At 41.8% G+C, this 72,089-nt stretch overlaps 1 protein-coding gene across 1 annotated transcript; it reads left to right on the top strand.

The window, feature by feature from the left end:
* The first annotated feature begins 19,527 nt into the window (after nucleotides 1-19,527).
* GNAT3 (G protein subunit alpha transducin 3) lies at nucleotides 19,528-48,545 on the top strand. Its single transcript, XM_054016144.1, has 7 exons — nucleotides 19,528-19,550; nucleotides 31,036-31,177; nucleotides 39,752-39,909; nucleotides 43,360-43,488; nucleotides 45,582-45,711; nucleotides 46,102-46,255; nucleotides 47,810-48,545. Exons 1-7 carry the CDS (start codon nucleotides 19,546-19,548, stop codon nucleotides 47,998-48,000), a joined length of 909 nt encoding a protein of 302 aa, XP_053872119.1. The 5' UTR covers nucleotides 19,528-19,545; the 3' UTR covers nucleotides 48,001-48,545.
* The last annotated feature ends 23,544 nt before the right edge of the window (nucleotides 48,546-72,089 follow it).

Genomic DNA, 72,089 nt, shown 5'->3' on the forward strand with positions numbered 1-72,089 from the left:
ATCAATATGAAAAACCATATGTATCCTAAATGTTTTAATACTAGAAAAAGGACACAATTGCCAGGCTGGTTCATAAAGCTGTGGTATCCTTCTGCGGGATGATAGAAAACATGCACCATCCTCATGATCCAAACAATTTTGTAGTTGCTCCATTTTCTCATGTGCATGGTTCCTCGGACAATCATATAGGTCACAATCCAATGTGCAGTAACGTCATTGATAACATTTCCACTAACTCCAATGGGCATTGAATCAGGTCCATAAAACTTACAGATCATAGACTTACTCAATTGTTTTGCTTGATTAATTTTCCTCTTCTTCTCCCTGATATTCATTGATATTGTTGGGGAAAACATTAGCAATAGTGGAAATTATGAGCAGACTCCAGTCTATAAAATGTCATTCTTTACTGTAAAAATATGAAGAAAGAAAGAAAGAAAGAAAGAAAGAAAGAAAGAAAGAAAAGCCATGCAGGCACAGATTTCCTCACCTGGCTCTCTCTCTCTCTCTGATTAGGAAGAAAAGAATGCTGAGGAACTTTGAAATTCAAAACTGGATCCACTGCAAAAGTTTGCAGACTCTCTTATAATTTGCCAAATCAGAATCCTGGAGCTGAACAGCCCTTTATTTTGGGATGTTCACAATCCAGATACAGATCCAAATTTTCAAACTGATCCTATTCCTTAAAAAAAATTATTTAAAAAGGCTCTTCTCTATCGATTCCCTTATTGGCAAAATAATACTATTACCACACCCTGCTTTGAGTACTAGCACCATCTACTGTGCATTCCTAGCATAAGTCCAGTAATATAAATTGAATTACTTATCCTTTTAATGAGAAGTTACATTCCAAAAACATATTGTTTCCCAGTAAATTTGATATCAAATGTAGTTAGTTTAGAGATCAAGCCAGAATAGAAACCATTTTATTCTCCCATAGCTGGACTGGCTAATATGAATAAAAAGTAGTAAAATTGTTTTTAATGAAATATTTTGATATGATTTAGGAGACAGGCAGTGCTCAGGTCTAATGTTATTTTTATAGTTATGATATACCAAATAACACCTAATTTATACCGGTATTTGTTTTTATCTTTACTGACTTTTATTACAGCTCCCCTAAGCTAGCAATTTAATTGAAGTGAGTTGTTGTAAATAATCACACTAGCAACTAGAGTTAGTGGGAAATGTTTATTTTAAATGCTGTGGAAATTATAGACCTGATTTTTTTATTGCCTTGTTCCTGTGCAAGTGAGTGCAAAGAGGGTGTAACGCTCTCATTCTGACCTATTTACACTCACCTTGCACTGGTATACATGACTACAGAAGGTGCAAGGCATTAAAGAACTATTATAGGGTCTAGGTCACCATTTCCCTATTCCAGTTTTATGCATGTGTAACTCCATTGACATCAATGGAGTTACACCAGTATAAAACTAGAGAAACACAGTGGTGAATTAGGCTCGTAGTTTTGAGACAATGTTGTTCTTCCCTCTAGGCTTGTAACTTTATCATTTAAATTGTAAGTCACTTTATATATATATATAGATGTATTGCTCTAAAAATCTAATGCTCTGAAGTTAATCAGAGCTCGAATTCTGATAAACAGATGCCTGGCACAAATCTTGCAATGATGTTTCAGTTACAGCTGCTGTGGCAGTTGGGACTGAGTACCTGACCTTGGATTGTTCCCTTTATTGCCTTTGACTGGCCTTCCCCAGTGTGATTCATGAGGGGGTGGGACTGACCTAGGCAAGCAGGCTTTAAAAGCCAGAGGCAGAGCAACCAGAGGAGCAGAGCAGACAGGGGGCTGCAGACAGGGTAGTTTGAGAGGGAGATTGACAGAGGGAGGCTTACGATGGTTAGGAAGACCCGCAACACCTGTGCCAGCACTGCTTCTGTCTCCTCCACCTGTGCCTGTAGCCAGACAGAGCGCCTGAGCATGGATGCTTTTACCCAGATCCTGGTGTGCTTTTGCAGGGACTGTAACTTGCAATTTCCACTTACTGATATCCAGGCTGGCGGGGGCATCCAATGTGAAAGGTGCCTGCTGGTGGAATCTCTCAGGCAGCAGGTTGGAGAGCTACAGGAGGAGGTGGCTAGGTTGAGGAGCATCCGAATCCACAAGCAATTCCTGGACAGTGTCCAAGTGGAGACAGCTGAGGTAGCTGTCCCAGTACACAGGACTGCTGACACACCACTGGTGGAGGAGGAGATGGCTCAGGGTGGACACTGGCAGCTGGTTACTTCTGGCAGCAGGCAGTGCTCCACCACTGCTCCGAACCCTCCCGCTGTGGTAATAGGTAACCGTTATACTCTTCTTGATACAGGAGAGAACGAATCACCCTCTACAGTAAAGGAGGAGAAGCCTCGTACCCCTAAGGCTGGGAGGTCTGCTGCCACCACTTCGAATAGGAAATGTAGGATAGTGGTGGTCGGAGACTCTCTGCTGAGGGGGACAGAGGCGCCCATCTGTCGCCCTGACATTTCATCTCAGGAGGTATGCTGCCTGCCGGGGGCCCGTATCCGAAATGTTACGGAGGCATTGTTGAGGATTATCCAGCCCTCTGACTACTACCCCATGCTACTCATCCATGTGGGCACAAATGATACTGTGAGGTGTAACACTGAGTGGATCAAGAGTGACTACAGGGCTCTGGGAGTTCGGGTGAAGGAGTTTGGAGAGCAGGTGGTATTCTCTTTGATTCTTCCTGTCAAAGGTAGAGGCCCGAGCAGAGACAGAAACATCATGGAGGTGAATGCCTGGCTGCGAAGATGGTGTCGCCAGGAGGGCTTTGGCTTCCTTGACCACGGGATGCTATTCGAGAAAGGACTGCTAGGCAGAGATGGCATTCACCTTTCAAGGAGGGGAAAGACCCTATTTGGACACAGACTGGCTAACCTAGTGAGGAGGGCTTTAAACTAGGTTCGACGGGGACAGGTGAGCAAAGCCCACAGGTAAGTGAGGAACATGGAGACCTGGGAGATGGGTCGGAAACAAGAGGGAGCGTGGGCTATAATGGCAGAGAGAAAGGAGGGTCAGGGCAAAACTGGGAGGCAAGATCAAACCAGTATCTTAGATGCCTATATACAAATGCGAGAAGTATGGGTAAGCAGGAAGAACTGGAAGTGCTAATAAATAAATACAACTATGACATTGTTGGCATCACTGAAACTTGGTGGGATAATACACATGATTGGAATGTTGGTGTGGATGGGTACAGCTTGCTCAGGAAGGATACACGGGGGAAAAGGGAGGAGGTGTTGCCTTATATATTAAAAATGTACACACTTGGACTGAGGTGGAGATGGACATAGGAGACAGAAGTGATGAGACTCTCTGGGTTAGGCTAAAAGGGATAAAAAACAAGGGTGACGTCATGCTCGGAGTTTACTACAGGCCACCTAACCAGGTGGAAGAGGTGGATGAGGCTTTTTTTAAACAAATAACAAAATCATCCAAAGCCCAAGATTTGGTGGTGATGGGGGACTTCAACTATCCAAATATATGTTGGGAAAATAACACAGCAGGGCACAGGCTATCCAATAAATTCTTGGACTGCATTGCAGACAACTTTTTATTTCAGAAGGTTGAAAAAGCTACTGGGGGAAGCTGTTCTAGACCTGATTTTAACAAATAGGGAGGAACTCGTTGAAAATTTGAAAGTAGAAGGCAGCTTGGGTGAAAGTGATCATGAAATCATAGAGTTCACAATTCTAAGGAAGGGTAGAAGGGAGTACAGCAAAATAGAGACAATGGATTTCAGGAAGGTGGATTTTGGTAAGCTCAGAGAACTGATAGATAAGGTCCCATGGGAATCAAAACTGAGGGGAAAAACAACTGAGGAGAGTTGGCAGTTTTTCAAAGGGACACTATTAAGGGCCCAAAAGCAAGCTATTCCGCTGGTTAGGAAAGATAGAAAATGTGGCAAAAGACCACCTTGGCTTAACCATGAGATCTTGCATGATCTAAAAAATAAAAAGGAGTCATATAAAAAATGGAAACTAGGACAGATTACAAAGGATGAATATAGGCAAACAACACAGGAATGCAGGGGCAAGATTAGAAAGGCAAAGGCACAAAATGAGCTCAAACTAGCTACAGGAATAAAGGGAAACAAGAAGACTTTTTATCAATACATTAGAAGCAAGAGGAAGACCAAGGACAGGGTAGGTCCACTGCTCAGTGAAGAGAGAGAAACAGTAACAGGAAACTTGGAAATGGCAGAGATGCTTAATGACTTCTTTGTTTCAGACTTCACCGAGAAGTCTGAAGGAATGCCTAACATAGTGAATGCTAATCGGAAGTGGGTAGGTTTAGCAGATAAAATAAAAAAAGAACAAGTTAAAAATCACTTAGAAAAGTTAGATGCCTGCAAGTCACCAGGGCCTGATGAAATGCATCCTAGAATATTCAAGGAGCTAATAGAGGAGGTATCTGAGTCTTTAGCTATTATCTTTGGAAAATCATGGGAGATGGGAGAGATTCCAGAAGACTGGAAAAGGGCAAATATAGTGCCCATCTATAAAAAGGGAAATAAAAACAACCCAGAAAACTACAGACCAGTTAGTTTAACTTCTGTGCCAGGGAAGATAATGGAGCAAGTAATGAAGGAAATCATCTGCAACCACTTGGAAGGTGGTAAGGTGATAGGGAATAGCCAGCATGGATTTGTAAAGAACAAATCGTGTCAAACCAATCTGATAGCTTTCTTTGATAAGATAACGAGTCTTGTGGATAAGGGAGAAGTGGTGGATGTGGTATACCTAGACTTTAGTAAGGCATTTGATATGGTCTCGCATGATATTCTTATCAATAAACTAGGCAAATACAATTTAGATGGGGCTACTATAAGGTGGGTGCATAACTGGCTGGATAACCATACTCAGAAAGTAGTTATTAATGGTTCCCAATCCTGCTGGAAAGGCATAAAAAGTGGGGTTCCGCAGGGGTCTGTTTTGGGACCGTCTCTGTTCAATATCTTCATCAACGACTTAGATATTGACATAGAAAGTACGCTTATTAAGTTTGCAGATGATACCAAACTGGAAGGGATTGCAACTGCTTTGGAGGACAGGGTCATAATTCAAAATGATCTGGACAAATTGGAGAAATGGTCTGAGGTAAACAGGATGAAGTTTAACAAAGACAAATGCAAAGTGCTCCACTTAGGAAGGAAAAATCAGTTTCACACATACAGAATGGGAAGAGAGTGTCTAGGAACAAGTACGCCAGAAAGGGATCTAGGGGTTATAGTGGACCACAAACTAAATATGAGTCAACAGTGTGATGCTGTTGCAAAAAAAGCAAACATGATTCTGGGATGCATTAACAGGTGTGTTGTGAGCAAGACACGAGAAGTCATTCTTCCGCTGTACTCTGCGCTGGTTAGGCCTCAACTGGAGTATTGTGTCCAGTTCTGGGCACTGCATTTCAAGAAAGATGTGGAGAAATTGGAGAGGGTCCAGAGAAGAGCAACAAGAATGATTAAAGGTCTTGAGAATATGACCTATGAAGGAGGGCGGAAAGAATTGGGTTTGTTTAGTTTGGAAAAGAGAAGACTGAGAGGGGACATGATAGCAGTTTTCAGGTATCTAAAAGGGTGTCATAAGAAGGAGGGAGAAAGCTTGTTCATCTTAGCCTCTAAGGATAGAACAAGAAGCAAGGGAGGTTTAGGTTGGACATTAGGAAAAAGTTCCTAACTGTCAGGGTGGTTAAACACTGGAATAAATTGCCTAGGGAGGTTGTGGAATCTCCATCTCTGGAGATATTTAAGAGTAAGTTAGATAAATGTCTATCAGGGATCGTCTAGACAGTATTTAGTCCTGCCATGAGGGCAGGGGACTGGACTCGATGACCTCTTGAGGTCCCTTCCAGTCCTAGAATCTATTAATCTATGTGGCTCTGTGTTTTCATGTCTTAAAAAAATACTGGAAAGATTTGGTTATGCACAGATATCTTATTACCTGTTATTTTAAAGAACAAACATAGCAGGAATGTTGACTTAACAAAGCAGAGTGTTTTTTGGCTGTGTAAATAAATATGCAAAACTCCGTTGTTGACACTTAGCAACTGGTTTAACGCCTATAGAAGAGCAATGCAGAGAGTCATTAAATACATCGTTTTCTGGTAGAGTTTCTCCAGTGAGTAATAAGGATATAATGAAGGAGCCAAATCTGCAGACCTTTGCACTGGGTTATATCGTCTTATTGATGTGTGGGGATAATGCCTATTACCTGCACAGAGGAAAAGATCTATTCCTCAATTAAGACATTTCCCCCTTTTGTTCCAAGGGGAATGTAGCTGATTGATGCCAGGCTTGCTTTCTCTTTATTCCTTTCTCTGCACATTCACCGCATCCAGCCCTGGCCTCCTTCCTCTTACTGCTGACAGTCTGGCTACTGCTGGTGCCAGAACCTTCTCCTCTGCTGCTCCTGACCCCAGGCCTCTGTTGGTCTCTCTGCTCCCTCTGCGCTCATTCTCATTTCACATCTTGTCTGAAAACATAGCGAACCTCACCTGCTTCTATCTTGTCACTGGTATTTCCCTTGGCTATTATTTACAGGGCAAGTCCTGAAATACTGTATTTATTTGTGTTACCACAGCGCCTAGGAACCCTACTTGTGTAACAGGATGCCATTCTGCTCGGTGCTGTACAAACACAGAACAAAAAGATGGTCCCTGCCCCAGAGAGCTTCCAGTCTAGCTATAAGACAGGAGACAACTGGTGAATTGAGGCAGACAGACAGAGGGGAACAAGGAAATAAGGGGACAATATTAGTCAGCATGCTTGGCAGTGATCTCTGCACAGGTAGCCTAACTGCTGTCAAGCTTTTGGTATCATAGAGAAGACTAATGTTGAGGAAGGTTTTGAAAGAGGATAATGAGTTAGTTGGCAGTATTTGCAGGGAGCTCCTCCCAAACATGAGGGGCAACATAGGAGAAAGCATGAAGATGTTTGTTTACAAATTTAATGTGGTGATGGAGGCTTTCGTCAAAGGCTGATCAGAGGCAAAAGTCAACCTTTCCATGCTGAGTGAGATGATAGGTCCGGTGGGGATGGATCATGAAGGGCCTTGAAAATGAAAACAAGTAGCTTAAGTCTAATACAATATAGAAAGGGGAGCCAATGAAGAGATGCAGAGAGAGGAATGACCTGGGAAAAGCAACTTATATAACCCTCATCACTATGGAATCTGAGCACCTACTGATTCATACAATCTGGCAAAACTTTTGTTGGGTGTAACCCTGGCATCATTAAAGTCAATGGCAAAACTCCCATTCTGGGCCAGGATTTTACCCATTGAGTTTTAAGAGAGTGTAAAGTAAGGAATGACTGAGAACTGGACATCATTTGAATTAAATTCTCATCTGCCTCCAATATGCACTGCATGCAGTTGTGTGGAGGGAACCAGAAGGGAGTTGTTTCAATCCCTCCAGTCCTTTGGGGTTATGTCCCAGCCTTTAGCCAGATTATAGCAGCCACTCCCATGACACTGGGGACTTCCCCATGCCAGGGGAAATTTCCACCTGGTTGGAGCCACTGGTTTTGGAAGCCTTTTGCACTGGCCGACTGGCACAGAGAGACCATTGCAAGGGAGAGAATTTGGCTCTTTAGAAAAGCCTGTTCTTTCACACAAAAAAGAAGGAGAGTGATATTTCTAACTAACACCCCAACTGCACCATATTCCATAACAGTTTAATGGGGTGGTAGGAATTGGCAAAGACACCATAGCTTTTACCAAAAGGTAGCCACACAAAAGTGTATTCCAACAGTTACATATTGTTACAAAGTCTGAACAGGAGTCAATGCATATTCTCATAACTGTGTGAAATTAGAGAACATTTAGACATCCCAGTATGTTAATAATTAATTTATTCTTAATGGCGTGACATCATCAATATCTACCCCTAACCTAGACTTCTCTGTGTGGATTACAAGAACATTTGGAGTTACATTAGTAAGGAATAAAAAATGCACCCAATTGTTAGGAAGGGATATAATAAATCCTTATGCTTAAAGGCATAACCCAGCCACTGACACATGAGGTGAGAAACTTACATTCCCTATAGCCAGGTTATTCTGTAATTGCCCACTTCAGGTTTCTTGCACTTTCCTGTGAAGCATATGGTACCAACCATTGTCAGAGGCTGGATACTGAACTAGATGGACTGCTATTCTGATCCAGTATGGAAATTCTTATGCTCCTGTATCATGATTCTCCATAGTATAATAGCTGAGTAGGACATTTTCATTTTTTTGACATCATAACACAGTAATTCCTTGTCCCTATGTAAATCCCTGTTTGTGCCATCTCTGAATCATGTGATGGATCAAAAGCAGCTGCTTAGTCTGAAGGCAATCTCTAGATAAGAGGCTGAATTGGAATTTTAGACTTCCTTATAACATTGCTGTTGCATTGCCTGTTTGAACTAAAGCTGCTCTTCTAATTAGAAGTAAACTAGCTAGGACAATAAACTGATTCTGTAACACCACACCATGGGTAGTGGAGTCAGTTCAGAGAGTAAAGAGTCTGCCAGAAAATCAAAGGAACTGGAAAAGAAACTCCAGGAAGATGCAGCGCGGGATGCCAGGACAGTCAAATTGCTCTTGTTGGGTAAATAAATAATAATAATCTATTATTCCTTCTATTAAAGTATGATTTTCACATTGAAACTAAATTTCAATACAGTGATTATCCAGCTTTTACAATTTTACTTTAAAGCAGACAATTATGTAAAGTGACAAATACAAAAAAGTTTTGTGATTTTACAGTGATGCCTGGCACCTGCTTTATGTCATTAAATGAATGAGAGGGACAAGCAAGAGAAGACAAACAGGTTGAAAATGAATGTGGCCTTTTTACATTTAATCATTTTTAGATCATTTAAGTCCCTGGAATGAAAGAATTTGAGGAACAGAAATCACTTTTAGAATAATTAGTTAGAGTAATTGCTGTTGTCTTTTGTAATGTAGAATACAGAAAGTAAGAGGTAGCGGTACAATAAGGACCGTCTAAATGCCCTAGCAAATGGATCGAAAGAGGCAATTGATTAAACAAAAAATCGACAGATGCAACTGCCAATGAAAATGTGTTGTTTTAAATTTGCAAAACTGTTGCAACTCGCTGTATACAGTAAAAACAGATGGTTTAGTGAAAATTTCTATATGTAAAAATGCTTCTGTGTACAATCTGTTTTAGAATGTTTAGCAGATTATGTGAAATTAATGCAGATGGATTTTGCTATATACCATTTCTCCTAATACAAACTGTGAACTAGGGAATGCTTGCTAACAGGCAGCATAAGCAATACCACAGTATTAGTTCTATACATGAGAAAGTTTGGAATTTTATCAGACATCCATCAGTATGCTATGTACTTCTATAGATTTTATGAATAGTCTTATAGTGTGATATTTGGCGTAACAATATAAATGAATTTGATCAGATGAATAGGACTTACAATAACTGTGTTTATGAAATGCTTACAAAAGCTTTTACATTGTAGTTTATTCATACCAGATCCTCAGCTAATGTAAATCAGCATACATCCATTGACTTTAGTTTTAAACCAGACATCTGTTTGCACCAGCTGAAGATTTAACCCTCATTATTTAAATAAATTATGGGATAAATATAACACCGTAGATATCTCAAGCAATAGTGAAAAGGTACCAGTTTCGTAAATATTTCTTGGTTACATCATATTAGGGTTATGATGTAATTTGTAAGAGGGAATAGTTGTAAATATATTCAGAGATGTTTAGTTGCATATCACATTGGCAAATACTCTATATATGAAGTTTTCCCTGGAAAATTAACAAATCAGTAATGTTAAAGGGCTATATCTTTGCAATCTACTGATGAAAAGTGCTACATCAGATATAGGTATTTATTATTTATTATTATTATTGTTGTTGTTGTTTGTTGTTTAAAAGCCAGAGCTGTATGTGGCCATACCAAATCATGAGAAACAGTGTTCCTTGAATATTCTGAATACAGGTTAAAAAGCTTTTTCAACCCTATGGTGAATATGGAGGTCATCTGTGCCACAGTAAGACAAATTACTGTCCTCTCAGAGACGAACTAAAGTTGGTCAAAACTTGGGGAAGAAGGAATCTTTTTAAAAAAAAATGAAATTCTAAATGTTGACAAAGATTTTAGTCAAAATAAAAAAAAATTGACCAGCTCTAGAAAAAAAAATCCTATTGTAGCCAAAAACAGTAGATAGATAGATAGATAGATGGATAGATAGATATAGATATTGGTAGGAAATATTAGAATTACCACACTGGATCAGACCCATGGTAACTCTAGTCCATTATCCTGACTCTGACTCTGTCCAGCACCAGTTCCAGCAAAGTAAGGTGTGGGAAAACCCACAGAAGGCAATTATGGGATAACCTGCTACCAGGAAAATTTTCTTCCCAGACCCCCATTATTTAAAGGTTCCATTATACTGTGAGCATGAGCAGTTTAATCCCTTCCAAAATGCTTCTTTTTCAGTATTTATTATTCTAACTCTAGATATGCTTCGCCGGATAAGCCTTTACTACCGTGTTGAACCCCATTAGGGTGACCAGATGAGAGGAAGAAAATATCGGGCCAAATGGGGAGGAGTGGGGGCCACCGGCGGAGCAAAAAAGAAAAAAAACAGTGCTGCCAGCGCCAGCAGAGCGAAATATCGGGACAAATTGCATCCCGACCAAAAATCAGTCGGGATGCGGAACAAACACCTAAATATTGGGACGGTCCCGATTTTATCTTGACATCTGGTCACCCTAAACCCCATTAAGATCTTGGCCTAAATGATATCCCGTGGCAATGAGTTTCATGGCCTACCTGCATGTGATATGAAAATGTGTGTCTTTTATCATTTTAAATTAGCCACCTTTCAATGTCATTCACTGTCCTCTTGTTCTTGTCTCAAGAGGCAGGGTGAGTAGCCTGGTCTACCTTCTCAAAACCATTCATTATGTTTAAGCCCTTTGGTTCTCAGTTTAAACCGATTTTTACTGAAAATGTCCCAGGTTTTACAAAAAGTATTATTCCATTTTTTCTGATTTTCACCCTACTTTTGTATCATTCAAACATATAAAAATAACTTGTTGTATTAGGAAAATACAATACATTGCATGAGATATCTGTATTAGGATAATACATTAGTCTGTGTGCATGTGCAAAGCTGCCTGTTAAAGTAAGACTATGTATTAGTCTAGAAGATACACACAATAAACAAACAGGCATGCATACAAGCTCTGATATGCACACTCATCTGAACATACTGATGAATCTCAAGCCCACCACATACACATTTCAAGCTGTTAACAGATAATAATTTAAAGATTTGACGCACTAAAATGGGAAGAAAACTAAAATCTGTATCAGAATACGTTTCAGAACACAAGGAAGTATTCGAAAGTTTAAAAAAAAAACAGGAGAAAAGGATGAAGTTGAGTGTATGCGATGCAAATGGTGTGGCCCAATTATTAAATGTAAATATTTATAGGCTAATAGTTCTAAGTTTACAGCAGTAAACTGTTTATTAAAATGAAAAGTTTTATTTGGGGATGAGAGATATATTGTTTTCTTAAGCTTAGAGTTGGCATTGTGTTTTGAGTTCTGTTTTCATTCTGCAGCAAACCACATTGATGAACGGAATTCAAAGCATTAATCTATTGAATACTTTTTTCCCCATCTTTCGGTCCACCAAAATAAACCCCAATATTTTTCACCTGTTTTTGTTGTTGGAGTAATAAAGACTGATAAATTCCCAAGAAAAATAAAATAAAAACTGAAAACAAAGGGTCCTAATTATGTTGTACATTTCAATCACGTCCCCTTTTATTCACCTTCCCCTAAGGGAAAAATCTCAACCTTTTCAATGGGAAATATGTTTTCCCTTCTGGAATCCTTGAGATGGACAAGGAGGAGGCAGCTATCTACTAAAGAGCAAGTGAAAGGAAAAGATTTTCTGGGTTTAGCAGATCCTACTTACAGGGTCTTTAAAAAAAAAAAAATAGAGCCACTAAGCTGTATTTGGCCTAATGCAAAGGTGGCCTGCCCGAGGGAACCACAGTGCCTCCCTGAGCTCCTTGTGCAGGTGCAGCATGTGCCCCCTTCCATGATTAACCAGCAGTACTTGCCAGACTAGATCTGGGCCCAGTTCACAGAATTTGGATCTAGCTCCAAAGCTGGAATTTCTCCAAAGCTTAGGTTGCTAAGGTCTGGGCTTTTGGTCCATACCCATCTCTGAGTAAGAGCATGGACCTGATTCTCCTTTCACTTTACACTAGGGTAAATCAAGAGTAACTGCACTGAAGTCAATGGAGTTACACCAGTGAAAATCCATTTTCAGATCAGAATCAGGGCCCCTAGTGTGGGAATGGGGAAATGTACAGATGATGTCAGTGCTCTAAGCATGGGTCAGCTATTTTTTTGCGCAGAAGGTGTTGTTTATTACCTTAACATCATCAAGACTCCAATTATTAAATAATTTCATTGTAATTATACTGAGCATCATAGAGAAGGACTTTCAGGTAGACAGATTTTTACCCATTCAGACCATATATTGCCACTGTATTATGGACCTGATGTCACCATTGTTTTTTTAGGGATAGACAGATCACAAATTAGAAGAGTCTTGAGAGTGACCATCATGCCCTTATGATTAAAACAATGTAATAGCGTGTACTGTTTCCTGTGGTATTTCTACCAAGAGGAGGATTTAATACTTAGGCTAATCTCTCTGGAGTTTACAGCTTTCAAGTGGTCACATTACAAATTGGAACCCACCTACAAAAATGAAGAGACCATTATTTAATTCAATTTCCATTATTTGTTCAAGGAGTTTAGCATGGAGATGCTGATTGTTGCTATTGGAATAGGAATTGGGTTGCACAGAACCATAGGTTTCAGATTCACATAAGTCTCACAGTGGATGCAATGATGAAAGCCTTTGTGATTCTATCTCCTCCCCCTGGAAAAATACCCCACCCCCCACCTTCCATCCAGATCTGCACATAATTCACATTTGATTTTTGAGTTAGGAACAAACCCCAAGGAAACAATAAGGTCTCCTTGAGACCATTTGAAAACTTAGTTAAGTGCCAGTCTTTGATTTGGTACATTTCATTTAGTCTGTATATTTCACAGAATGGAGACCTGCTACTCTATTGCCCTGCCAAGTTCAATGGAGACCCATGACACTGCATCAATAATCAATAATAATCACAGCACTCCCATGGGATTGGGCCCCACTGGTAATCTAGGTGGTAAACACATTGTTTGAGAATCCTGCTTCAGGACTGCTAAGACTTTGTCCTTTGCTAGGGCTCCAAGCAGCTTTGTGCATGCCGACCAGAGGAACATTAAGTGCCTGAGCCCCCTTAGCATCTACAGGGTTTGGCGGCTGCTGGATGGTGGTTTTTAGAATATCAGTGGTCTTTAAATGTCAGATTTAGGTGCCTTGAGAAGCAGTTAGGTCCAAGGCCAGGTCTACACTTAAAATGCTGCAGTTACACCACTGTAGCACTTATGTGAAAATGCTCCTACGCTGATTGCAGAGAGCTCTCCCATTGGCATAGTTAATCCAGCTCCCTGAGCGGCAGTAGCCACGTCAACAGGAGAAGCTGGCCCATTAACATAGTGCTGTCGACATGGCGGTTAAGGTCAGTGTAACTACGTTGCTCAAGGGTGTGGATTTTTCACTTAGATTCACTTAGCCTAAATACTCCCCCACTTGCTTCAAGAGAAGGGAGACAGTCTCAGCAGTGAGGGAGGGGACATTAACTGAGGGTCACCAAGTAGCTTCTTCCCCACCCTCACTGGGAGTCTCTGGCACTCATTGACCAGCTGGGGGGAAAGGTGCTGAATGGCCAGTATTCCCCAGCTCCCTGGATTTAACCTGGAGTGGGGACCATGTGGAGCCTCTTATCCACCTCAAGCTAGGAATGGGAACCCCATCTGACAGATGCTGTGGTCCTAGCTGATCATCCATATGGGGGTCAGAAGAATTTTTTCTCCCCTGGTCCAATTGGCAGAGGATCAGGGAGCATTTTGCCTTCCCTGAAGCACCTTCAAACCACAGTGGGTTAAGTAGGAACAGGCGTAGTATCTAACTGAGGTACTGGGGTGGAATTGTTTATTGGGCACAACTTGTGGCCAGTTTCTAGTGTGGTTAAAACAATAAAATGAACCGTTCACAAAGGTATAATATCTGGGATCTGGTGATTGGCCTTGGGCTTTTGGGATAGGGTGAGACCATGTGGCCTTATGGCTCTTGTGAACTGAGGTCCCCACCCTTCAGCACCCTCTGTCCCCCTTGCAGGGAGGAAGGTGCTAGGACTCAGAGACAGCTGAGTCCTGGGGGGTTGGCTGAGGAAAGCCTACCCCGCCTTATGGATTATATGGTAAAGAGCTTTGTAGCTGCCACAGTGGAACAAATTAAATGCCTGGTATAGAAGAGTATGGGTGATGGACAGGTAGCACCCCTCCTCTGTGCTAAAATGTAATAAAAATTGCAGCTTGCAACTTAATGCCATGCATGGGCCTGTCCTCATTTCACCACCGGTCTGCATCAATCCAGTTGCATTTTTGAACTTGTAGTCATTCATAATCCGTTGAAAAATTTCCTTCCAACTTTCCTTCAAGTCGTCATTCATTCCTAATCCCTATCCTCTCTTCCTATCACACGGGTCTGCCTGAGTTTGGGGCTGGTTCGCAATGTCAGATGCTGTCTGGCCCTACCTGCTTTGTTAACATCCACTCAATGTGCAGAGGCAGTCAAAAAAGCAGAGAATGCTGGGAATAATTAAGAAAGGGATAGATAACAGGACAGAAAATGTCATGTTGCCTCTATATAAATCCATGGTATGCCCACATCTTGAATACTCTGTGCAGATGTGGTCACTCCATCTCAAAAAAGATATATTGGAATTCGAAAAGGTTCAGAAAAGGCAACAAAAATGATTAGGGATATGAAACGGCTTCTGTATGAGGAGAGATTAATAAGACTGGGACTTTTCAGCCTGGAAAAGAGATGGCTAAGAGGAGATATGATTGAGGTTTATAAAATCATGATTGGTATAGAGAAAGTAGATAAGGAAGTGTTGTTTACTACTTCTCATAACACAAGAACTAGAGTTCACCAAATGAAATTAATAGGCAGCAGGTTTAAAACAAATAAAAGGAAGTATTTCTTCACACAATGCACAGTCAACCTGTGGAACTCCTTGCCAGAGGATGTTGTGAAGGCCAAGACAATAACAGGGTTCAAAAAAGAACTAGATAAATTCATGGAGGATAGGTCCATCGATGGCTATTAGCCTGGATGGGCAGGAATGGTGTCCCTAGCCTCTGTTTGCCAGAAGCTGGGAATGAGCGACAGGGGATGGATCACTTGATGATTACCTGTTCTGTTCATTCCCTCTGGGGCACTTGGCACCGGCCACTTTTGGAAGACAGGATACTGGGATAGATGGACCCTTGGTCTAACCCATTAGGGCCATTCTTATGTTCTAACATTACTCTTTAAAATGACCACCGGGCCACATTCATCCCTGGTGGAACTAACTCTGTGAAGATTAGTGGACTTAACACTTACAGCAATTCTCTATCCTACGTCTTTAAGAAACAAGTTTTATGTTTAGCCATTTATACTTGTCTGAGCATAAATGAAGAGTGTATTTCAGATAGTTAGAAATGGCTTGTTATAGGTTTAAAAGATTCATAGGTTTAGTTCAAAGAAGCACCCAAGAATTAGGACATATGTGCAGACTTTATCCCTCTAACTCAAACATCTTGAGTCTTGGCTCTAAACATCACAAGAACAGGCTTTCTAGAAACACTTCCATCATTGTATTTCACATTCCACATTCACAAACTAACAAATAGTCTGCTGGGAAAGAGTTCTTTCTATTGTTCCTGAATAGTTATACAGAAGTTGCCATAAAAACATCATTTACCCATAGAGAGACTGACGCCTAGGTAGTTATGCAACTATTATCATGTTGTATTGCATCTTTACCTTTCCTGGGGCCTGGAGTCTGCAGAGGTAGCTGGTGTTTTATGAGCATAAGTGAAGCAGCATGTTGCAAAGGAGATGCACACTGCTCTCGCTCACACACGGGCTTCATTTTTGCATTCTCGTTTTATAGTTTTTTTTTCCCCTTTAATCTAAAATAACAGTGAATGAAACTGAATGTGACTGACCTTCCTGCATGGAAAAAATTAACAGAATATACCTCAGTCTTCATCTGTTACTCCAAGTAGGAGATAACTGAAATAGTTGGAAGGGTGCAGTGTTGTCTACTGGCTAGAGCACTGGACAGGCACTGAAGGGACCTGGGGTCCATTCCCAGCTCTTCAGCAGGCCTGCTGGGTACATTTCGTCACCTCTCAGTGCCTCAGCTTCCCCATCTGTAAAATGGGGATTAAGATACTGATCCGCTTTGTAAAGCACGTTGAGATCTATGGATGAAAAGCACTAGATAATACTTAATAAATAAGCATTATCAGATTCACTTTGTAATAGCTCCCACTGTACATAACTCCGGTTGTTCAGTGTTATGAGTAGAGGTTTGGGAACTCCTTGCTTCTTCTTCTGACTCTATCCCAGACATAAGTGATACATATAAAGTAGGATTGTCACTAGCCCTAATCCTCAGAGCAGAACAGGAGGGAGCCAAGGCCCCCAAGCCCGTATGCAACCATTTAAGAGCTATGGTGACTCTGGGTCCTCAGCTCAGTTGCTGCTGTTCCCTGTGAAGGAGGGGTGGAATGGAGATATAGTCATGGCTCTCTGCCCCTGGCCCCTTGAATGCTCTGGCGGGAGGAGCAGGCTGAACATGAGGAAAGAAGAAAGGAAAGATTCAAGGCTGCATTAAATTCTTACTATTACACTCCCTTGGGAGCAAGAGCTTCTCCTGAGGCAGTATAGCTAAGTGTGATCCCATACTCAAGACTGAGCCTAAAAGTTCTATGTAGCCTATGATTAAAGTATTCCTGAGAGATTAATTAAGAGTATAAGCAAAGGAGAAGAGCTGCACGCACTGGATTTAAATCCCAGCTCCTTCTATAATTTAACATTGTCTTTCAGTCACTGAACAGGGACTCGTTTATGTATTATTTTCACTAACATTGTTCAATGCCCCAGGCTTGCATGAATGTCATAAGAAGAGGAGCTCGGTATAGCTTGAAAGCTTGTCTCCCTCAGCAACAAAAGTTGGTCCAGTAAAAGATATTACCTCACTCCCCTTGTCTCTCTAATATCCTGCCAACACTGCTACAACAACACTGTATAGACCTCTCTGTCACATAGTGAAACTGTGGTAAGCATTGCACAATTGGCCGGGTGGGCTGTGGTTTGCTCAGTTCCTTAAATGGGTATTGAGAAGATACTGACTGATGACCTATACCAAATTTGCAAGTTCCAGATGCAAAACCAATTGTTGACATGATCGTAATTAATCACAAAGAGTGGCAGATGGCCGCATCAGCCAACTTAGCATAATCGTGGTATTTTTCACTAGTGCTTTCTGCCACTCATATCATCGGTTTCAGAAGAATGTTTTGCATATGTTTTGCTGGTTGTTGTGACTCGTTTGCTGACATTTAAAACTCATTCCCTTCAGCCAATAAACAGTCAATTGGAATAGCAATGGCCTGATTCTCCACTGGGTGTAGCCATTTACACCTACGCCAAAGGAGGGTAAATCAAAAGTATTTTGCACTCGTGCTGTAACTGACAAAGAGCACTGGAAAATCATGTTCATAGAATCATAGAATATCAGGGTTGGAAGGGACCTCAGGAGGTCATCTAGTCCAACCCCCTGCTCAAAGCAGGACCAATTCCCAACTAAATCATCTCAGCCAGGGCTTTGTCAAGCCGGGCCTTAAAAACCTCCAAGGTAGGAGATTCCACCACCTCCCTAGGTAATGCATTCCAGTGCTTCACCACACTCCTAGTGAAATAGTGTTTCCTAATATCCAACCTAGACCTCCCCCACTGCAACTTGAGACCATTGCTCCTTATTCTGTTATCTGCCACCACTGAGAACAGCCGAGCTCCATCCTATTTGGAACCCCCCTTCAGGTAGCTGAAAGCAGCTATCAAATCCCCCCCCCTCATTCTTCTCTTCTGGAGACTAAACAATCCCAGTTCCCTCAGCCTCTCCTCAGAAGTCATGTGCTCCAGACCCCTAATCATTTTTGTTGCCCTCCGCTGGACTCTTTCCAATTTTTCCACATCCTTCTTGTAGTGTGGGGCCCAAAACTGGACACAGTACTCCAGATGAGGCCTCACCAATGTCGAATAAAGGGAAACGATCACGTCCCTCGATCTGCTGGCAATGCCCCTACTTATACAGCCCAAAATGCTGTTAGCCTTCTTGGCAACAAGAGCACACTGTTGACTCATATCCAGCTTCTCGTCCACTGTGACCCCTAGGTCCTTTTCTGCAGAACTGCTACCTAGCCATTCGGTCCCTAGTCTGTAGCAGTACATAAGATTCTTCCGTCCTAAGTGCAGGACTCTGCACTTGTCCTTGTTAAACCTCATCAGGTTTTTTTTGGCCCAATCCTCTAATTTGTTCCTTGAATTCCTGGTGTTTAGCCCCCAAATTATGCCCCCATTTGTACTATTGAAACATTAGGGCCTAAGACCTAGATGTGGGAAGTAAGTTACTCCCCTGAGCTGCTAACATTGTTACTCCCCAATCTGTGCTCTGACAACATCTCAGGTGAGTAAGTGCAGCTACACTTGCTTTGCAGCAGGGGGAGATCATTTTGTGATTGTTAGCCATTTTGCACCTGAGTAGGAGGGCCAGGTTCAAGTAAATAAGGCCACCCACTCCCAAATCTTGATCTCAGTTCTACAACTGACTTTATGCAGGCAGACCCAGGCACCACCTCAGTGAAGTCAATGAGGCTCTGCAGATACAGAGTTCTTCCTAAACTGAGCAAGCTTGGTTGGGGTCCTACTTTACACACACACTCACTCTCCCTTCTACATGTCCAAGGTTACGGTGCATAGAGAGTGGAGTTATATCTGCAACAAGGGGTTTGCACCCGTGATGCTTCTAAATATAGATAAATGTAACCTTTCCACACTCCCGTCACCACCATGCAAAGTAATGCAGGATCAAAGGTCTTTTGTTCACTAAGCTGAGCTCTCATATGCTTCAAGTGCCCAGTGGATGCTGACAGAACATAAGTTTGGCCCATTTTCTTTTCTTTTTGTTTCCAAAATCTATATTCTTTTTTATTACGTCAGTGTTCTTTTAGCTTTTACAAATGATATTTCTATTAGGATTTCAGTGCAAAATACGCCTTGATTTAAAATGAAAGAGGATTCTACGAGATAAAATGATGCCTCTGAAGACAGTATGTGTCTCTCCCCTTCCCAGTTTTTGTCCATGGAAATTATGGAATTTGCAAGATTATTTTAATGCCTATTAGAGTTATTCGTGTATCAGTAACATTTTTGAATATTCCTTTTCTACAGGTGCTGGAGAATCAGGAAAGAGCACTATTGTGAAACAAATGAAGTAGGTATATGAATATTAATTTCAGTTATAAAATTTGAATATTTGCAGTATGTATAGCAAATGTCTTAGCTATCAGTAATTTTATTTTCAAATAAAATGCAAAAACAAAAAGAAATTAAAATCAACTTCCAATTCGAAATACAAAACGATTGGAGATACATATTTGATTTTCTAATCAAATATATTTGGAAAATCTTGCACTGCTCCAACTACTACTGAATTCAAGCAGTCTTTCCATTAGCTTCCACAGGAATTGCATCAAGTCATGAGTAAGGCTGCGTGTCTGTCATGGAGGTCATGGAAGTCACGGATTCTGACTTTCCATAACCTCTGTGATTTCTGCAGCGGCCGCTGCTGGGGCAGTCCCGGGCTGCCACGTCCCCCCAACCCCAGCAGCAACAGTAGTTTGGGTGTGGGAGGGGGCTCAGGGCTGGGGGTTGGTGTGCGGAGCAGTGCTTACCTCGGGGGGAGGAGGGTGGAAGCTCCCTGGAAGCTGCCAGCATGTCCCTGCAGTTCCTAGACGGAGAGGCCAGGGGGCTCTGCACGCTGCCCCTGCCTGCAGGCACTGCCTCCGCAGCTCCCATTGGCTGTGTTTCCCAGCCAATGGGCGCTGCGGAGCCAGAGCTAGTGGCAGGGGCAGTGTGCGAAGCCTCCCTGGCTTTCCCTCCCCCTAGGAACTGCAAGGACATGCCGGCCGCTTCCAGGGAGCTGCGCGGAGCCAGGTAGGGAGCCTGCCAGTCCTGCCAACCCCTCTCCCCCCAGCAACAGTGGAGGTCCTGGGCCACATGTCACTGCCCACCCTCTCACACACACAGCACCAGCGGCGGTCTCAGGTTGCCCTGCCCAGCAACTGCGGTGCCTCCCTCCCGGGGCCTCCCCCCAGCATCCATGGTGCCCCCCCAGGCCAAGTTTTAATTAGGAGCATATAGTACAAGTCATGGACAGGTCACAGGCTGTGAATTTTTGTTTACTGCCCGTGACCTGTCCACGACTTTTACTAAATATACCCATGACTAAAACGCAGCCTTAGCCATGAGTATTAGATTGAGTATAACTGAACTCATATATCTATGCTTTGCTTCTCAGAGTGTCGATCACTGTTGATCTTCACGGAATTACTCTAATTCCTGTCTATAGCCGACTCCCTAGTGAAGGCAAAGATTGTGTCTGACCCTTGTGCCCTGTGCAGCGTGGGAGGTGCAAGCAGATCCCATTGCACACTTTGCACCAAGTCTAGGGAGAAGTGCAGGGAGTGATGTCTTTGTGCACCCAAGGATGCAAACCTCTCCAAAGGGCAAGGGAAGAAGTTGGGATGATGGCCCTACCCCACTTGCAGGCATCCATGGTCCCAGCTGGACATGCTGGGAAGTGCAGGTGGGATCATCCAAAGGGCAATATCCCTTCACAGACACTCATTGGGGATTTTGATTGTGCCATTACTTCAGATAAACCTAGTGCAGTAACTGTTCACTCAACAAGGGCCTGGGCCTGCTTCCATTGAAGTCAATGACAGTATTTCCATTGATTTCAAAGGGAGTTTGGACTAGGCACTTATTGGTGGACTATTTTTTATATTTTATAGCTTTATAGCTAGGCTGTTCACATTCCTTTACATGTATCTAAGCAGGCCAATTTTTCCAAAGGTAGCTAAAGTAGTAGTTTAAAGAGGAAACTCAACTGTGCCAAGCAAGTGGCAACATAAGTCCTATGTAAATGTGCAGCCCATATTCTCCTTTACATTTACAAGCTCGTAAAATCATATTGTTTAATCGGGGCTTATTTTTCCAGGTAAATTTGTGAATTATTGCCTAAAATTGCTTTTTATAGTCATCTGACAAATAAAGACATTCCAGAGCCATAACCATTGTAATTATTTGAGCATGCTGCCACATTACTGGTATCAATCTGTTCCAATGTAAACATTTTTAAGGAGAGCATTTTTAATAGAGGGGACACTTTATCTCTTATTTACATTTTTCTGGTTATTTGACATCCTTATTGACCCATTTAAAGAGTAATTTGGACAATGTTGGGCACAGGGATAAATGCCATAATGGCATTTTTTTACTTTTTTTCCCTTTGGTTTTGCAGCAGGACAATTTTAATAACATCACCATAGCTTTCACCAAATGTTTTTGCCAACTTTTCTGTTTCACGTAAGATCATGTATTTTTTATTTCCTTCATTGTAAGTCTGATTGAGCAGCACATCCATACTCTGCAAAGTGTTTTAAAATGTACGTAACTCCCACTGGAGTTGTGCTGAAGTGTTTTACTGAATAGGGCTAAACTTAAGCTTGTTCTGCTGAATTGGGAACTGTGAGAAATCTGATGGCTAATTTACTTGATGGCATTAGACAGAGGTAAACCTGAAAAGCTCTATGCCATTTTTAAAGCTCCATGTCTATAAGATTTAGAGCTGGAGGAAAATGTTGTTGTTTTTTCATAGAAAATTATTACAAAAATTGTTTTCATTTTTGTTAACAAATTCCATGGAAAAGTTTGACTTTTTGGTGAAATATCAAAACCAAAATATGTTGGCCAAAACCTGAAATATTTCAATATTCAACGGTTTGATTATCAGGTGTTCGTTTTTTCAAAAAAATGTCAAAATTTTCCATGGAAGCAGACACTATTTCTAAAAAAAATTGTTTTGTTGAAAACTTTCCTGTCAGAAAACAGTTTTGACAGAAAATTTTTGACTAGCCCTAATGAGGGCATCCTAATACTACTAATATGATTTTTAATGAATACATTACAATACTATACTTTCTATTATTCATCATGACAGAGATATCTGTAACCCTGATCCAAACCCCACTGAAGTCTGAATTATTCCATTGACTTCTGTATGCTTTGGATAACATCCTCTGAGACATAAAGGAGACTTACAGTGTCTTAACAGAGAAAAAGCTAATTTTCAGTTAGGATTGAGGAAGATAATTCTTCAGCTATTAAAATTGTTCTTATCCTTCTGAGAATTTACAAGGTGATATTACTGGTTTTAAATTTTCTCTAAAGAAGGCTATGCTTTGAGAGTGCATTTGAAAATGTTTCCTTGCTTGTTAAAGTCATACATAAAAAGAATAGGGGACTGCTACTGACTAACTATTCCTCGAGGTGGGTAGCATGGATGCTGCCAAAGGACGTGAATATAAATATAAAAGCCTCAAGAGAAAATAAGTATTTTTCTTTTTGTAATTACAGTAGCTAGTGCTATTTTGAGGCCCTCTATTTTCTTCCTTTCTTTGTTGTTCAAATGCTTTTAAAGATAATAACAACATTTAAAATGACTGTTTGAGAATTATAAGTGCATTTGCCTGTCTTCCCTTCAGATGTTCACAACCCCCCACCCTTCAAAACAGACAGTAAAAATGTGTTCTTTTAATCTCACAACTTCCACACAGGCCTTACTGCACACATTGCTAAGGGGCATGCAGAGTAAAACAGCCAACCTTAGATTTTGAATGTACTGTAGTTTATAGTTTCCTTATATTTCATGCCATTGTATGTAATAAAGTGCCTGGTTTTTATAGATGGAGGGCTATAAAGGTCTCTTCATAAGTTCCAAAATATCTTGAAAACATATCGGAAATAGTTTTTTCTCTGTAACAAATAGCATATACAGAAAGTTTGATGGAATGGTACAATGTGAAGGTTTTTTGATACTCATTTGGATGACTTTCTCATGACCTGGTTTGCCACTCATGACCAACATGGACATTCCAAGCTCACCCCAATAAGTACTCCATGCGACTCCATACCACCATGTATCCTGTACATGGCTCATATGTTACATTCAACTGGCATTCATTTTGTCTTTCATTTTGAACATTTCTAGAGGTTGTAGAGGTGTTTCCCATTCTGGGGCCAAAACCCACTGAAATCAATGGGAGTCTCTGAAGCCTTCCACAGTCTTCGAAGGGCTTTGAAATAGATCCAATATATATTCATTTTGAGAATGTCACTCAAACCACTAGGCACTTCCAAATTGGAAGGTAAGCTTTAAGCTATTTTGGAACTGTTTTAGAGAGGGGTTTTTGGTTCCTCACTGTATGCAAAGTTGTATCTTTGCCTTTTCTTGTGTGATTTGGGTCAGAGATATGATAGGATTCATAGACATTCCATTCTAATCTACTCTCAACTCGACCTCCTCATATACAACTTCATCCTTGGGGTTGAGTCCGCTGTCCGCAGTCTCCAACCCCGCCGAAATATCCATGGAGCTTTTGGTGGTGAAGGTGATGTCACTGCAGAGGATGGCGACCAGCTCTTTATAGAAGCATCAAGTTTTTGGTGCAGCACCAGAGCAACCTAACTCAGCTCCTTTATCTTTGCATGGCACTACTATGTGTCCCATTCTCAAGTATGCCATGAGAAATCTAACCATAGGTATAAAAGTCCCTACAGCTGGAGCGCAGCTGGTACTGCACAGCCTCCTCTCCCCACAGTACCAGCAGATCCAACAACTCAGGTGTGCTCCAAGCGGGAGAGCATTTGCTGCGTGGAGCCACCACTGTCAATTGGAAAGATGTGATGTGAGCTGTACACGCAGAGCAAACAGGAAGTGGCATTTCAAAAATTCCCAGGTCTTTAAAGGAGGAGGGGTGGATTCCTGTGTACCTGGGTGAAGGGCAGCAGAGTACTAACTGCTGACCACAGCGGTCATGAAGAGCATTGTGGGACACCTCCTGGAGACCATTTAGAGCAGGGATAGGTGTTGTATCCACCACGCAAGGTATTAACAAACTTTAACAGAACTTTATTTACAGTGGAAGTCTCTTTTCCAAGCTGTAGCTGCACACCCTGTAACTCTCCCAGCCTCCTCAACTCCTCCCCCCTCCTTCCTGTTTCCTGTCCTTTCAGACTCCCAACAGCCAGTGCTCCCAGTTCTAATAATCACATGCAGCATCTAAACACCACATTCCCTCCTCTCTTAAGAAACTTTCCAAATTAAAATAAACATTGTTGTTCTAACCACAGGAACAAATATGAAACAAGACGCTATACTGTTTGCAGGAATATTACACTGAAAACACTGTAGATACTACAAAACGTAGTCTTTAGTCCAGGCAGGTGGTCATCTGAGTCTAACAGGCCATCTCTCAAGCCCCGGTTCCAGTGCAATGTCTTGTTGTGTTGGTTCTACAGTGAAGTCATCCAATGCACACTGGGTGTTGGCATAATCTCCTCTTGGTGCATAGGCAGGTGCAAGATAAGAAAAGCATTCCATACCCGCCCATCAGAAAGTCGATAGGTGTAAGGTCCCTTCTTCTCTATGATTTTAAGAGGAGCTGTGACTTTATGGTCCCCTTTGCGTAAGATTCCAGGTTTTCGTATTCTAACAAAGGAACTACACTCAAACTTTGGTTCCTTAGCACCCCACCATTTGTCTGTGAAAGCCTTAGACTTTGCTTGGTTCTGTTCAACTGTCTTTCTCACATCATCCTTGTTTGGGGCATCAGGTCGTGCCTTTAACAATCCAGCAATGTTCAGTTTAGTAGTCATCTGTTTCCCATGAAGTAACTCTGCGGGTGATCTTTGCGTTGTGGCATGTCGTGTAGCCCGGTATGCTTGCAAGAAATCTGTAGTGAAGGGGATCCACAATTGCCCTTCCAGTTTAGCTGTTTGCAAACTCTCTTTCAAACTTCTGTTAAACCGTTTGATTTCCCCATTGGCTTGAGGGTAATATAGGGATGACCTCCTGTGTAAAATGTTCCTCTCTGCTAGAAAAGTTTCAAACTCCAGGGAAGTAAATTGACTACCATTATCTGAAACCAGTTCTTTGGGGTTACCTTCCCGGCTAAAAACTGAAGAGAGGAACTTAATTACTGTAGCAGAAGAAATTTGCGATGTAAACGCTACCTCAGGCCATTTGCTGAAATAGTCTATTAAAGTGATGGCACAGTGACAGTCAATTGGAGCAGTATCAAAGGGTCCTACAATGTCAATCGCCTCTTTTTCCCATGCAGATTCAGGAAGAGGAACAAGCTGTAATGGAGGGGTACATGTCACTGCTGTCTTATCATGCATTTGGCAAGTGACACAGGATTTTATGAGTGCTTCAGTTTGAGAGTCCATCCCTGGCCACCAATACAGATCCCGTAGTCGTTGTTTGCTTCTGACAATTCCTTGATGAGTATCATGTGCCAGGTGTATGAGTTTTGACTGTAATTCTTCTGGCACAAGTAGCCGGTGTGTACCTCATAGCACACAGCCATCGAGCAAAGAAAGTTCATCCCGAACTCTAAAATAAGGCAGCAAAACTGGGTCAAGGTTCTTAGGGTTAATGGGCCATCTCTTTGTCAGAAATTCCCATAATTTTTGTTGAATTGAACATGCTGAACAAGCAGCTTGAAATTGTTCTCTTGTAACTGCAGTAAGAGTGCTTGTAATAAGCGCAACTACTACATCCTCATCCTCTGGTGGACCATCTGGTGAAGGCAAAGGCAGGCGAGAAAGGCAATCATCTACAACATTTTTGTTTCCAGACTTATATTCCAGTTCATAATTGAAAGAAAGTAGTCTTGCAGACCATCTAGCAATATGATATCCTGCTCTTCCCAGTCCTTTTGTGGTGAGCAACATTGTCAAAGGGCTGTGGTCCGTGTGCAACTTGAACGTGCGGCCCCACAGGTAAGTTCTCCATTTTTCAGTAGCCCAGACACAAGCAAGTGCTTCTTTTTCAACTGTAGAATATTTTCTCTCAGCATTATTCAGTGTCCTTGAAGCAAATGCAACAGTCCTCTCTGTGTTGTCCTCATGAAGTTGTGTGAGGACAGCCCCAAGTCCATAATCAGAAGCATCAGTAGTTACAATTGTGGGCAATGCGGGACTGAATAATGCAAGTACTGGACTATGTACAATCAAGTCTTTCACCCTTTCGAAACTAACTTGTGCATCCATTATCCACACTAAGGTTGAACTTCTCCGTAGTAATTCTCGTAACGGTTCAATGACAGAAGCATAATTGGGAATGAATTTTGCATACCAGGAGGTAAGACCCAAGAAGGAACGTAAGGTTTGCAAATCTGTTGGAGGAGGGAGCATTTGAAATTGCCAGGATATGATCTGGATCAGGTTTTAGTCCAGCCTGTGAAATTGTATGCCCCAGAAAGGAGAGTTCAGTTTGTCTAAATTTGCATTTGGACCTATTGAGCTTGAGACCTGCTTTGCTGATGCAGTTTAGTACAGACTGCAGGTTATTGTCATGCTCCTCAGTAGTATTTCCAAACACAATAATATCATCCAAATAGCACTGAACTCCATGTTGATTCTTCAGAATCAATGACATCATTTTTGAAAGGCACTTGGGGCTGATGCGAGACCGTAGTGGAACACGTTTAAAATGAAATAGTCCCTCATGTGTAATAAATACTGTGAGGTCTCTGCTATCTTCATGCAACATAACCTGGTGGTATGCGCTCTGCCAATCAAGAGTAGAAAACATCTTTGCTCCTCGGAGTTCTGCAAATACTTCCTCTATGTGAGAAAGAGGATGGCTATCAACCACAATAGCTTTATTTGGCTCCCTTAAGTCCACACAAAGGCAAATGTCTCCACCCTTCTTCTGCGTCACTACTATAGGTGAAACCCATTCCGAGGAGTTAATCTCTTCAATAATGTTCTTTTGAACAAGTTTTCTAAGTTCCTCTGAAACAGCTTCCCTGACTGAAAATGGTAAGCACCGTAATTTCTGTCTTACAGGCAACACATTATTCCGCATTTTAACATTATGCAGAAACCCATAAGCATAGCCGAGTTTCTCTTCAACCTGGAGTTGGGTCCCAGCTGAAACTGGTGTGTGTACCGCAAGAGTGCTTTGCTGAGGAAGATCAATTCGTCCATTAACTACCCTGAGATTTAAAGCAGCTAATAAATCTCTGCCAAGGATAGGAGTGCCTTTGTGAACAATGTAGAATTCCGCAGTTACACAGCAATCACCAAAAGTAACTATTGCTGGCAGGCAGCCATGTACTGGAATATGGTTTTTCAAATAGCATACCAAATGAAGTTTGGGTTCAGTAAGAGGCACATCTTTAAAGTAATGCAAATAGATGGAATCAGGTAGTATAGATACTGCTGAGCCAGTGTCCAACATTAGCTGAATAGAGTGTGATTTGCCTGAGGGTATGGCAGAAACATTTACAGTGCACTTTATCTGTTCTGGAATATGTGCAGTAGTGATTTTGTCTACACTCAGCACAGTAACATCTGGTATTGTAACTGCATGCACCCGTTGATTGAACTGGCTACTGCGACATACTTTAGCAAAATGCCCAATCTTTTTGCAATGATTGCACTGAGCTACTTTTGCTGGACATCCTGAGTAGCTTGCAAGATGTTATGGGTATCCACAGCGAAAGCATGCTTTTACTGTATTTTGCATTCACTGATTCAGTGGCTTTTCATTAGTTTTCCTTTTGCAATTGTTCGTCTGCAGTGATAGTGAACTTTTCTGCAAAGGAGTCACAGTCTGGACTGGGCCTTCTGTACCCTTGCTCATTATTTTGGCTTCAACTGTAGCTAACTCAATCTGAGTAGCAATGGTTATTGCTTTTTCTAGTGTAAGTTGTGGTTCTAGAAGTTAGCATTCTCTTACACGAAGCATTGTTGTTTTCTCAATGAGCTGGTCTCTAATCATCTCATCTGCCACATTTCCAAAGTCACAAGTTGCAATCAGACTCCTCAGGGAGGCAATATACTGCATTATAGTCTCCCCTGGTTTCTGCTCACGCTGGCGAAATCTGTAGCAATTAGCTACTACATTCACTTTTGGCACAAAAAAGTTCTTTAATGCAGTGAGTGCAGTCTCATATTTATCATCTGCAAGTGGAAAAGTGTAAAATATACGCTGCCCTTCTGCTCCAAGGCAGTGGATTAGCAGAGCACGCTTTCTTACTTCAGAAATCTCTGTAGCACTAATTGCAAGCAGATAAGTCTCAAACATACGGATCCAGGCAGTAAAAGCAATTGGAGGCTCACCTGGGCTTTGCAGAAAGGGTGCAGGTGGATTCAGAGGCAGAAGATCCATCCTCGTCGCCAAAACGTTGTATCCACCACGCAAGGTATTAACAGACTTCAACAGAACTTTATTTACAGTGGAAGTCTCTTTTCCAAGCTGTAGCTGCACACCCTGTAACTCTCCCAGCCTCCTCAACTCCTCCCCACTCCTTCCTGTTTCCTGTCCTTTCAGACTCCCAACAGCCAGTGCTCCCAGTTCTAATAATCACATGCAGCATCTAAACACCACAATAGGCAACCTATGGCACGTGTGCCAAAGGCAGCACGTGAGCTGATTTTCAGTGGCACTCACACTGCCCGGGTCCTGACCATCGGTCCGGGGGACTCTGCATTTTAATTTAATTTTAAATGAAGCGTCTTAAACATTTTAAAAACCTTATTTACTTTACATACAACATAGTTTAGTTATATATTATAGACTTATAGAAAGAGACCTTCTAAAAACGTTAAAATGTATTACTGGCACGCGAAACCTTAAATTAGAGAGAATAAATGAAGACTCGGCACACCGCTTCTGAAAGGTTGCCGATCCCTGATTTACAGCAACATAACCAAATGTCTACACTGACACTTTATGGATATAACTTTGCCACAAAAAGCTCTTTGCTTCTCATCAAGGTGGTTTTATTTTGTCGGAAAATCAGGAGAGTTTTGTCGGCAGAAGGAGCATTGCAGTGTGTACACCTCCACTGTTTTGTCAACAAAACTGTGTAGTGTAAACAAGGCCCCAGTGTAGGCTTGTCCCTTGCAAGAAAAGTCTCTCTGTACACTTCTGTTCATTCAGAGCTACGTTGTCATGGCCCTTATTCTGCTGGGCAGGAAGTCCTACTTAGCCCTGCTCGGATTGTAACTCTGGATACAGGGCAACAGCAGGAGTAGCTCACGTGGTACCCTATCTTCACCTTGAGTAAGTGGGCAGGAAGGGTGCAGGAAGTGGGAGTAGCCTTGGCTCTCTGCCCAGTATTTCCAGCCAAAGACCTGGCTGGATGCACAGCAGGGAGTAAGCTGCACCCCAAAATGGGGGGAAGTAACTTATTCCCCTCCAGAGCCAGTGAAGAATTGTGTCAGAAGGTTTGTCTTCATGTACCATGCTACAATGACACATCTGCACCGGCGCAGCTGCACCGCTGTAGCACTTAAGTGAAGACACAACTATGCCGAGGGGAGAGATTCTCCTGTTGGTGTAGTTAATCCACCTCCCTAAGAGACGGTAGCTATGTCAACAGGAGAAGCTCTCCCATCAACATAGCACCATCTACACGGCAGGGTTAGGTCGGTATAACTATGTCTCTCAGGGGCATGGATTTTTCAGACCTCTGAGCGACGTAGTTATACCAGTATAGGCCTGTTGTGTAGACCTGGCGTGAGTAACAATTTGTTCTCTCGGCTGCTCCTGGAGCAGTGCAATTAGGCACCACCCCTAACTTGGACAGATCATGAAGTTTCAATCTATCCCTCAGTGTTAGATCTTCCATTCACCCTCACTGTCCATCTGGCTGTGGAATAGGAGAGCTGCCATCCCTGTCCTTTTGCTCCCTTTAGCCCAAGGACTGTTCCCTGCTAGTGCACTACTATATTAGCAAAAACAACAAGGAGTCCTTGTGGCACCTTAGAGACTAACAAATTTATTTGGGCATAAGCTTTTGTGGGCTAGAACCCACTTCATCAGATGCATGGAGTGGAAAATACAGAAGCAGGTAAAGATGGGAGTTGCCTTACCAAGTGGGGGTCAGTCTAACGAGACAATTCAATTAACAGTAGAATACCAAGGGAGGAAAAATCACTTTTGTAGTGGTACTGAGGGTGGCCCATTTCAAACAGTTGACAAGAAGGTGTGAGTAACAGTAGGGAGAAATTAGTATGGTAAAATTAGTTTTTGTAATGACCCATCCACTCCCAGTCTTTATTCAGGCCTAATTTGATGGTGTCCAATTTGCAAATTAATTCCAGTTCTGCAGTTTCACATTGGAGTCTGTTTCTGAAGTTTTTTTGTTGAAGAATTGCCACTTTTAAGTCTGTTATTGAGTGACCAGGGAAACTGAAGTGTTCTTCTACTGGTTTTTTAATGTTATAATTCCTGATGTCAGATTTGTGTACCTTTATTCTTTTGCATAGAAACTGTCCAGTTTGGCCAATGTACATGGCAGAGGAGGATTGCTGGCACATGATGGCATATATCACATTGGTAGATGTGCGGGTGAATGAGCTCCTGATGGTACGTGGGCAGAGATGTGTTGAGATAGTGCTCTCAGACCTACCCACCGCTTCAGCAGCCAGAAGATCTGGCTGACTACAGAGACTCACACTTGGCTTCACATTTCCTGATTTACAAATGGTTCTACTAGAGCAGGCTACATTAAGTTCTTCTTAGTATTCAAACAGAATTCAAAAAGCACTTGTTATCCAGTTCTTCTTGAACCTTTACTTGAAAGTTGTCTGAGATCTGTTTTTCTGTTTTTCAGGATCATCCATAAAGATGGCTTCTCAAATCAGGAATGCATGGAGTTCAGATCTGTTATTTACAGTAACATATTGCAATCCATCCTGGCTATTGTGAAGGCGATGTCCACTTTAGGGATTGATTATAAAAACCCAGCCAGTAGAGTGAGTATGACATCTGTGCCTTTGAAACAGGCATACAAATACGAACTTTTATGTCAAGATAATGGATGCTATGGGATAGCAAAAGAGCTCAGCCTTTGTTTTACTATAGTGGACACATTTATTCTGCTTGAATTTTGTTTGTGTCACAGTGTTTTTAGGCATCTGAATTGTAATATTTAACATTTAATTGAATGTTTTTTTGAAGGCTGACACATGAGATTCAAGATCTAAACTTTTGAGCAAAATGTTATTCAGTTTGTACAAACATTGACCAGAATCCAAACCAGTAACTCATCCCCTCGCCACTAATAAGAGAGAGAATCCCTTTGTGTTTAACAGCTATTTTTCCACTGTTGTTGGGAAGTGCAATGAATATTTCCCTTTTATGGACAAATTTGGGGGCTCAGTTTGGGGGCTGAAAAGTCACTTAGCCATGGTGAAAGTAGTACAGAGTTACACTGCCCACTTGTGCTTCCCAGAGTTCCCACATTGTGCAGAAGCAGCACACCTACCACTGCATCTGTAAGGGATGCAGTGTCTCCTCCCCTATGTGGCTTCTTAGTTCTGCTGCTGGTGCACAGAGGAAGACATGACCTAATCTTCGTCCCCTACTTCTCTCTCCAACCTCATTAGGGTGACTGGTGGCACTAGTGGTGCTGGTACTTTCCAATCCCTGAGTACAGATCAAAGACTTCCACTGTGGCTTGCACAGGGTAGAGTGCACAGGGAGTAAAGGAGGAGGGAAGCCCCTTCCTCCCCACACACACTTTGTGCCTTTGCACAGGGGCCAGCTACTTTGCAGTCCTATTATGTATTAATGTTCCATATGCAAAATGAAAACATTAGAGCTCCTCTTTAGAGATATAGACATGCAAGTAATTCCCACTCCCTCCACACAAGAAAGTCTATTATCCCAGACTTCTCATGCAGAGCTCCCATCACAGGGACAGAAATCAAATAAGAGCCTACATCTTCCCATTTAATGCTATGATTAATCAATTCCCTATAATTCACACATATATTCCCTACAATTCACATCTATTGATCTGGAGTCATAGTATAGTAAGGTCATATTGGGCCTACAGAGGGGTAGAAGCCCCAGAACTTGTTGCTAAAATGGCAGTTATCTCCTGATTTCACTGCAAGACTGTGCCTTATGACACCTAAAGCCCAATGCATCTGTGAAAACTCAGCACTTGCTAACTCCGTCACAATGCAGAACAAATCTAACACACATGGTGCTCTCCTGGATGACGTAGAATCAGCTTGGACAGTCATAAGTACAATCATCCAAGAAGCCAGAGATGCTGTTCCAAAACTGGAATGCTACAAGTGATTCCCTTGGCTATCTGATGAGATATTTCAAATTCTGCAAAAGAAATCTAAGGCTAAACAGAGCCATGGCACCGCAACAAGGTATTTGCCATGATACCATTGACAAGGTACTTTTTGGTTGAGAGTAAAAGTGGGGCAAAACTTGGCAAAAGAGACAGAAGATGGAATAAGATCTAATAAATTATTACCTACATTCAAAGCTACTTACTTACTTCGATCAAAAACTGGACTTTGCATGGGGTTTATGTCGATAAATATAGCTGATGGGTAAAACATGTTTGACCCAAGAAGTCCTGAAAAGATGGAAAGAATATTATGAGACCGCCCTTAACAATTGTGAATTAACTCCATGCCCAGATATGGATGCATTGGTAGTAGTTGCAATTCCTGACCCCGAAACCTGTATAGATGTACCTAAATTGGAAGAGGAGCACTGCCATGAAGAAACTGCAAAGCTGCTAGACCCAATAGCATGACACCTGAATTTCTCAGGTTCACTATAGAGCCCAGAAGTGCAGCATTTTTGTCTGGGCTTGGACTACTGGGAAGGTTCCAGTGGAGTGGAAGAAAGGGATCACCATCCCACTTTATAAGTGGAAAGGTCCATGCGCTGAGTGCAGTAGCTACAGGCCAATAATCCCACTTTTCCCAGAAAAGTTTTTATATGTGTCCTACTCATCCATCTCCAACCTTTCCTTGTGAAATGCCATTATCCAGAGCAATCGGGCTTCACTGCTGGGCCATCTCCAATGGACACTATACTTGCTCTTCGTCTTTTATTTGAGATCTATCACAAATTCAATCATGGCAAAAGTGGCAAAATTTGCAGATGATACAAAACTACTCAAGGTAGTTAAGTCCCAGCAGACTGTGAAGAACTACAAATGGATCTCCCAAAACTGGGTGACTGGGCAACAAAATGGCAAATGAAATTCAGTGTTGATAAATACAAAGTTATGCACATTGTAAAACATAATCCCAACTATACAAAATGATGGGGTCTAAATTAGCTGTTACCACTCAAGAAAGAGATCTTGGAGTCATTGTGGATAGTTCGCTGAAAACATTGACTTAATGTGCAGTGGCAGTCAAAAAAGTGAACAGAATGTTGGGAATCATTAACAAAGGGATAGATAATAAGACAGAAAATATCATATTGCTTCTATATAAATCCATGGTACTCCCATATCTTGAATACTGCATGCAGATGTGGTCGCTCCATCTCAAAAAAGATATACCGGAATTGGAAAAGGTTCAGAAAACAGCAACAAAAATAATTAGGGGTATGGAACGGCTGCTATATGAGGAGAGATTAATAAAACTGGGACTTTTCAGCTTGGAAAAAAAATGACTGTGTGGGATATGATAGAGGTCTATAAAATCATGACTGTGTGGAAAAAGTAAATAAGGAAGTGTTATTTACTCCTTCTCATAACACAAGAACTACTAATTAAGAAATTAATAGGCAGCAGGTTTAAAATAAACAAAAGGAAGTATTTCTTCACACAATGCATAGTCAATCTGTGGAACTCTTTGCCAGAGGATATTGTGAAGGCCAGGACTATAACAGGGTTTAAAAGAGAACTAGATTAGTTCATGGAGGATAGGTCCATTATTGACTACTAGCCAGGATGGGCAGGGATGCAAAACCATGCTCTGAAGTGTCCTCTCTTTGCCAGAAGCTGGAAATGGCAACACAGGATGGATCACTTGATTACCTGTACTGTTCATTTCCTCTGATGCACCTGGTATTGGCCACTGTCGGAAGACAGGATACTAGGCTGGATAGACCATTGGTCAGACCCAGTATGGCATTCTTATATGCTTACGTTCTAATCCTTTCTCACAGTTTTGACCTGAGACTGGGCAATACTCATTGATTTCAACAGGGCTTTGCTTTTAGATGTAAGTTTTGTTCAAACCCAAACCTATGAAGACTGAACCAAAAGAAAACGTTTGCACAAAGTTTTGTGAGTGGAATACTGAGTTTCACGATCCTTATGGCTAATCCAATTTTTTTAAACAACCTTCAACTAAAGTACGTATTCATTTGAGACAGGAATAAAGGAACTTACATTTCAGATCACACCCAGACTGTCCATCTAGAGCAGCATCCTCTTTCATTCTAGCCAATGTAATTGGATATTCTGTGGTATATGACACCCAAGTCTGTCAAATTTTGTGAAATATATTTGATTCCAGTGTTTATATTTTACTGATGCTGGATATACTAGAAAGAGAAATAGGCATATAATATATGGTCCACAGGACCCAATCTGCTCCCATGATTCATGCTCAACATCTGTTGTATTTTTATCTTGTTTTCTCTGAATGACACTTTCCACCACAAAACTTGGAGGAAGTAGTTTTGTTATTAGTGACGTGGCTATTGTGCTCAACATTGTGTAGATATAGGGTAACGCCTAATTCTGTCACCTGTAGTCTCATTGAGTAGTATTGACACAAGTCAACATGAATAGGATTCATTAAGACACAGTCCCTGCCTTCAGTGATCTCATTTAGGAACAGAGGATCTACTAGCCAGTGCTCCTGCCTTTTAGCCAGTATTGATCACTACTGCTATAATTTAAAATAAAGGAAAAGAGTTTGTTTTGTTTTAGAGCAGATAAAAAAGGAGAATATTTCATTAATTTTTTCAAATGCATCCCTTTTTATTCTTGAAAACATTCAAAACAGGTTTCTAAATCCTTACTTAGGGACCTAACTCAGTAGCCTGGTGTTGAACAGCCATAACACACATTCAAATTAATAGGAGTTTGGGATATTCAGCACATGTGAAAATCAAACAAGTCATTTAAGTGCTTGCATTAGGCACCCACCTTTGAAATGTTTGCCTTATTATTTTTGCTTCATACATGTGCATGGTGCTTTACAAAAAAATATTAGAAGACTAGGTCCTTGCCCTGAGGGACTCTCAAAGTAGGTAAGAAAGATCACACAAAAGAAAGAAAAATTCACTTCTGTGCTAATGGTATGAACAAGGCTTACACATCACAGGTTCTGTCTACACTGCAAAAAAAAAAAAAAAGACACATGGCAGCGCATCTCAGAGCCTGGGTCAACTGAATCAGGCTCACGGGTTCCCACTATGGGGCTAAAAATAGCAGCACAGACATTCAAGCCGGAGCCCAGGCTCTGAGGCCCAACCCCTTGCCAGATTTCAAGAGCCTGGACTACAACCTGAACCCAAACGTCTATATATATTTTTATCCCCAGAGCATGAGTCCCGCGAGCTCAAGTTAGTTGATCTGGGCTCTGAGACTCGCTGTCATGGGTCTTTTTTTTGTGTGTGTGATATAGACATACCCACAGAAAAAAAAGACACTAATGTGGAACTACAGTGATACACAGCCCTTGTGCTTGTCCTCTGCATGGGGATGAATGTTTCCTTTAGTGAAGATACAAAACAATGGGTAAGGAAGAAAAACGGGGGAGTGGCTATACAATCAAAAATGGAAAAACAATTTCACCAAAAATATTCAAAATTTTGAAACTGTTTCTGTTTTGCAGAGTTCAAAACTGAACTTTTTTTTACAAAAAATCACAAAATAAAACTTTATAAAAAAGTTTGGGATTCTCAGACTTTGAAATTTTAGTTTTTCGCTCTCCCACTCTTCTCTTCCTGTTTTCACCACTGAACGTAATAAAATTAATGTTTTTGTTTTATTTTTTCTCATTTTTTTTCATTATAACTTGTCAAAACTTGTCCAACTTTTGGGAAAGTTCCGGTGTCAGAATTCCAGTGTTTCAATTTTGCAAGTCTGTTACTTTTCCAAGGCTGAGTAAGTTTTGAAAAATTACAGAGTGGAGAAAAGAAAAAGGAAAAGTGGGAACCAAAACCTAGTCTTTCTATTGTATTCGGTGGCAAAAAGGAAAATGGGGCATAAAGAAGGAAAAGCAAAAATCAGAAATTTAAAAAATCTGTCTCTTTTTGAAAATCAAAACAAAAAAATCATTTTGAAATTAAACAAAATAAAAATGTCTTTCATTTCTAAATTTCCCATTTGAAAAATTGAAATTTAGAATTGAAAATGAAATTTTCTATGGGGGGGAAAACAATCATTTTTGAAGAAACCATAATTTTTGGTTGAAATTTTTCAAACAGCTATGAGGCTATTTGGTTGCAGTCATTTCAATTGTCTTATTATACTTCTTAGCTTGATGAGAAATGATTGTAAGGGATTATTTTCTATAATTATCCACTGATATGACAGTGTATCAAGTGATCCTTATATAATCAAGCTCTCTATTTAAACTCTGCTTCTAAGCCATTAGGTATTGAAAAAAAAAATATTTTCCTCATAGTACATTGCCTGCAGTCTTTTGTTGATTAATTACAACAGGACACACACAACTATGAATAATAATTTTAAAACTGCCACTCTTTTCTTTTTCAATTACAGGTTCCTTCCCTAAAGTCCGCATCAGAAGAGAAATGCATTCATTAGCTGGATTCACTTAGCAGCTGTGGGGGGGGAGGGGCGCGGGGGCGGGAAGAGGGTTGTAGTGCCCTAAAACTAGCAAAACCTCTGTAATTTTTTTTTCAATTACATTAAAAATATCCTTAGGAAATATTTAAGTCTTAAATCTCACTAACACTTTAGTACAGAAAGCCAGAGGATGTTCTCTTAACCACTTAAGTCAAGTATCAGAGGGGTAGCCGTGTTAGTCTGAATCTGTAGAAAGCAACAGAGGGTCCTGTGGCACCTTTGAGACTAACAGAAGTATAGGGAGCATAAGCTTTCGTGGGTAAGAACCTCACTTCTTCAGATGCAAGTCACTTGCATCTGAAGAAGTGAGGTTCTTACCCACGAAAGCTTATGCTCCCTATACTTCTGTTAGTCTCAAAGGTGCCACAGGACCCTCTGTCACTTAAGTCAGGGGTTCTCAAACTGGGGGTCGGGACACCTCAGTGGGTCGTGAGGTTATTACATGGGGGGGTCATGAGCTGTCAGCCTCCATCCCAAACCCCGCTTTGCTTCCAGCATTTATAATGGTGTTAAATATGAAAACAAGTGTTTTTAATTTATAAGGGGGTCACACTCAGAGGCTTGCTATGTGAAATGGGTCACCACTACAATAGTTTGTAGGGTTACCATATTTTGAGTGTCCAAAAAGAGGACACTCCACGGGGCCACTCCACCCCTTCCCCAAAGTCCCCGCCCCAACTCCGCCCCCTCCCCTGCTTCCCGCGAACATTCACGGGAAGCCTGAAACAGGCAGCAGGTAAGCTGTGGGGATGGGGGGAGGAGGCGCGGCCCAGTCTGGCTCCCCCAACCGAGCGGCTCCCTCCGGCGGCCGGCCCCGGCCCCAGCATCTCCAGCCTGGCTCGGCTCCTGGGGTGTAGGGTTACCATTCGTCCGGATTTACCCGGACATGTCCTCCTTTTTGTGCTAAAAATAGCGTCCGGGGGGAATTTGTAAAGCACTCACAATGTCCGGGATTTCCCCCATCCCCCGGAGCGGCTGGGAGGGCTGCAGGAAAGTCCCGGGCTGGACTCCGGAGCAGCTGGAGAGGAGCTCCGCCCTGCATTCTGAGCAAGTGTCTCAGCACAAAGTGCAGCCCTCCCCTTTTGCAACTGGGAGCGGTTACTGCCATGCAGCGTAGCAAAACGGGAGCGAGAGCACTTTGTGCTGATACAAGGGCAGCTCTCCCCTGCAACCCGGTCCGGGCCAGGGACCGGGTTTTGTTGTGCAGGGCCAGGGACCGGGTTTTGTTGTGCTGGGGAGCTTAGCCACGTGTCCGGCTCGCACAGAGCCCAACACCCTGTTCTGAGCAGCAGGGTAAGGGGGGCAGGAGAAGGGGCAGGGAGGTTCTGGAGGGGGCAGTCAAGAAACGGGGGGGGGCTTTTTGGGGGGAGTGGAGAAAGTTTTGGGCAGTCAGGGTACAGGTAGGGGGTAGGGTCCTGGTGGGCAGATGGGGGGGGGGGTCTTAGGAGGGGGCAGTTAGGGGACAAGGAACAGGGAGCCTTAGGTAGGGGGTGGGGTTCTGGAGGGAAGTTAGGAGCAGGGGTCCCAGGAGGGGGCAGTCAGGGGACAAGGAGCGGGGGGGTAGGGGGCTGGGAGTTCTGGGGGGGAGCTGTCAGGGGGCAGGAGTGGGGAGAGGGATCGGAGCAGTCAGGGGACAGGGAGCAGAGGGGTTTAGATGGGTTGGGAGTTCTGGGGGGGGCTGTCAGGGGGCAGGAGTGCGGAGAGGGATCGGAGCAGTCAGGGGACAGGGAGCAGAGGGGTTTAGATGGGTTGGGAGTTCTGGGGGGGAACTGTCAGGGGGCAGGAGTGGGGAGAGGGATCGGAGTAGTCGGGACAGGGAACAGAGGGGTTTAGATGGGTTGGGAGTTCTGGGGGGGGCTGTCAGGGGGTGGGGAGTGGTTGGATGGGGCGTGGGAGTCCCAGGGGTCTGTCTGGGGGTGGGGGTGTGGATAAAAGTTGGGGCAGTCAGGGGACAAGAGGCAGGGAGGCTTAGATAGTCCTGGGGGGCAGTTAGGGGCAGGGGTCCCAGGAGGGGGTAGTCAGGGGACAAGGAACGGGGGGAGGGTTGGGAGGTCAGGGGGGGCGGGAAGTAGGAGGGGCTAGGGCGGGGCTTCTCCCGTCCTCTTTTTTGCTCGCTGAAATATGGTAACCCTACTGGGGTGTCGGCCCCGGCCCCAGCCCCCGGCCCAGCACCCCCTGCCCAGCACCCCCGGCCCAGCACCCCTGGCCCAGCACCCCCGGCCCCGGCCCAGCACTGCTGGCCCCGGCCCCGGCTCCCGGCCCAGCACCCCCGGCCCAGCACTTCCGGCCCCGGCCCGGCGCCTGGCCCCCAGCCCAGCACCCAGCGGCGCCGGCCCCCCCCTATTTTCCCGGACATGTTCGGCTTTTTGGGATTTCCCCCCGGACGGGGATTTGAGGCCCAAAAAGCCGGACATGTCCAGGAAAATCTGGATGTATGGTAACCCTAATAGTTTGAGAACCACTGACTTAAGTCCTGCTTTGGACCTGCACCAGAAGGTGGTGTGATAAGCTGTGAGGTGTGTGTGTGTGTGCTTCCTCTCCCCCCCCCCCATACACACACACACACACAGAAAAGTTGCACAGATCAACATCATAACAACAACAACAACAACAAACACTGCAAGAATGAGAAATTCCTAAACCACTGTGATTCATTAAATAAGTATGTTTCAGAAAGAGATCAAGGACCACAATATGTTTGAACTATACTTACTGAAATTTCCTTTAGGAAGATGAAAGACAACTGTACACTATGGCAAATTCTCTAGAGGATGGATCCATGACTCCTGAATTTTCTGAAATCATAAAGCGACTGTGGAGTGACCCAGGAATCCAGGCCTGCTTTGAAAGGGCAGCAGAATATCAGCTCAATGACTCAGCAGTTTAGTAAGTGACAAGAATTATACCTTAAGAGCGTTTAGATATTACAATGATGTGCTCTCAAAAAAGACCTAAAATTAGATGGTCTTTATCAGAGCTTTTAAAAGATAGTTTCTACTAGACATTCATTTATAATTGCTGTCAAGAAAATATAGGAAATATAGCCTGAATATTGTGAGAAAGGTAGGGATGCATCAAATGTGGTGGATGAAAATAAATGCATGGTAACTTGAAAAAACCCAAGCCAATTTTTGATTTGCCTATCATGCATTTATCACATTTAAACAAAGAAAACAAGTAATGATAAGAGGATATTTCATTCTTTGAAACTGGGTTGATAAAATAGTTGAAATATTCTTAGACTTTTGTAAGGTATTTGATTTAGTACTACACAACATTCAGACTAAAGAATTAGTACTATACAATATCAATGACATGGATTAAGAACAGCTAACTGACAGATTTCAAAGTAGTTATCAATGGGAAATCGTCATTGAAAGAGAGTGTTTTCTACTGGGGTTTCCCTGGGGTTGGTACTAGGCTATTATGTTCACAGCATTCAGTCAGAGAAATTGTATAAATAAAATACTCTTTCTGGAAGGTTGCAGTTGCAATGTGACACTAATTTATTTCTTAAAATCCAGAACCATAACACAAAGAACCAAAAACAGTGAGAAAGTAGAGAGGCACAACTCATCCCACCTTGCTCTAGGCTGGCTCTTGGAGACTGACTCTGAAAGACCCAGGTCACCCACTTCCCTTCAAACCTCTTGCAAACTTAAAGTGATAGCTTGTAATTTTAACATAATTTTCAATACACCACACAGGACTGATGCTAGTCAAGATTTTCATCAATAATCAGGAAGTAAACAGAAAATCATTGTTGATAAAAATGTGTGGATGACACAAGATTGGTAGAGTGGTAAATGATGAAGAGATAATGGATACTTTTAAAATACCACTAGATACCAATATGCATCTTTAGGCACCTAAATATCTTTGAAAATCAAACCTTTAGACCATGATCCTGCACCATTAAAGTACAAGTGAGTTTTGCCATTGCATTCAAAGCTCTCATGGTCAGTTTAAAGCCTACTGGAGCCAACTAGCCATTCTAACATTGCACTTAAATTGCTTTTAAAACTACTTAGATTGTAAGCGCTTTGGAGTAGGGACCATCTTTTTGTTCTGTGTTTTGTTCAGGGCCTAGCACGATGGAGTCCTAATCCATGACTGTGGCCCCTAGATGTTATTGTAATACAAATAATACATAATAAAAGCCACTTCCTCCAACGGTGTAATTCAGTATAGCTCCACTGATTTCTATGGAGATACTCCAATTTACATCTGCTGAGGATCTGGCCCCAAGAGTTTCATTGACTGATCTTTGAACTTTTTTGTTAGGTGAGTCCAGTAAGTTTGGACATTCTCCTTCTTTCTGGTGTTTTTATTGTTTGTTTGTTTTTCTTAAACTTCTTGAACTCTGGAGACGATCTCTATTTTTAGGGTATCATAATTTAGAAATTTTTTGTCCAAATCAGTTCAAATTTGGCTGAAAATTTTTACCTTGGAGTCCAACACAATTTATCCAAATTTATGGTCAGTGTAACGGGGAAAAAAACTAGGGTTATAATAGAAATTCAGTTGCAGCCTGAACTATGGAATGACAGAACTAGCACTTAATGCCTCCGGCTTGTTTAGGCACTTGACTGTTTTTGTGTTTAAGAAGACCCAAGGTGCGTGTATATTGACTAGCATATACACGTGTGCTTTACTACCTTTATACATAGTGAAGACTGCCGTGGCTCCTGACTCCCACAAACTGACCTCTGGCTAGAGTAACTGCTAGGCCACGTGCTCAGAGAACAGGAATTTAGACCCCATGAACAAGAATTAGATGACAATTTTAAAACAATAGGTTGGCCATTTCTGCTGGACATACATAAAGGGCTGTCATTGAAATGCTCAGATGAGCTGAAGTACTCCTTCCTTCTTCTGTGCGGTCTATTCAGTTTACAATATGAAAATCCCATTTGTTTACTAATCTGCATGGACGGGAAAATCCCAGCACTTGCACTTTTTAAATTTGCAGGTGTGTTAAACAGTGCCAGATTAGGATGGTGAGCTGTGGCGTTTGCTTTTGTAGTTCTCTGATTAGCTGAACTGTACATAGGCACATGCCACGCAGGGTAGACCTTGTGTGAGAGATGAAAAAAGCACAAAGCCTAACAAACATCAGAGAGACTTCCATTTGGGCTACATTCTTTGTTTGCCTTTGATAAACAAATCACTGTAAAAGTGCCAGTTCACACACATCCTAGAGGTCTGAAGATGCTGACACCATTGTTAAACCACATATCAAAACTGATGTATTTTGCCTTTACATTTTGTTCGCTATTTGGATATTAATTGTAAGAGTCAATATACTTATAAGCCAAAAAACGTTCTTGCCTTCCTTTTTGTTGCTGGTTCATCTCTCTCTTTATGTTAGCTTTTAACCTCTTAATGGAGGGAATCTTTACATGTTAGGGAGTTGGGTTTCTAAACCTTTACTTGAAGTTAAAAGGGATAGGAGAAGGGTGAGCTCCAAGATGGTCAATACACTCAAGACTCATGAGATATGGTTCAATCCCTGGCTCTGCCACAGACTTCCTGTGTTATTCCAGGCAAGGCATTTAAACTTCTGTGCCTCAGTTTACCTCGTGGTAGAATGATGATGGTACGCCCCATATAACAGGGGTGCTGTGAGGATGTTAACAAAATGGGCCCCCAATTTGGGTTAAGGCCTCCCTGTGCTACTATAATATCAATGTTAATTAACAGTAGTAATTAATAATAAAGAAGACACACACATTCCTGGACCTTCAACTTGTAAATTCATGCATGTGAAGGGAAATGGACCTTAATTGTGAATTCTTCTGAACCATTACGTTCACTCATTATGACATTATTCCATTTAGAAGAGGAAAAATATTATAGCAACAACCTGGCAGCATTGTCTGATGCTCAGTTTCCTGGCAGATCTCCTTCTATCAGAGGGATTTTGTCATGATGGCAATTTCTACTTGATTGAACTAAGTTAACTAGACAAACTACCTTTCTGACCTGTGCTTTCTTAGCATTCAGGAGGAAGATTAAAGATGTGCTGGAGCTGAAGTTTTCCAGGAGATGTTGAATGCATGGGGCTAAACTCTTTTCTTGTTTATGAGGGCAGATCCCCATTGAAACCTATGGGCTACCACTCTGTATGTGAGAGTAGAATGGGTCCAAATAAATGCTTTGACACAAGTGTAACTCTATTGACTTCAGTGGAGTTTCTCCCAGTTTACAGGTGTGGAAGAGAGAAAGAGAAGTAAACACAGGCCCATTTATATCGGGGGGAAAAACACTCAGTTTTATTGGTATCAGAAATCCCCTTTGATTCACAGATTATTAAACTCTGTTCAATTTCTTTAGCTATCTCAATGATCTGGACAGGCTGACAGCTCCTGGATATGTTCCCAATGACCAAGATGTTCTGCGCTCACGAGTGAAAACAACTGGAATTATTGAGACTCAGTTTTCCTTCAAAGATATGAACTTCAGGTATAAAACCTTCTGATGCTTCTTGGTGGGTTTGTCACATGTCAAGCTCTTTGTAAAAGGTTGAAAAAATATTAGAAAAGGCTGATTCCTCTGGATGCTACTTATCCCAAAAGGCGGGTATATTAATAACTCAGTTGTGGTAGCTTTGAACCCTTTATTACTTATTTGATAGCTCATAACTGAAACAAGCAAAATACTGTGTTGTAAACTTATCAAGTTTAAGTTCATAATGAAATGCTTTTTAAGAGATCCCTGAGGAATTTGAATTAGGGTTTAATCTTGCAGTCCATACTCAGGCAAAACTCTCACTGTCTTCATGTCTGAGTACGGATTGCAGCAGCAGACCTAAAAGGGCATCTTTACATTTGCAAACATCTAAGAATAGGTTTCATGCTGTGCCACCTGCATGGTGCCTTGTGACTCCTGTGCAATTTGGTTACCTAAATGATCTTAACAACATGCAAACATTTTACTATTATGGATTTGCATCTACTTTCTTTCTTCTTTTTTTTTTTTTTACAGCAAGAACTGTGATTTGCATTGGAATTGAAAATTATTAGTGTGGGTCAAAAATTGGAATTTCTGACCAGTGTGAAATTCCAATACTTCAATACTTGTTTTCATGCTGAATCAGGAAAAAGAAAAAGAAATCAAAATGTCATCAATTTTCTTGGAACAAAAGTTCTGAAAAATATTGATCAAAATTAATGGTCCAACATTTTGAAATCTTCAATGTTTCATTTCAGTTTGTTGAACCAAATCACAATATTTAGTTTCAGCTTTGTTCAATATCTAACTGCCACCTCCACAGCTCCCCCACTACCTCATAGTTTGGGTGCTTCATTCCCCCCATTCTCCTCTATGGGCTGGACTCCATCTCCCACCACTGTCATGGGATTCTCATGATACACCATGACAGTTCAACTGGATGGGGGAAGGGGAGGCTGCAGGGCACCATTAGAGATGTAGTCCAGCCAGGGAGCCCAGCTCATAAGGGAGAATGGGGGCATGAGTCACCTCAACTAGAACTCTTGTGAGTAATTTAGGTAAATGCAGATTAATGTCAAATGGTTCCAAAACAAAATGTTTCAATTTGACAGACTAATACGTTTCAATTGGAGTTGACTCACTTGGATTTTCTCCACTGAGAAAAATTTTCAAAAACGAGGAGTCAAAAAATTTCCACAGAAAATTTTGATTTTGAAGAAACTGCATTTTTCATTGAATAAACGTTGATGAAAAATTCATGACCAGCTGTCATAATTATGCCTTATGCTTGAAAATTGGCTATGTCTGATTCCAACTAAGGTCTTTTCCAGACACAGAGTAAAACATCCCCCTGCAAACACACCTATACTTCCAACTAAACAATTTTTGAAAAGGTTCATATTAAAAATATACAAGTACCTCATAGCTCAGCTCGATGATCAAAGGCTCCTAAGTGACTAAATCCCTTTTAAAAATTAGATTTTTGACTCCTAAATCAGTTAGGCATTGCAATGCTGAGCACAGCAATACCTAAATACCTTTAAAACTCAGAGCCTTAATTGCTACTGTGAGGTCAACCAAGGTTGGATTTCCTTTACTCCTATGTTTTCTATTGATCGAACTGCCAGTTCTCCACATGCACAAGAATTAAGCAAAGAAAATGATAATGGATTTGCGTTGCTTTTTTTAAAAAAAAGGTTAGGGAGGTTCCCTGCCTGTCTATTACAAAGGGCCCCCTCCCCCATTCATTTCAATGGGAAATTTAACATCCACTCGAGCTCTGGGTGGATGGGTTCCTTCACCTGTGTGGAGCCCTAGTGACTTAACTGGAGCTCTGCATGAATGCATGGGGCCAGCCACACACAACTCCTTGGAGAAGTCGGGCTTTGGTTTGTACTGGATCCCCAATACACATTTGGAAGAAAAAATGCAGGTCTGCTTGGCTTCCCCAAGGGGGAAGGAGAATAATGCCCACTCAAGGCTTGAGCTAGCTACATATTACAATATCCATCCATCTCTAGTTACTTTGTGTACTTTGGAGGTGTGAGTGTGTCTTCAATTATCTACTATTACACACAGTATGCATGTTATTTTTTTCTGCCCAGAATGTTTGACGTGGGAGGACAGCGATCAGAGAGAAAGAAGTGGATTCACTGCTTTGAAGGAGTTACTTGCATAATATTTTGTGCTGCACTCAATGCCTATGACATGATCCTGGTGGAAGATGAAAACGTGGTGAGTCAGAAGAAAAAAAAAAAAAACCTCTTGTGAGTTGTGAAAATTTAATGTGTTCTCTGATGGCACATTAGAAACCTTCCCTTCCCCTGTTTGCCAGATGCTGGTAATGGGCGACAGGGGATGGATCACTTGATGATTATCTATTCTGTTCATTCCCTCTGGGGCACCTGGCATTGGCCACTGTCTGAAGACAGGATACCTGGCTAGATGGATCTTTGGTCTGACCCAGTATAGCCATTCTTATGTTCCCTTTCCTTTTCCTAATACCCTTCTTTTAATGGTTAACACACTATACTGGTATATTGATTGAAGAGCACTTCAGAGTACAAGTAACACAAGGTGATGGACTCTGTCAGCTTCTAATCGGCACCTTTTGCATTTTAACAGAACAGAATGCATGAAAGCCTTCACCTGTTCAACAGCATCTGTAACCACAAGTACTTTGCTACCACCTCCATTGTGCTGTTTCTAAATAAAAAGGACCTCTTCCAAGAAAAAATAACAAAAGTTCAGCTCAATGTCTGCTTTCCAGAATATGATGGTAAGGTGTAGGTTTCAAGATGAAAAATACATTAAAATAATCAGCATAGGCAAAGTTGCCAAGAGCTATCAGAAGGTTATTAGGGCAAAAAGGCATTATGTCATCATCATTCTGTGTGGATGCTATACTAATACACATCCGACCAAATTCAGAACCAGCATAAGCAAGTGCAACGCCATTGAAGTCAATGGAGTTTCACCTACTTACACCTGAATCTGGCCCTTTTTTTCTGCATTACATAAAGATATAGTGTAAAATGTGTGAATGCTGGTCCTTTTTGGAGGTTATAATTTCTATGGATATAGAAAAAAGCTGTTGTTACAGGCTGGTGCAGAAGAACATGTAAAGTCAGGTTACAATCCATTGGTAGAAAAACAGTGCTATGCTCCAGACTGTTATCCTAATGTGTACATTAAGGCCCAAATTTTTAAAAGTGACTAGTAATTTTGAGTGCCCAACTTGGAATACCTTTCAAAGGGGCCTGATTTTCAGAATATGGGTTCTCCAGCAAATTCAGGCCCCTTAAAGGTGTCTCAGGTTGGCTACCCAAAATTGCTACTCAGTTTTGAAAACTGAGGCCAAACAGTCAAACAATATGGGCCAGATTCAATGGAGCTATGCTGATACGGGCTTAGGATCTGGTCTTGCATAAACATGACTGAGGCCCACCATTGTCTTCAGGCAGTAATCAGCCAAAAGTTTTCTCCTCCACATTCTGCCCTTGGCTTAAAGTGGATCCCCTGAACCTCCTTCCAGGATCCTTCTTTTTGTTAGGGAAGCACAAATACAATGCAGGAAAATTACATAAAGAAACAAATATTGCATCCTTAGACCTATTTGGCTTTGTTGCTTTTTCTTGATCTTTTTCCTCTTTCTCCTTCTCACCTGCCTTCCTGCAACCCTTTTCATTTCTATTTTCAACTCTTTTCTTCCTTTCCATTTTTGTCCTGCTATTTTCTCATCTCTTGTTTCTCCCACTTACTGCTCTCCTCCCTTTGTCAAGTCCCCCAACTCTTTTACCAGTAGAAAAAACAGCTCAATTTTCCAGGCTGTTTCAAAAGGGTCTAGCAATTTTGAGTGCCCAACTAGAGACACCTTTTAAAGGGGCCTAATTTTCAGAAGATGGGTTCTCAGCACTTTCTGAAAATCATGCCCCTTTAGGGTGTCTCAAGTTGGCCACCCAAAATTGCTAGTCAATTTTGAAATTTGAGGTTTATGTGATTTTTCTTGCCTTTTTTTACTCCTCCCATTTCTCACCTTCCTTTCTGCCCGTCCTTTCTTTTCTATTTTCAAATTCTTTTCTTCCTTTCCATTTTTGTCCTTCTATTTTCTCATGTCTTCCTCTGTTTCTCACATTTACTGCTCTCCTCCTTTTGACAAGTCCCAAACCAGACCACTTATTTACATGATAAAATATGAATTTTGGTGCTTAACTTAATTTCAGAATTTTCAGGCCTGGGTGCCTCAAGTTATCTTCCTGACAAAATTGTTTGTTATCAGCTGCTATGAAGCTTTTGATGAAAATGTTTGTCATTTGCTGTTGTCTCCAACTAGGATTAAACACATTTGAAGATGCAGGAAATTACATCAAGAAGCAGTTCCTAGACTTGAATTTAAAGAAAAAAGACAAGGAGATATATTCTCATATGACCTGTGCCACAGACACCCAGAACATCAAGTTTGTTTTCAATGCAGTAACAGACATCATAATCAAAGAAAACCTGAAAGACTGTGGGCTCTTCTAACCATTCGCTCCCTCAGCCCCATCCTCTTTCTTCCTCTACCTCTCTCTTCTCACCTCTCTTTATCCTGCATGTTGGTTGTGGTGGAAAAATGAGAAAAAAGAGAAAGTGCTGTCAGCTGGGCTTTGGTTAGATATAACTTTATACCTTGGATGTAGTTTGCATTGTAGAACAAAGACCCCTGTAAGGAGTGTCATGAGATTATATGATCCTGATGTTGAGAGATTCTGTGCTCCCATACCCCTTATTGGAGTCAGTCGGAGTTTCCCACTAAAATCAATATGAGTTAAAGTTGATCAGCGTTTCTCAAGATAAGACCCTGTATTCTTCAATGGGGGTGGGGAAGTGGTGGAGCATGAAAGACAATATGCAGGAAGGGTTGTGTTGGGTTTTGTTTAAGGCTTAAGAAAACCTTAATATTAAAAAACATATCTCTGAATATTATCCAATCATTTCAGTTCAGTTTTCTTGTGTTTTAATGTTACATTGATGGTTCAAAATTATGTTGCATTAATACAACAATTTTTATGCAAATAAAAAATAACATGCCCCAATGGAATTTTAGATTGTTGTATTTAGTTGGCTTATGGTGCAGCAATGCAAATCAGATTTCTCAATATTATTATTTGTGTCAAAAAGTATACGGAATATATATGTATAAATATATACATAATTCATACAAGAGCTATATACTGAATTTGAAAAAATGTAATATTGGAAGCATTAGGCATCCAATTTTTGGAAAAATCATTAATATGCAGTAGAGCAGAATTAGAGTTGTACCTTACAGTACATCCCTGAAGGATAAACAGCAAGTCTTTCTTTGTAGCTGCTAAGACATGAGTTTAAGGTTCTGAAACCAATTATCATAGTGTGATAGCTGCCATCTTGGATGACTGAAAGATCTATATATGTGCAGAAAGTTAAGAGGTATAGAGAACATATAAATAAACATAAATAAATAAACATATAAATAAATAAATATATGAAGGGGCAAACACCAAAGAGGGAGATGATTTAAATGTAGGATTAGTGGAATAAAATTAAGAAAGGAAAATTTTAGTCCTAGTTTCAGGAAAATCCTTTTGATAGTAACACCCATTAGACCTTGTATAGTCTCTCACTTGGGTCTTTTAAAACTAAACTGAACAAAACACTAGAAAATGGAGTGTAGTGGACAGTCCTGCATTACACAAGATGACCAAATACAGTAGGGTCTGCCATTCCTAATATCTGTGTTTCTGTTAACTTCTGAACTGCATCCCTTTAATTGCATCCCTTATTCATTATTTGTATTTTCAGTAATGTGTATTCAATGCCAAGGCCTTGGGATGACTTTAAGTCAACAAATCACGTTTAAAATGAACCCTGTCAAGAGTGGCAGCATCAAAATTAATTTCTGGATGCCATGATGGTATAATGCAAGGCAAAATCTTTTTTAAACCATTCCTAATCATTGAAAAACCCATGTGTTATTTATAATATCATTCACATCACTTCGAGCAAGAGCATGAGCAAATGAATGGACCTTATACTGTGCCCTGAAGTTCAACAAATGTAAATTGCAAACTATGAGGTTTTATGCTGCATCCTCTGAAGCATCTGGTGTTGGCCACTCTCAGAGACAGGATTCTAGGCTTCAAGACCCATTGCTCTGATGCAGAATGGCAATTTCTTTGTTCTTAAACTTGAGATCTTGGAAGCCAACAACAGGAATGAGCTCTAGCGTTGCGGGCCCAACACCAAAAATATTCTAATGCTCCCCAAAGTGCAAATCTAATGACTTTTAAGAGAAGAACTTCTTCTGATCTCAGCTGCCAGAAAGGCAGGATCTATTGTACCCAGAATCAAGACTATGCCTGTAAAATGACCAGTTTCTCCCTCAGGAATATTTGCATGCAAAACCTGATCTTTTCACAAATATTTGCAAACTTTGTCAAAAGAAAGTCTCTCACCAAATACAGCCCTTCACTGCAAAAAATTCTGCCAACTAAGCAAACTCATCAACTTGCTTAAAATCACCACAAGAAGAAATTCATTATGGGCCCAGTCCTGTGAGTTACTGAGAGCCATCCACTCTCTTTGAAGTCAACATTCACAGCAAAGAGAGATTGAAAGTGGTGGGGACACTTTCAGGCCTAGAGATTATACATCTATCTCTGAATATTGATTTATTTAGGAATAGAGAGCAGATTACTAAAAATTAACTTCTAATTCCTGATTTCTCAATTGCTTTTTTTTCTTTAAAAAAAAACATAATTAATATAATTGATTACTTTGTAATACATAACACTTCTTGAACCATCACGCAGAGCCAGCAAACATGAGTAATAGCCATATCAAATGGTACCTACCAAAATTTACAGAGAGTGTCACATCATGGTTCTGACAGCTACCTGTAGAACTTTTGTTTTTTTTTCCAGAAATCCTGATTAAAAAAAAGTGCACCTAAAATTCTAAGTTAGAACAGCAGCAATTATATCAGCAAAGCAAGGAAAACCCCCAGGGATCTCTTTCAGATTGTCTCAAGCCTCAATGAAAATAAATGACCATTAAACATTTTCATAATCCACTTGAGATAGTAAGATTTTTGGGGAAAGCACTTCCGTACATTCATTTCATTTTGCAGTGTAACAGGGCAGCAGGATTATTTAAAGAAAAACCACTAAATCTCCATGTACTTTATTTGGATTTGATGCTGAACTGATTGATTTGCCTCTAAATCTCTCCCGAATAGCGAGCAAACAGTAGTCTCATCTCTGGTACTGTGTATAGGAGTCTACAACCACATGGGGGCATGTTGACACCATTTTTCTCCTTTTAAAATATATGGCATAACTTCATGGATAAACTTCAGTATCAGTTCTGTGCTGCTACCAGTGTCTGTAATGGAACAATAAATAAAAATGGATTAGACATAATTCCTTCTAGACACACAGTTCAAGCTCCCAGTCTAATAATATACAATGCCATTCAAGCAATACCATAATATAATTTATATATTTTGTATGCACATACATGCACACAGTGGCTAACCGTTGCTGAGTAGATACTCTCCCAAATTACTGTGCATGAGAATGGATACAACAGAATTGTAATAGAGATTATATTTACCATTAAATCCTCCATCAAGGTACTGTTATTTTCAAGAAATCATTCCAATCTGAATTGCCATCCATTGGCTGACTTGAGTAAGTTATTATACAAGGGACTGATCTTGCTCACACTTTTTTCAAGGGGAAAAAAGAAAACCTTATACTTTAATGCCACCACTTACATCTTATATAGAACCTTTCATCCATGGATCTCAAAGCACTTTGCAAATAAAAATATTATGTCTTGTTGGGTGACAAACGAGATCCATGCCAATTTAGACTTGTAGCCTTTATTTTGTATGTTATAAGACACTGCTATACCACCTATCAGTTACACATGCATGGAAAAACAGATAAGCCAATAAAAGAAATTGATCAAGTTACCTCTCTTGAGAACAGGGCAACTGTTTCCAAATCTTTAGTCTTTGCTATGTTCTTCCCCTATGTTTTATCCACTTTCCTATTGTCAATGACCAATCTTTTCTCTTCTGTTCTACGCAGACTGAGTTACCTCATCTGCGTACCTATCCCTTCTAAACCCCAGGATAAGCATTTTATGCATAAATCGTAATAACTAACCTAAGTAATGCATTTTGTTTAACCTACTAAAACTTACTTTTATCTATTTACTTTTATCATTTATTCGCCACTGTTAATCCTATTGGCTCCCTCAAGTTGCTAGAACTGGTCTCTTTTTGTGGCCTTGGGTTTTTGCTGGTCAGTTTGTCTTAGGGAGCACCTGAAGTTTATAGTTTACAGGAAGGGACCTCAGTAGGTCATCTAATCCAACCCCCTGCTCAAAGCAGGACCAATCCCCAACTAAATGATCCTAGCCAGGGCTTTGTCAAGCCTGACCTTAAAAACCTCTAAGGAAGGAGATTCCACCACCTACCTAGGAAACCCATTCCAGTGTTTCATCACCCTCTTAGTGAAAAAGTTTTTCCTAATATCCAACCTAAGCCTCCCCCACTGCAACTTGAGACCATTACTCCTTGTTCTGTCATCTGATACCACTGAGAACAGTTTAGATCCATCCTCTTTGGAACCCCCTTTTAGGTAGTTGAAGCAGCTATCAAATCCCCCCTCATTCTTCTCTTCCGCAGACTAAGTAATCCCAGTTCCCTCAGCCTCTCGTCATAAGTCATGTGTTCCAGCCCCCTAATCATTTTTGTTGCCCTCCGCTGGACTCTTTCCAATTTTTCCACATCCTTCTTGTAGTGTGGGGCCCAAAACTGGACACAGTACTCCAGATGAGGACTTACCAATGTTGAATAGAGAGGAATGATCATGTCCCTCCATCTGCTGGTAATGCCCCTACTTATACAGCCCAAAATGCTGTTAGCCTTCTTGGCAACAAGGGCACACTGTTGACTCATATCCAACTTCTCGTCCACTGTAACCCCTAGGTCCTTTTCTGCAGAACTCCTGCCTAGCCAATCAGTCCCTAGTTTGTAGCAGTGCATGGGATTCTTCCTTCCTAAGTGCAGGACTCTGCACTTGTCCTTGTTGAACATCATCAGATTTCTTTTGACCCAATCCTCTAATTTCTCTAGGCCCCTCTGTATCTTATCCCTACCCTCCAGTGTACCTACCATTCCTCCCAGTTTAGCGTCATCTGCAAACTTGCTGAGGGTGCAATTCACGCCATCCTCCAGATCACTAATGAAGATATTGAATAAAACCAGCCCCAGGACCAACTCTTGGGGCACTCCGCTTGATACCGGCTGCCAACTAGACATGAAGCCATTGATCACTACCCGTTGAGCCCGATGATCTAGCCAGCTTTCTATCCACCTTATAGTCCATACATCCAGCCCATACTTCTTTAACTTGCTGGCAAGAACACTGTGGGAGACCATATCAAAAGCTTTGCTAAAGTCAAGGAATAACATGTCCATTGCTTTCCCCTCATCCACAGAGCCAGTTATCTCATCATAGAAGGCAATTAGGTTAGTCAGGCATGACTTGCACATGGTGAATCCATGCTGACTGTTCCTGATCACTTTCCTTTCCTCAAAGTGCTTCAAAATTGATTCCTTCAGGACCTGCTTCCAGGGACTGAGGTGAGGCTGACTGGCCTGTAGTTCCCTGGATCCTTCTTCTTCCCTTTTTTAAAGATGGGCACTACATTAGCCTTTTTCCAGTCATCTGGGACCTCGCCCGATTGCCATGAGTTTTCAAAGATAATGGCCAATGGCTCTGCAATCACATCTGCCAACTCCTTTAGCACCCTCAGATGCAACGCATCTGGCCCCACGGACTTGTGCTCATCCAGCTTTTCTAAATAGTCCTGAACCACTTCTTTCTCCACAGAGGGCTGGTCACCTCCTCCCCATGCTGTACTGCCCAGTGCAGTAGTATGGGAACTGACCTTGTTCGTGAAGACAGAGGCAAAAAAAGCATTGAGTACATTAGCTTTTTCCACATCCTCTGTTACTAGGTTGCCTCCCCCATTCAGTAAGGGGCCCACACTTTCTGTGACCTTCTTCTTGTTGCTAACATACCTGTAGAAACCCTTCTTGTTACTCTTAACATCCCTTGCTACCTGCAACTCCAAGTGCGATTTGGCCTTCCTGATTTCACTCCTGCATGCCTGAGCAATATCTTTATAATCCTCCCTGGTCATTTGTCCAATCTTCCACTTCTTGTAAGCTTCTTTTTTTAATTTAAGATCAGCAAGGATTTCACTGTTAAGCCAAGCTGGTCACCTGCCATATTTACTATTCTTTCTACATATCAGTATGGTTTGTTCCTGCAACCTCAATAAGGATTCTTTAAAATACAGCCAGCTCTCCTGGACTCCTTTCCCCCTCATGTTATTCTCCCAGGGGATCCTGCCCATCAGTTCTCTGAAGGAGTCAAAGTCTGCTTTTCTGAAGTCCTCATGACACTTGGCTTCATCCCGCTATTTACACAGACCAGACACACAGACCAGGTTTCATGGTTTACACAACTCTGAAGCTGTTTCAGCTAAGTTCTGGAATGCTGTATCAGCAGAGATGCATACATAAGAAAAACTTCCTTTATATATATATATATATGTGTATATATATATACATTTTCATTACACACTATTTTGCAAAACTGTGCACAGACAGATGAAGTGACTAGGTCAAGGTCAAAGAGCAGGCCTGTGGCAGAGTTGAGGATAGAAGCCAGGTCTACTGATTGGCAGGCTAGTCTCCTAGTCACTAAATCACGCTACTGCTGTTACCCAGTAGTAGCAAGACCTGTTTACCATTGAAATTCAGGCAAAAAAAAAAAAGATTATTTTGCTGATTAGTTTGCTCCTTACAGACTATTCATTTGTATTTGAAAATCAACAAGCTGAAAGAATCTAAAGAAAAGAAGTGGTAATAGTCACTAGCTCTAACATATATATTCTTTCACATCGCCCTCTCCCTTTGCCCTTTCTCCCTTTCTCACAACTAAATGGGAGAGTAAATCAGGATTGCACTTTTGCTAAGTTTATTATTACTGTTATTATTGGATAGACACAAGGTGGGTGAGGTAATATATTTTATTGGACCAACTTCTATGGTTAAAGGGATGAGCTTGCGAGTTACACAGCTTTAAAGAATCTAAAGCTCTGTGTAGTCAAAAACTTGTCTCTGTCACCCACAGAAGTTGATCCAACAAAAAAGATTATGTCACTCACCTTGTTTCTCTCATATCCGGGGGACCCAGACCGCTACAACAGCACTGCAAACGTTATTAGATGGAGACTTTTTTTTTTTACACCCAACTGTAGTAGGAGTTTGCTTTTTAATCATGTTTGTGTCACAAGTACAGTGAAATAATAGAACTGCAAAACAAAAGGAATAAAAAAAGAAAGTGCTGTTTTACTCTACCAGGATTGAAATAGCCTTTCATTGTACCTTTCAGATGAAATACAATACACAGTGATTTGTTGTTTGTGTTCACATATTTACAAATGATAGGTTAGGATTTTCAAACACACCCAGGAATGTGGCAATTTTACCATTGGGAGCATTCAATGGAAGCAGTTAGGTCAAGACTAAGCACCTGTGGTCTCCTCTAGTAGGGTTTCAGCAGGTGTAGGAGACTCACAATCCACAGTGAACCTCTGCTGAAGCAGAGCTTGAAGTGGGCACCACCTTTGTGATCTTATAAAAGCTGCTGTGATGTTGAACCAGCACCCATATGACCCACCCCGCCTTGTTTGTAAGTCAGTGTCCAAGGTTTTGAAATATTTTGAGTCAGAAATGTACATTTACATCACTTTTACTTGCTGAATGAACCTGGAAATCCGGGTCAGAGTCTTTGTAAAGGATTACTGAGACCATGCATTGTACAGTTTGCATTTTGTGCTGTTTTTATATCAGTGTATGAGGTAAGTAAAGATGATGTACCGAATGCTGCATCCCTTTGCTAAATTATGGATATGAAGAGGCAGTACTGTACATTAACCTTCAAGCTAGCTAAGAGGGGTTTTTATAGTCTTTTCCCAAAGAGACTAAAGAAACAGTGGCTAAGATTGTACTTTTTATATCTGACACTGATTAAAAGTATCTTTAACCATACGATTAAAAATAATGATATACAAACTTGACCACTTTTGTCTTTTAGGAAACATAAAGGTACATGTGAAATTTCTATGCACATGATTTTGTGACCACTGAACAGTGGTAAGGGACCGTTTAATGACACAAAAGACATATTTATTCATTGATTTTTATTTTACATAGGTTTCTCCTAGCCCTTATCCTTTCATCGCTCCAATCTTTGGGGTTTTTTTTACTTCCCTCATCTTCCTCCACTCCCATTCACTTTGCATTACATCAACTGTCCTCCCACATCAGAACGCCAGGATCATCCCCCTTCTGGTCCTACCAAGCAATCACTATAGCAGAACAGTCTAGCAATCCATCCTGTCTCTGACACTTGCCAGTTGAAAGATGCTTCTGAGAAAGAAGTAATCTACCCTGTGATGCACATAATTATGCAGTATTGTATCTCACAGGATGGAATATTTCCTGCTGAATAACCTGCCACCACTGTACACACAGGCTCCACTTCAGGGAAACACTTGTGCATGTGTTTAAGCATGTGAGCAATCCCACTGTAATCAGTGGTACTACATGTGCTTAAGTGCATTGCTGGATCAGGGCCAAAGAGGTCACTAGAGAAAGACACAAAGAACATTTTCATCCTCTGAGATTACACACAGTTTTTCTACATTGCTCCTAGCCTAGGAGCAAATAATTTATCTCAAGTCTCAAATATAGAGTCTCCAAAGGTCACATTCCCTCTAGACCTCTGAATCAGCCACTCTTCTGTAAAAATAAATTCTTTATCTACTAAATTGGATTAAATACTCTGCAGTCTATTCTCCTGTCCATAGGGACATATAACTCTTATTAATGTCAATAAAGATTGCACGTGCCCAGGGAGAGGAAAATAAACCCCTTGACATTCAAATCAGTTACATTACATATCCTAAAGCCATTTGTAGGATACCATTGCTGACCAGCCTTCTGTAAATATTGCTCCATCCATAATGGCTGAAAAGAAGGGAGATGCAGTTGCTGCAGGAAGAGCCTGCACATGAATCAAATGGATTTTGAGGTGGAAATAATGAATATCACAAAAGCCTCTTATCCTTGGCACAGTCCAGAGTCCATTAGAAAGAAAACATAAATATTAGAAAGCATTTAATCATGCTCAGCTGGCTCAGCACTAAGTTTCTGACTGTGTTTGGATGGAGGGGGCCAAATGCTGTCCACACAGACACAGAGAGCCATGAATGCAGTGAACAGCTGAGGACTCACTGCATGGGAAGCAGCCATGCAAGGGAACCTCCAAAGCCTTGGCATGCCACTAGAAAGTGCTACCCACTGGCTCTCTCTCAGCGGGGTGTACAGCCAGTGACAACACATTATCCATTGGTCAATACTCTGCTGTTTGCATAGGGGAGAGAAACATAGCAGCCGCAGATGCTTTTGGAGAGTATGTAGTTTTGGCTGGACTAACAATTCACACCCTGGGGAGTGGAAGAATCCATCCTCCCCATCAATTCCATGCACAAGGAATATTATTCAGGCTTTGCACAGCAATCCAGAATTCAACCCTTTGTGCCTTGCACTGAGAAGATAATGGGTTTTCATAATTCTTTTTTTACTTATTTTTATGTCAAGTTAATTTCAATTATGCATGTATAAGGTGCACTGAGGCAGTCAAGTTCTCTCTATCACCACTGGGGCTGGGTTACTCTTTGTAAATATGCCATAGTCCCAAGAATTGAGGCACTCGTGAAGAATCACCACTAACACAGCTAAGCAGATTAAACAAGAACACCACGTCTGCTGTGAGGATCAGTTGAATTATGTGTGCCTGGTTCTACGGCCTTATCACACGGGGTAGCACCTGCTTGCTGATGCACATACGAGGCTGAACTCAAGCCTCCCTGATGCCTCATGCAACCCCACTGTATGTAAAGTTATAAGGACAGTACACTAGAGATGATACATGTATCTGAGGTATAGGAGGCCTCACGACTCACCCTAGTATTCAAATTGCTGTATCCTTGGGGGTATCATGAATGTTCAGGAGGTTATAATATCTTCATATGTGAAAACCTTCATGTATCAGGTGTAAGCCAACCTCTTACTGTTGGGGGTTAGGTAGGTTACCCCGTCACTGCCTACCACAGGGTCTCTTGTACCTTCCTCCATTGTCGGAGATACTGGTCAGTGGTCTGTGACAGAATATTAGACTAATTGAGGATAGATAAAATTGGGAGACATCTACTGCTAATTTCACATACTATAAGCTTTCCTTGTGAGTTAATATTTGGCTTCATCCTATCATGTTAATTCCTATTAGGTATGCAGAATATTGCATTTTATAAAGGGAACCACAGTGTCTCACTTTTCTTAGAAATATTTTCTTCTATTAGCAAGGAGATATTTAATCTGTGTACAAGATACAACAATTGTACTTAGATGGGAGACATATTATGCCATCAAGTTTTGAGCGGAGCTCCCTATTGATTTCAAGTCAATGGGATGTTCTGCTTTAAAATGATGGCATAACACTGCCCGGGGGTATTTTTTTCAACATGCGCATAGTGTGTATGATGATCTAGTAACAAATCACATCGCTTAGAATCATTTAAACTATATGCTATTGTAGTTTGAACCCTCTTTAACTTGCAATAAGGGATTGGAGTCTCAGTGATTTTGTGCCTTGTTTAGGATTTTTAGATCATATTGTAGTAGGGATTATTAGTTACTGTCATAAAAAGATCCTTTGTTTTTGGAAAGAATACTGCCTGTGTCAATCACTTTATTGGAAGGTTTTATCCGTGTCCTTTAGTGTTTCCTTAACAACCCTGGAAACTTTTACCTCAGGAAGAACAGACTAAGGGGGCAAGAGGCATGTTATTGGAGCGGTGTCCCAAAAATCCATTTTTCTGGGTAACAATCCAATACGTTGGTTGCTCGCTTTTATGTTACTATTATACTTACATCTTCTAGTCCTGCTTAAAGTTGATGTTTTCTATGTATTACTTATACATATAATAAATTATATTACAAGTTTATACACACAGACACACACACACATTGGACCTATCAGAATTTGCTGTTACTTAGATACTAAATTAAATTATATATGTTACTTTGTCCTTTTCCCATTCCCTTTCCTCCTCTCCTTTTTCCTCTTTTCTTATTTCCCTTCTATAACATAGATAAGATATTGGAAATAATGGAATACACATTTTAAAGCATATTGTTTTATTTTACACTATATCAGCAATGACATTAATCTATAATAGTGTTTCACTTTTATGTCTGATTGTTTAGTCTGGGTGTATCCATATAACTAAACATGGGTAAGGAATGGTGTCCCTAGCTTCTGTTTGTCAGAGGGTGGAGATGGATGGCAGGAGAGAGATCTCTTGATCATTGTCTGTTGGTACATTCCCTCTGGGGCACCTAGCATAGGCCACTGTTGGTAGACAGGATACTGGGCTGGATGGTCTGACCCGGTATGGCTGTTCTTATGTTCTAACATTTAGAAAAACAAATGCAATTGTTCCTTCCAGTCAAACAACAAACACCACAGAAACAAGCTAAAACAAATGCGGAAAGGGCTAGAACAAACAAATGCGGAAAGGGCTGGAATAAACAAATGCAGAAAGGGCTGGAACAAACAAATGTGGGACAGGACTAGAACTCAGAACCATTTTCTCTCAAAACACAGGATTAATTTTGGCTTTGGACTTACTGTAACTTTGTTGATTTTAGTGAAGTACCACTGTGTCACAGAGCAAAATTTAGCTCATGGCATTTTATCATATCAACTAAACATGAGGCTATGATCTTGGTCTTATAAGCTTTTTGCATGCAGGACTTCTATGAGGGCCAGACTGAGTCATAGATGTTATAGGCTTGTGCTAGACCTCATCTCCTAGAGCAGTGGTGGGCAATCTGTGGCCTGCGGGCTGCATGCGGCCCGTCAGGGTAATCCACTGGTGGACCACGAGACAGTTTGTTTACATTGACCATCCGCAGGCACAGCTGCCTGTGCCTCCCAGTGGCCGCGGTTCGCCATTCCCAGCCAATTGGAGCTGCGGGACTCGGCGGCCAGGACATCCCTGTGGCCCACACTGCTTCCTGCAGCTTCCATTGGCTGGGAACGGTGAACTGCAGCCACTGGGAACTGCGGGCAGCCATGTCTGCGGACGGTCAATATAAACAAACTGTCTCACAGCCTGCCAACGGATTACCCTGACAAGTCACAGGTTGCCCACCACTGTCCTCGAGTCATGTGATTACAGCTTTCAATTTTTTTAAGTAAGTTGCAACGGAAAGCTTGGACATGTGACCTGAGTGTAACCAAAACAGTGATGACTGCCTCAGTCTGAAGACAGCATGAAACCGCAGCTCAGAGAAAGGTAATCGGCCCCCTACCTGTCAGGTTAGTGTAACTCCAAAACCCACTGCTCTGGAGAGCCCTGCCAACATCACCCCAGAATAGATTCATAGATTCCAAGGCCAGAAGGGACCATGGTGATCATCTAGTCTGACCTCCTGCATAACACAGGCCACAGAACTTCCCCAAAATAATTCCGAGAGCAGATCTTTGAGAAAAACATCCAACCTTGATTTAAAAATTGTCAGTGATGGTGACTACTATTACGACCCTTGATAAATTGTTCCAATGGTTAATTACTCTGACTGTTAAAATTGTACATCTTTATGCAGAGGCCTGTATGTGCAGCGGGAGGAGGAGAGTGAACAGGCTTAGCTCACCTACAAAAGCAGATACACTCCAGCAGCTGGGGTAAGCACTGTGCCCCTTCACCACCACCGTCACCACTCCAGGGGAGAGGGGACCCCAGCTGCCACCCTTGCTATTCCTAAGGGGAGAAAATGCTGCTGCCATTCTTGGGCAGGGTGTTAACAGGCCCCATGCCACAGTCTGTTAAGATCTACCACTTTTACTCCATGTAGAGGATAGGACCATAGCAAATGGCCATGGGCAGAGCCATGCAGAGGGGCGCTGCATTGTGATGTGCCTAACTCAGCCCTGGTGTCAATGAATTCAATGGGTGTTGTGTGTGCACACGGCTCTCAGGATCAAGCCCTTACTTAGGGGTTAGTATCAGAGCTGGTCAAAAAATCTGCATCAGAACCATTTTCCATTGGAAAATGCAGTTCCTCCAAAACTGAAACACTTCACAAAATTGTGTCGATTTCATCAAAATTTTGTTTCAGAGATTAAAAAAAAAAGGGGGGGGGGTCTGACAATTTTTCCTTTTGAAATGACTGTTTTGAAAAAATATATTTTGTATTATATGACAATATAATAAAAAGTTATAATAGGAACAAAACATTTGGACATTAACCTCAAAGCAACTTTTTTTCAGAATTTTGTTCCAAATCTGAACCAAAACCAATGTTGAAATCTCAAAATGCTCCACGAAATGGAATTGCCATTCTGGACACAGTTCTAGTTAGTTGTATGTATTTTCTCTTTGCTTACGTCTATGTGGCAAGCAAGCAAGCAGCAGCAAGTCTCAGAGCCTGGATCTACAGACCCAGATTTGGGCTCGTGGTATGGCACTAAAAAACAGCTGTGTAGAGATTCAAGCTCAGGCTGTGAAGCCCTCCCCATTTCCTAGGCTTCAGAGCCTGATCGCCAGTCCAAGCCTGAATGTTTATTCTGCTAATTTTCATGCCATAGCACAAGCCCTGTGAGCCCAAATCTACAGACCAGGCTCTGAAACTTGATGCCGCAGGTTTCTGCTTGCTGTGTAGATGAACCCTGTGTCAGCCTGCATGTAGTAGACACAACATACTATGGGGGCAACTGGCTTAAATGTGTGAATATCTTTAACAACACATCCAGCAGAGAACAGTGGTTTTCACACCACACTTCATCAAAGATCCAGACACTGCATTATCTGAACACCTTTAATTCCACTTAGATACTCAATAGGATTTGAGGGAACTCAACACCATGTTGGAAGTGCACTGTCCTCACAGGAGCAGGCTCCAGTACTTTCCACCCTGCAGTTCTATTTATTTTATTTTATTTATTTATTTGAACATGTGAGTGCCCACTGAATTTAAGTTTATTAGATTTGTTTCCAGTGACCACATAAAATAGTCTTCGCCGATACAGTTTGATATTTACCTGCTGACAACATTATTATTTCTACTCAGAAAGGCTCTGTTTATACAAATAGAAAATCTCACCGCACTAGCTCCCAGAGCTGCAAAGCTCCTACTTCAAAAAGGACCCAGCTAATGCCTGAACTAGGAGGTTTGCAGTTTGGAGCTAGTGCTGGTCTATGGCAACAAAACATCCAGCTGAGCCCAGACAAAGTCACAAGTGTACTGAATCCTGGAGGTGAAGATACCACAACATCCACTGGCTAATTGTAACATTAATCTCACTTTGCCTACTGCTGAGATGTTAATGCTGCGCTAGAGGCATGTTGCCATGTAAAGTCATTTTATTCGGTGCTGGAAGTCATGTAGTTATGACGGCTTGTACAGACCCAACAAAGTGACACTGAATGGAAAGGAAAAGGAAAGCAAAGAAAAGGCAAACAGGTTTACTACTTTTAAAGGATAACATTTTGAGAAGTGGCCTCTGATTTTGATGGGCCTCCGTGTTGAAGGGCCCACCTTGAGACACTCACAGGTCACTTTTGAAAAAACTGACCACGATGTCCAGATTATATCAGAGCAGCTGGTGGCTTTGGGGATCAGTGCAGAGAGTGAATTAAGGGGCTCAAGACTGCAAAATGAAGGATGCTAATGGCACCTCTGGGATCTCCCTCTCTTCCTGTCTCTTTGATGAGGAACTCGATTGGATGCTGGGAACTGTAGCAAACCCTGAGCCCACACAGGTGAATGACAATCAGCTGAGCAGGATCAGAATCTTTATAACTCCCTAGCGCCAGAGGAGAGTCATTTGATGGATGAAGGGCAAGAAGTGACCCTGGTGCTGAGGCCAGTAACCAGGGAGGCTGGGCCTTCAGAGCAGCTGCAGCACACCCTAGGTCCATATTTGGAGAAGCTATTTGGGATGACCTGAGGTAGCAGCACACAGTGGAACCAACAGAACAGGAAGCACTGTTGGAACCGGAGCCTGGTAAGTTTCTGCCATCATGTTTATTGTTATTAATATATGGACAGGAAGGATTTTTGGCTTATGACCCTATTCAGTTACTAATACCAGCTGGGTTGATAGCATGTTTCCATTCAGGGCTGAACTCAGACCATTTATCTAGCACCCCACCTCCCATCTGACACCCATGGGATTGAAAATGGACACCGGGAGTGGAGGAGAAAAAGGTTAGACAAGCAGTTCTCGTGAAATTTTTACTAGATTGTTAGAAATATGGGTTGGGGCACTACAATTATGGGCATCACATACTCCTGCTAATACAATTTACCTTATAAATTGAGCTGTATTGGACTGCTCAGTTAACTGAGTCAAAAAAACCACAAACCTGGCTGTAAAGAATCCAGACGAAACCAAAGTGTGTATTTGGTCCATAGCTGGCTGAAATATGAGTTCAAATGACAGCGGATGGTGTTGGTATTAGGGAGTCAGCTGGGGCTGTCCATGTCACCAGGGTGCTTGTAAGGTGTCTGCACTATGTCTCCTTGCACATCAGCATCTTGTTGATTTGAGCATGAATTTTTGCTGGTGTCCTATCCAAATTAGGAGTCTCTGAAGAACTGGAACATCTGGTAACTTTGGAGATAACTGCAAAAATATTTTTAGGACCAAACAAGTTTTATACATATTTTCACTTAAAGATCTCATATCAAATTCTGAAACATGTGCCGACGACAGAGAAACTTGCCACTCCAGAGTCCATTCTAGGGAAGAAACTAAAAGCTCCCATCTGGAATTAGTCAAGAACTGTCATGTCTGAAAAATGTGAGCTAAGTAAAAACATCAGCTCTCACTCTCGCTCTCGGAGGAGGAGTTTATTAGGAAATCTCTCTCTCACCTGCTCTACCTGTGAACGTCACAGACAAATCCCAGATGAGATTTTCCAGCCTCCACAGTAATGGATTCCTATTGTTAGTTCCTCCATTTCCTCAAAGACTTTTATGTTACATAATACAGTGCACTCAAAGCACAGAAATCAACTGAGCAGTGATGAGTAAAGCCTGCAAGCTCGGAGCCCCTTTAAAATACACATATCCTCATGAACATTTCTGGGCTGCTACGGTGAAACCAAGCAGCAGTTCCAATTTTTGAGGTTCAGTATGGGCTTTTTCTCCCAGCTCCTGTATTACCTGGAAGCCTCCAGCTTCCATCCAGGACACATCACATGATCCATTGTCTACAGCCAAGCCCTAAGATACAACCGAATTTGCTCCAATCCATCAGACAGAGACAAACCTACAAGATATCTATCAAGCATTCTTAAAAGTACACCTTATAAAATTACAATACTCACCTGGGGAAGTGAAGAAACAGATTGAGAGAGCAAGACGGGTACTCCGAAGTCACCTACTATAGGACAGGCTCAACAAGGAAAATAACAGAACACCACTGGCCATCACGTACAGTCCCCAGCTAAAACCTCTCCAGCACATCATCAATGATCTACAACCTATCCTGGAAAACAATCCCTCACTCTCACAGACCTTGGGAGGCAGGCCAGTCCTCATTTACAAACAGCACCACAACCTGAAACAAATATTCACCAGCAACTACACACCATACCACAGAAACTCTAATCCAGGAACCAATCCCTGTAACAAACCCCGCTGCCTACTCTGTCCCCATATCTACTTTAGGGACACCATGAGAGGACCCAACCACATGAGCCACACCATCAGGGGCTCATTCACCTGCATATCTACTAATGTGATATATGCCATCATGTGCCAGCAATGCCTCTCTGCCATGTACTTTGGCCAAACCGGACAGTCTCTATGTAAAAGAATAAATGGACACAAATCAGACACCAGGAATAGTAACATACAAAATCCAGTAGGAGAACACTTCAATCTCCCTGGACATTCAATAAGAAATTTAAAAGTAGCCATCCTTCCACCAAAAAAACTTCAAAAACAGACTTCAAAGAGAAACTGCAGAGCTACAATTCATTTGCAAATTTAACACCATTAATTTGGGCTTGAATAGGGACTGGGGGTGGCTGGCTCACTACAAAAGCAATTTTCCCTTTCTTGGTATTGACACCTGCTCATCAATTATTGGGAGTGGACCACATCCACCCTGACTGAATTGGCCCTGTCATCACTGGTTCTCCGCTTGTAAGGTAACTCCCTTCTCTTCATGTGTCAGTATATATTTATGCCTGCATCTGTAATTTTTCACTCCATGCATCTGAAGAAGTGGGTTTTTTACCCCCAAAAGCTTATGCCCAAATATATCTGTTAGTCTTTAAGGTGCCACCAGGCTCCTTGTTGGTTTTGTGGATACAAACTAACATGGCTACCGCCTGATACTTGAGATTAGAGGAGTTTACTGTGCATGCCCACTCTTCAGTTTTGGAGGCTGGATTCTACCCTTTGGTGGCGGTGTCTCTGGAGGGAAAAAGATGTCATGCTATTGAACCAAGCCTTGCTCCTGAGTCATATCCCACGCAAACCCATCACCTTCAGTGGAGTTTCAGCATACTTAGCACTTTATGTTTTCAAAGTGCTGTACAACTATTAACCCATTAACTCTCGCACAAGTCCAGTGAGGGAGGGAGGTCAGTAATCCCAGCCCCATTTTTCACACAGTAAGTAACTGAAGGACACAGAGAGGGCAAGACTCCATAGTGCCTTCCAAGAGAAGCATCCAAAGGTATTTTTCCGCAGGAAGCAGGATTCATCCCAGAGCACATGGGGCCATAGTGCAGTGCATCTAATGCCGTACCTCTTTATGGAATGCAGACTGTTACCCACAGCACAAGCCTGTCGCTTCATAGGCCAGTGTGCCTGACTAGGCAAACCCCTTTGGGGGTGCCATGTGTACACAGATAATAGGCACAAAGTAGCCCCTATGCATAAGGACTGCAATTCCACCAAGCCCTTACACAGGCCACCATCACATGGGTTTTTATGCACTCCTCACTATTTGGCCCAAATCGATTCAAAGATCCTAGGCAAGTAATTAACAAGTGCTCGGATTAGACTCTGACTATATGTCTAGATCTTAATTCACATGAGCAACTGTTCTAACTTTGCTATACTATTTTGCTGTACTACTTTATCTGTACTGAACATTTACAGTTCCCAGGAGTCTGTCTCTGCAGCAATAGCCTTTTTGCCATCTTGACATGCAGAATGGATGAGGCCTGTTACAGAGGAGACACACGCTGTGCTCTCTCAGGGTAGGTCTATACTTACCTCCGGGTCCGGCGGTAAGCAATCGATCTTCTGGGATTGATTTATCGCGTCTTGTCTAGACGTGATAAATCGATCCCGGATCGATCCCGGAAGTGCTTGCCATCGACGCCGGTACTCCAGCTCGGCAAGAGGAGTATGCAGCATCAACGGGGGAGCCTGCCTGCCGCGTCTGGACCCGCGGTAAGTTCGAACTAAGGTACTTCGAATTCAGCTACGTTATTAACGTAGCTGAATTTGTGTACCCTAGTTCGAAGTGGGGGGTTAGTGTGGGCCAGGCTTCAGGGAGACTGTTACTGTTGTTGTTTGCTGTTTTCCCTTAATCTAAAACAAAGTTCATTCAAATGGCAAGTATATGGTTGCTTGTTGTGTATAGAAATTATTAACAGGTACCTTTGTCTATTAAGGTCCTTCTATGCCCTTCACTACTGCTCTGCAGTATCTGAACGCTGGATTACAGAATATAGAAAATGGGTATAAAAGAACTAGTTGCTCTTCTTCAAGGTGAAAAATCCAATACAGTACCATGTTAGCCCTGTTCTCTTCCACACGGAGCTGGTCTGGGGGAGATCTTGTCCTGGAAGGTGAATCACTCTGACAGGTTACTGCCCCACCACTCCGAGGTGCCACCTGATGTACTTGGGGTTCCACCAGCCTGGGCTCCTTTACCATGTCCTGCCGAGCCAGGCCCTCAAGCCTCCTCCAGCACACACACAGGTAGGGATACACCCAGCTGCTGAAAGACACAGACACTGAAATCAGCTCTGAATGGGAAGACTCAGCTATGGAATTGTTTGGCACTCAAGTGCATACCCCCTCTGGAGTGCAAACCCCAAATTGTACTGTCTTGCGCTGCACAGAAAACTGTGCAGCATAAGCTCATGAAATTCACCCCCTCCCTGAATGTGGAGGAAGATATGCACAGCTTTTTGCCCCCCAGTTCTGAATTCCACAAACTGGTTTTATAGAAAACAAAAACAAGTTTATTAACTACAAAAGATAGATTTTAAGTGATTATAAGGGATAGCAAACAGATCAAAGCAGATTACCCAGCAAATAAAACAAAAACATGATATAAGCTTAGATACTAAAGGAATTGGTTACAAGCAGTAATTTCTCACCCTAAATGTTGTTTTAAGCAGCTTACAGCGTTTCTTGAAGACAAACTGCTCTTGCTTGCAGCTTAAAACTCCAGGTATTCCTTTCACAGGCCAGACACCTTTTCCAGCCCTTCTTCCCCCCTTTGTCTTTGTTTCTTGGATGTTCACAGGAGCCTTCCTGGACGGGGATTCAGTGAAGATCAAACCCTGATTATTTCACTTCGCTGCCTTAAATAGGTTTTACATATGGCGGGAACCCTTTGTTTTCTAGTCTGGTTTCCCCCTCCCCAGTGGAAAAATACTGGTATTCCATCATGGAGTCCAGTACCAGGAGACATGATCATATGACCCTGCAGTATCAAAGCAGCCTTGAGTCAAAGGCCATTTGTAGCATCGCAGGAAGGTGGGAGATTAGCATCTTCAAAGACCTATTATTGTCCCTAATGGTCTGTTGACTTCTTTCTAGACTTAGTCAACCAGACTGACTGCATTTTGTCCGGTGGGCATTCCCCAAGTGCAAACACTTTTGCAGTACAGGTGTGTAGTCAATATTCCTAACTTTAGATACAAAAATGATACAAGCATACAAATAGGATACTCATATTCAGTAAATCATAACCTTTCCAATGATATCTCACATGACCCATCCTGCACAAAATACATCTTAGTTATGCCATATTAATATCAGAACCATATCTCTATGAAGAATATGGGGCGTAGTGTCACATCCAGCAAGCAGCCATCTGGGGTAGGTCAGAGCCAGTGGTTTGTCAAAATGTAGACACATTTTAAAGATACAAAAGCGCCATCTTTTTACTGGTTGCACTTGATATATTCCATATCAAGCCCTTGTGGGGGAGGAGGGAACCACCATCTATAATAGATATTTTCTCCCAAACCCTTCTGAATTCTAACATATCATTTTCTGTAGCCATGAAAATTACAGTATCGTTAAGAAGCTGCCAACACAGTAACATGCACAACATGCAGCTTTTGACTCAAAATGTTTTGAAGGCTTTTCTTAAATACAGCTAAGTGTTTCTCATGCTTCCAGTAACCTATAATAAAGAGCCAAACTTTGTGTTCACAAATGGTGGGGCAGGCTTTTCAAGAGACAGGACCTTTCATTTACTTTATACATTTCTATTTAGGGTTCTGCTCTTTAAAATTTAGGAAACACAACACTGGAGATGGTCTGCCGAAGCTAGGATTAGACAAGAACTTGCCTACTGCAGTACTTTTTATTTATGTGAATATTTCACACTAATTCTGATTACTGCTATTAACAACAATGGACCCAAGAGAGCCCCCCCTACCCAATCTTCATATACAGGAGACTCGCCATATGGGTACCTCTCCCCTCTCCCCCATGGACGGGAGCAGCCTCCTCCATGGCACTGTCCCAATTCCAGAGCCTCACGGGAGCATTAAGTGAGCTGGGATTTTGGAGGAGGGCTGAGAGTTGGTGACCCTTTGGAATAAGACAATCAGTATCCACATCATTCTTCCTCCCTCCCCCCATTCCTGCTGAGATTTCCCAGCAAAGGCCATACAAGTGAGGGCTGCATTACCGACTCTGAAAAGCATCTTCCATGTTAGGGATCCCCCCTCTCATGGGGATCCCATGACAGTGATGATCAGGAGGAGACCTTGGTAGTGAAGCTCCAGAGAGCCATGCTGGAAACAGACCTGTTGGTCTGCCCTGGTGCTGCAGGATCCCCGGCAGTCTGCCAGGAATCAGGGATTCCCTGAAAGTTCGTTGAACCCAAAATGTTTCAGACAAAATACTTTGGGCTCAATAAATCATCAGTTTCATTAGACATTTTCCAGCCAGCTCTCTTCCCCACCATGGATAACACCAGTGTCAGTCGTCATATAATCCGGCCACTTTTGGCCAGTCACCACTAATTTTAAGCACCATGTCAGATATGCTTGTTCCGAGCAAGATTACAAAAAGCAATGGCGGTAGCTGGATATTTTCACTAGGGCTCCTACAAGGGATAAACAGAAATTTTTAGTGTAGATAACCCTGTTAAGAAAAGCTGGGCAAGAACAGTGTCTTATTAGCCTGGTTTATTATTATTGTTTGTTGTATTTGCTGTTGCTCTTGCTGTTTTACGAACGCATAGCAACCATGGACATTGTAAAGAATGTGTTAGTGTCCATGTCCCCATGGGGCTCTCCTCCCTTTAGTGGTTTCCTTTTAAGCCAGAATACCAGAGTTGATTGCTCTTATAGATGTAGGCTTTTATTACAGGTTTCAGGAACTGTATGAAAGAATATTTCTTTGGTGACCTTCTGCACTCTTCAAGGCTTATCACAGTGCAGTGATCAGTATCTGTCTTTATATTGCATTCCTCATCACTAATGAACAACCCTGTTTGTGAAATCAGCACCAACAGGCAATGTTGCTCAGCGCAGTCTTAAATCCAGCTGGAATTAACAGCATCAGCTTCTAAGCAGTTTTATGGGAAGTCCCACACCTGGCGACTTCCTCATTAGTTGCTTTGGAAGGGATTGTACATGTACAAGTGCAGATGAAGGCATGGTCTAGCCCTCATATTTTGCATTCCACTCAGTAGCAAAGCTGGGTAGAGGCAGAAGTTCCGTTCCATGAAGGATTTTTCAATTCAAAACATTTGGCTTTGTTCTGAACCGGAACAAAACCTGAAAGTTTCATAATTCCCCACAATGGAAACTTTTTAAAAATTTCATTTTTGGTTGATTTACGTTTCATTTTGACAAAAATCAAAACATTTCAATTTAAGTTTTTTAAATGTCTCATTTTCGAACACAAAATTTTAAAAATTTCAAAATGAAAAGTTGCTTCAACATGAAAAATTGAAACATTATGTTCTGGAAATATCAAAATATTCCATTTTGACATTGTCAAACATTCCCCCTCACCCCTGCAGGGTTTTCTTCCAAAACAAAATTCCTGCAAATCAACCCAATTTCGTGAAGACTTTCAATTTTGATGTCACTCATGTTCTGAAAATATTTCTGACAAAGTTTTTTCCAAGCAGCTCTACTCAGCAATTTGGACCAGGGACGTCAATTAGTCAGTGTCAATGTCTGGACAACCCTACAACATTTGGCAGCAAATGACGTGACCCAGAAGACCATGAAAGAATGAGTGATAAATCCTTCTCTGGGTGGATTATTACTGTCTAGGGGACTGCAAACACTGTGACTCACTGTTTCTACCAGATTGTCTTGGGGCAGGGCTTCCCCTTTCATGGAACAGGCTGGCTCCCTAAGATCCACGTAGACATCTGAGTATCTGCTGTAGCACAGGAGTTTCTGCCCTGTGCCTCCTTACTTCTGTCAGAAACCCAGATCCCTGATGGCAATGCAGTCATTATTAGGGTGACCAGACGTCCAGAAATTGTTGGGACCATCCAGATAGGGGCTTTGTCTTATTTATACTGTCTTTGTCCCAATTTTTCACACTTACTATCTGGTCATCCTAGCTATGATGATGAATGATACCTGATGCCACTACTTCCAGGAGTGCCTGCTAAGGTGGGTCCATGCTGCAGTGGAAAGGAATCAGTATTAACTTACCAGCTAAAAGTCATATGGGGCTGGTAGGGATGAGGGATGGAGTGAAAAACAACCATCACCCAAACCCCAACCCCACCTGCCTCTAGCCTACCCCCTTTTACACTTTGGTACCTGAAACCAATGGAGCATCTACAGAGGGGATTGTGGGAATCCCCACAAAGGCAATGGGGCTGATGAAGTGAAACCCCTCCTCCTGACCCACATATCTGCTCGCCTGGGATTCTGGAGAATCCCAGTCCCTCCTGCTCAGAGAAGGGATGGGACATGACCCGCTGTTATTATTGATATCTAGTGATATATTTTTAAAATCTAATCAATGAGAAAAGTCACTAAGGTAATGTTCATGACAACTGAGGGTGCTGGGTGTTACCTGGGACTTGTTACTGACTAAAGGAATCTGGCTGTAATTTGAGGCTCCTCTATTGAAAGCCAGGGAGGAGGGGATGTGGGTGTCAGTCCCACTGGTACCTGGCAGCACCTGACTGTTCTCTGTACACAGGACGGGGGTTAGGAGGGAGAAATGGCAGGAGACCTTTTCCCTTTAGTTTCTTATACTTGTGACTTAGTGCTGATGATGAGCTAACATGAAGCAAATCAGAAATGTTAATTGTACTTGAAAAACTCCCTCAGAAAGGGGATGTATTATTGCCTGGGTAACTTAGAAGGTTCTGAAAGCCAAATTTTCACAGATGGGAAAAAATAGAGTAGTTTCATGCTCAGAAGGCATTCAGATGCCACAGTAACAAGCATAATGTAAAGGCCTAGACAGATAGATAATGTTCTGCTTCTGTTTATGCTGCAGAACTGGAATTTGTGGAAGATCATCACAGGGAGCTATGGGTTAAACTACAGCTTTAAAGTTAGCTTTTAAGTAGGTATAAGACAGCAATGCAAGAAGCCTACAGGCCCAAACCTGTAAGACATTAGCTTAGCATTTTAGCATAAGTTAAGCCTATTAAACCTTAGCATCAGTAAATTGACCGACAGTGACCCTAACTCACAACATGGCACAAGATATAATTTTGCAATAAATAATTCTGCTAAAATTCTGCCTACAGTGCTGACTGGTAACCACAAGAAGTGAATTGATGCCAGTTTGCGTATTTTAGGATAGGAACATCAGCAGATGCTTAACCACAGGATTACTATAGTACCTAATTGATGTATATATAAATAGTTTGAGATAATTAATATACTAACCTTTAGAATAAGGACACCACAACACTATTAGGGTGAGGACGTTAGTTATGGGCAAAGGAGGCCGAACACAGTTATGAATATCCATGGCAGCCATCAAACCCTAGGACTAGACCATCGAGACCTTGATCATTGGAATAGTTTGGCATGCCAGAGATAGGATAGGATCCTCATGGACAAGTCTCCCTAATCCCAGGTCTCGACAAGGATTGTGTGAGTGAGTATGCATATGACAGGACATTAAGTTAATATTGCATTACTGTTATATTCAT

The sequence above is a fragment of the Malaclemys terrapin genome, chromosome 1 (genome assembly GCF_027887155.1).
Source record: "Malaclemys terrapin pileata isolate rMalTer1 chromosome 1, rMalTer1.hap1, whole genome shotgun sequence".
In the NCBI taxonomy this organism is placed as follows: Eukaryota; Metazoa; Chordata; order Testudines; family Emydidae; genus Malaclemys; species Malaclemys terrapin.

Bases quoted from the DNA above. Each gene is read 5' to 3' on its own strand.
- GNAT3 (XM_054016144.1), top strand. The intron at 43,489-45,581 runs GTATAAAACCTT...TTTTCTGCCCAG, and splicing joins TTCAAAGATATGAACTTCAG to AATGTTTGACGTGGGAGGAC. The intron at 45,712-46,101 runs GTGAGTCAGAAG...GCATTTTAACAG, and splicing joins TGGTGGAAGATGAAAACGTG to AACAGAATGCATGAAAGCCT.